General features: G+C 40.3%; 2 protein-coding genes across 2 annotated transcripts; one reads left to right on the top strand and one right to left on the bottom strand.

Moving 5' to 3' along the window:
- Positions 1 to 21242: 21242 nt before the first annotated feature.
- On the top strand, positions 21243 to 46660 carry LOC108672152. The gene is made up of 7 exons (XM_018159778.2): positions 21243 to 21329; positions 40922 to 41006; positions 41808 to 41945; positions 42801 to 42952; positions 43565 to 43742; positions 44180 to 44391; positions 44886 to 46660. The coding sequence occupies exons 1-7, from the start codon at positions 21243 to 21245 to the stop codon at positions 46299 to 46301; spliced, it is 2268 nt and encodes a 755-aa protein (XP_018015267.1). The 3' UTR covers positions 46302 to 46660.
- Positions 46661 to 49292: 2632 nt separating this feature from the next.
- LOC108672151 lies at positions 49293 to 60595 on the bottom strand. The gene is made up of 7 exons (XM_018159777.2): positions 60216 to 60595; positions 59332 to 59416; positions 58635 to 58766; positions 58006 to 58118; positions 56548 to 56719; positions 54268 to 54479; positions 49293 to 53783 (listed from the first exon to the last, which is right to left on the bottom strand). The coding sequence occupies exons 1-7, from the start codon at positions 60534 to 60536 to the stop codon at positions 50334 to 50336; spliced, it is 4485 nt and encodes a 1494-aa protein (XP_018015266.2). The 5' UTR covers positions 60537 to 60595; the 3' UTR covers positions 49293 to 50333.
- Positions 60596 to 72089: the final 11494 nt, after the last annotated feature.

Genomic DNA, 72089 nt, shown 5'->3' with positions numbered 1-72089 from the left:
ATATTCTCCTTTAGGACCCTCCATTTATCTCCTATATCTCATTGAAAACAGAAATTAACAGTAGAGATGAACAAAAAGGATGAACTTGAGGAACGTATATAAGTAAACTTCAGGAAGACTGAGTACGAAAAACGCATGGGAAGTTAGGAATGCACACGTTACTTTCATGCGTTCTAACTATACGTTTCTCCTGTCCATAATTCCATACGAACATCCGCACGTCCTTCTACACATTTATTCTATGCGGTCCTCATTTTCTATCCTTCTAAAAGTTTCTTCGTTACGCCCATTCCTATCCATCCCTCATGATTATCGCTTCTGTCAATCCATTTTCTTTACCCACAATCTCTCTCTACTGCACTTCAATCTCCCCTTTCCTTCTTCAACCTCTAATTTCCTCCTTCAACCTCTCCTTATTCAACTCTACCACAATCCTAATGTCTACGGTCATCCAAACTTTGCGTAGTTCTTCACTTCTACGATGACCTTAACGTCAAGGATCTCCTAAATATTGTATCCTAATTCATGCGTCAGGCACCGTAAGCTTCTACACACATACCTACATGTACTAACTATATATTATACCCTATGTTGGTGGCTCTACTATAGTCATTAATTTGATTTTTTACGAGCTTGTATGCTATTAATTTATGCCTGCAGAGTTCTTACTGGTCCCTGTCTTGCATAAGTTCTACAAACTAAGCAAATATATATGGCTTCATCGTGGAAAGACTTACAAATTGCTGTGTTTAGCCAGAACAAAACATAAAATTAATTCGGTCACAAGTATTAAAATCACTTGGCTGCTTAAGTCGCAAATTTACCAGGAATTTAAAAGTAAAGAAAATAGCCAAAAAGTTCACCATTTCTTATAAGCGAAAACGTTTCGGAGTCCAGCTCCATCGTCAGTTCAAAACCTAGAACACAGGTACAAACAATTAGTAGTCTAAAATTCATATTCAAACAGATAGAACTCATTAAATCAGTGGCTGAATCATTCATGATTTCTAGCCCATGTATACAGCATTTGCTTTTAATTTGTATTTTTTGTTTGTTAAGTTGCCGGAGCAATGCCACACAGAGCTTGTGTGAACTGTGTGCTCTGAATCTGCTACGTGTATTTGTCTGTAACCTTAATTTTTTTAATTTATCCATTGGTATGTAAACGTTTTTCAGTTTTCATGACGACATGTTCATGAATTTTATGAATCCTACGATGCATCCAGCGTATAGTACCATGATGCATGAAAAAACCTTGATGTGCGAGAAACGCATTACCCCTCAGAAGACATTACCCCTCAGCGCACTCTATAATTTATTCAATGAATATCGCAGTGCATTTAATTTATAAATCTTATTAGCTTTATGTCTTGCTCAGTTAGTTTTTAGTGGTTTTTCTCGCCGATGCTCATGTAATTAATATTAACTTGGAATTATGAAAAATAATATTACAATATTTTAAGTTAACTAGTTTAATTTTGAATTTTATATCAAGTGATATTCGTGACTGTAGTTGAGAGTAAGGAGCTGTTTTTAAATAACATTTACATGCCCACTGCCTACGCTCAAACCGTCAAAGCCAGCACTAAACTGTAGCTTCATCTTCACATTCTTCTATTTCCTAAAATTATTGTCATTTCCACACTGCCTCCTCTACTGAATTCTCAAGCAAAAATGAAAACAATAACAATAAATATCTAGACGCATTGAGTCCGATATTGGAATACAATTGTTGGCTCTGCGAAGCTAATAAAAATAAAGGCTGGCACTGAGATACACTTAATGATCATATAAATGACTAACACTGTGTAAAAAATTCACCTCGTTTAATATAAAAGACGAGCAACCTATCCCGATTGTAGATCACTCTTCACGCTGCGTTGTAGTCTCCTTATTTCATGTCATTTAAGGGTACGCACACAGTGAAAGCAGGTTGCCAGCGTGCTGGTTACCTGCTCAGGCTGGCGCCTGAAACCATAGAATACAGAAGCCTATTCGTACAGGTTTTCACTGTGAACACTTACATTATTATCCTATATGTTCATTCTTGTGGCAGGTTGGAGCAGGTTGCCCGCGCGGGCAAACCTGCTTCCACTGTGTGCGTACCCTAAGGCGCGATATAGGCGGCCTACCGCAACAATTAGTTTGACCACAGACAAATTAGGTACGTGTGGACCTCTCTGCCTTCCCGTCACGTGCCAAAAATGTTCAAATACGTCTTTTATACGTTACGTTATGCGTTACGGGTACGTCTTTGTTATGGTTGTGGAGGGCTCCAACTTTCGTTTGGGCGTCTCAGAAATTCATTTTCTTGTTGGACCTGGATTTTGGCGCATGACGCCGGCGATTTGTGGTCAGAAGCTAAGTGAATTAAGAAATAAATGTATTTAAATTACCTATTTTAGCCAATCGGTCCATTACTACTGCAGATAATAATTAAATTATTTACTCGGCCATTAAATGTCTGATGATAGTTCCAACTTGATTCGTATCGTCGCAATTGTTGTTGTGACATTGGCTGCGGGTGCCACATCGTGTACTGGGCGTTCGATCATTACTTTCATCTCTCAATTTACTTGGAAGTGAAAAAACACTTTCATTTGAATGGATGACTTTGGCGAGTCTTTGTGTCAGAAAGGCGTAGCCACGTTGCACCCAGGATTGCATTAACGTTCTCAAGATAGACGGTCTGACTCTCGAACTGAAATGAAAGACTTGGCGAAAGAAAGTATCGATGAAAGAAAGTATCGACGAAAGAAAGGAGAGAGAGAGAGTCGTACAAGGAGACAGCATTGTTGTGGTCGTTTTCGTTCGTTTGTTCAGCCGAAACTTCCTTCGAGTTTCACTGCAGTTTCTTGCAAATGTAGGAGCGTGTGACTCACTAATTTGAAGCTATAATTTGAAATGAATCTGTTCATATTGTATGCTTCATACCTCGGTGTAAAAATAGTGTGTGCACTGAAAAAGCATGGTTAGAAGCCTGAAATTCAAGTGTGGAAACTAAGATCCTCATTTTCAAACCCGGTTAGCGAGAAAAAACTGGTTGAAATTGAGAGCACCGCGTTGGCTGCACAAAACTGACGACCATAAATAAAAACCGAGACCTATAAAAGGGATGTAAATTTTGTGTTAAAAATCAATTTATTTTACAATTTGAGAAGGGGGACTCCAATACTTTAGCATGTGTAGCTTTGCAAATCCAAATGGCCCAATTAAAGTGTTTCGTTTGTGCATGGTGAATAACTTAAACAAATTTATGAAGTCTTTGAGATATCGTAGCTTAACGTGTAGAAGTCCTCGAATGCGCAACAAACGTCCGAAATATTACCTTGACAATGTTATATTTCTACACTTGCCAAGGTTTCATCACTCCAATTGGGTTTCAATGAACAAAAACATTATTATTAATGGATAAAAACATTATTTGTCCTTTGTTTTAGCATAGACGTCATCTGTTTTTATCCTCTCGTGTCTTTTTTAGCCACTTGTAACGTGCCCTCGAAGTTCGATCTGTACGAGACGCCACGACAATCTCTTCGTGGAATAATAATAATAATAATAATAATAATAATAATATTTGCAACAATGAATTTGCGATTACAATGAGAATTTCAGCCACAAGCTCACTTGTTTACAACATACAACTAATGTGTAGGCATTTCATCCTCTAAAACATCTTAAAATGTATATGAATTCTAAGCAAACTCATAAGGCTCGAATGGGTTGCTTAAAACACGCATCGTGGCCTTTCCGTGCCGTTTTTTCATTAATGGTAATGTACTTCGTACGCGAATCGCACACTAATCGGGTAGTGTAGTAAATAACTAAGTGTTATTTACCACACTACAGCCGTAGTTCAAGCTTTTATCGTTCAGCAATTCCGACCCTCTCTAGTTGTGGCCTCACCGACAGCGTTGCAACATCAACGAACGCAAGAGCACCCTGTGTTTTTTCTATTATATCACTAACGTTTGATGAGACTTAGAGGGTTTTATATCAATTATTTAAAGTAAATCGTTGATATGCATTATGGATGTTTAATGCATCCAATCTTGTCCATAGTTATCAGCCTTTCTTTACAATTTTTTCAACAACTTCCAGGCCGTAAGTAGGCAAGCAAGGGTCGCAGGTCTAAGTCGTAAATAGGCAAGCATGGGTCGCAGGTCTAAGTCGTAAGTAGGCAAGCAAGGGTCGCAGGCCTAATTCGTAAGTAGGCAAGCAAGGGTCTCAGGTCCAAGTCGTAAGTAGGCAAGCAAAGGCCGCAGGTCTAAGTCGTAAGTAGGCAAGCAAGGGTCACAGGCCTAAGTCGTAAGTAGGCAAGCAAGGGTCTCAGGCCTAAGTCGTAAGTAGGCAAGCAAGGGTCGCAGGCCTAAGTCGTAAGTAGGCAAGCAAGGGTCTCAGGCCTAAGTCGTAAGTAGGCAAGCAAGGGTCTCAGGTCCAAGTCGTAAGTAGGCAAGCAAGGGTCTCAGGCCCAAGTCGTAAGTAGGCAAGCAAGGGTCGCAGGCCTAAGTCGTATGTAGGCAAGTAAGGGTCGCAGGCCCAAGTCGTAAGTAGGCAAGCAAGGGTCGCAGGCCGAAGTCGTAAGTGGGCAAGCAAGGGTCGCAGGCCTAAGTCGTAAGTAGGCAAGCAAGGGTCGCAGGCCTAAGTCGTAAGTAGGCAAGCAAGGGTCGAAGGCCCAGGTCGTAAGTAGGCAAGCAAGGGTCGCAGGCCTAGGGACATGCTTTCAAAACTCGCTAAGTGAACGTAAGTACTTACGCTCTATTTTCTTGTCTAAGATTGGCGGATTTTGCTTGAAAGGCCGTCAATGATTGGCTGATGAACTTACGATCTCTTAAATTTTTTGAAAGTATAGGCCCTAGATCGTAAATATGCAGGCAAGAGTGGTAGGCTCAGGTCGTATGAGTGGTCAAACAAGGGTCACAGGCCCAGGTCGTAAGTAGGCAAGCAAGGGTCGTAGGCCCTGGTCGTAAATATGCAGGCAAGAGTGGTAGGCTCAGGTCGTATGAGTGGTCAAGCGAAGACGTATGCCAAGGTCGTAGTCTGGCACACTCACCTTACCTCGTGATGCAACCACACAACCTCACCTCTTCCTGGTGGCCACCACGCTAGGTCACATTGTGGGTTGGACGAGGTTGCTACAACCGCTTGGTTGTTCGTTTTGCATGAAGTGGGGGTTAAATAATTGTGATAATTCGAAATTGCAATAGCATTCGTCAACCACACAACCTTACCTCTTCCTGGTGGCCACCACGCTAGGTCACATTGTGGGTTGGACGAGGTTGCTACAACCACTTGGTTGTTCGTTTGCATGAAGGGGTGCTCAATAATTGTGATAATTTGAAATTACAATAACATTCGTCAACCATACCACATCACCTAACCTCTTCCTGGTGACTAACACGCTAGGTCACTTTGTGGGTTGGACGAGGTTGCTACAACCGCTTGGTTGTTCGTTTGCATGAAGTGGTGCTCAATAATTGTGATAATTCGAAATTGCAATAATATTCGTTCGGAAGCCTATGCCTGATTTCTAGATGCACAATAATTGCCCAGGCAAGTTCTAACCTTGACTGGATGGTAAAGAGGTGCATTTACATGGGGCCAGCGATGAGATTAACCTTTCACAGGCTTGACTAGGGAAAGAGCAAATTCATGACCGAATTTAACCTTTAGGAAGAATGCAGATCTGGTGTAACCATTATATCGATTTGCTCGATCCAGATCAGCAAGAAACGGCGTCTTTACCGTATTGTAAATCACGAATTTATTATTGGTTATCATCGAATTGGTTATCATCCCCGAGCGGCTTGTAATATCCTACTGTAATTTTTTAGTGTGCAATTCTAAAACTTCAGTTTCGAGGCATAATTAAAATCTGTAAAATTTTGGTGCATCGGAAACTTGTCGCATTGCACGTACTTTTTTATCATAGGCTTAATACCCAAGGAAAAGATGACTTATAAATACCGTGAGAGATAAGATATACGAAACCTGCGAGTGATATAACTTATGAATTCAGTGAAAGAAATGACTTATGAATCTTGTGAAAGGGTTGACTAATGAATCCTGAGAAGGAGATGATTAATGAGTTCTGTGAAAGAGACGATTAATGAATTCTGTGCAAGACATGATTTATTAATTCTGTGAAAGATCTGCTTTCTGAATTCTGTGAAAGAGATAATTTATAAATCACGTGAAAAGGTTGTCTAATGAATACTGTGGAATAAATGATTCATGAATATTATTGTGACAAAGAGTTGATTTATGAATACTGATAAAGAATGAGTTATGAATTCTGTAAAAAAGATGATCTGCAAGGCCTGTGAAAGAAATGATATATCAATCCTGTGAGAGAGATGATTTATAAATTCTACGAAAGCCATCATTTAAGAATACTGTTAAAGAGATGACTTATGAATACTGATAAAAAGAAGACTTATGAATACTGATAAAAAGATGACTTATGAATACTGATAAAAAGACGACTTATGAATACTGATAAAAAGATGACTTATGAATACTCATAAAAAGATGACATATGAATACTGTTAAATAGATGACTTATGAATACTGTTAAAGTGGTGACTTATGATTACTGTTAAACTGTTAAAGAGACGACTTATGAATACTGTTAAAGAGATGACTTATGATTACTGTTAAACTGTTAGAGAGACGACTTATGATTATTTTTAAACTGTTAAAGAGATGACTTATGAATACTGTTAAAAAGACGACTTGTATATGTTGTGAAAGAGATCAGTGGTTGAGACACGAGTGCAGTTGACCCATAGCAGATGTGGGTACCGCAGCAGGTCCCGAAGAATGCCTCCTGTGACGACACCAACTGACGGACTCATGGCCCGCAAAAACTCTGCCCACTTAAACTTCTGTGTGCCTGGGTCATTCTGACACACCTTTTAATTCATTGTTAGGAAATAGTATGAATTATTTCATATTTCTTAGCAACAATTTTTTAGTATTCATTTAGCCTCCTGTGACGACACCAACTGATGGGGGCTCATGGCCCGCAAAAACTCTTCGCCCACTTAGACTTCTGTGTGCCTGGGTCATTCTGACTCACCTCTAATTCATTGTTAGGAAATAGTATGAATTATTTCATATTTCTTAGCAACAATTTTTTAGTATTCATTTAGCCTCCTGTGACGACACCAACTGACGGGGACTCATGGCCCGCAAAAACTCTTCGCCCACTTAAACTTCTGTGTGCCTGGGTCATTCTGACTCACCTCTCATTCATTGTTAGGGAATAGTATAAACTTATTCATATTTCTTAGCAATAATTTTTTAGTATTCATTTAGCCTCCTGTGACGACACCAACTGACGGGGACTCATGGCCCGCAAAAACTCTTCGCCCACTTAGACTTCTGTGTGCCTGGGTCATTCTGACTCACCTCTCATTCATTGTTAGGGAATAGTATAAACTTATTCATATTTCTTAGCAACAATTTTTTAGTATTCATTTAGCCTCCTGTGACGACACCAACTGACGGACTCATGGCCCGCAAAAACTCTTCGCCCACTTAGACTTCTGTGTGCCTGGGTCATTCTGACTCACCTCTTAATTCATTGTTAGGGAATAGTATGAATTTATTCATATTTCTTAGCAACAATTTTTTAGTATTCATTTAGCCTCCTGTGACGACACCAACTGATGGGCTCATGGCCCGCAAAAACTCTTCGCCCACTTAGACTTCTGTGTGCCTGGGTCATTCTGACTCACCTCTAATTCATTGTTAGGGAATAGTATGAATTATTTCATATTTCTTAGCAATAATTATTCTGTCTTTATTTAGACTTAACCGTTTCCCAATTAAGGTTCAATAATTATTCTATTTTTATTTAGACTTTACCGTTCCCCAATTTAAGTTTTGTATAATTTTAGGAGTATTCATTCATATTTTAGTTACGCGCTGGTAAGGACCCGGTACAACGCAATTGTATATGCGTGTTTTTCTGAATATTTTGTGAATACTCAGTGTTTTATCTGAACTGAAATGTTTTCCTGGGGCCATACTTTCAAAACTCGCTAAGTGAACGTAAGTACTTACGCGCTATTTTCATGTCTATGATTGGTGGATTTTGCTCAAAAGGCCGTCAATGATTGGCTGATGAACTTACGATCTCTTAACTTTTTTTGAAAGTATAGGCCCTGGACGTCCGATATACAGCGATAAGGGGTAGTCCCCCCAGCATCATTCAAAGGGGCTTGAATTATTTCTGCATCATGCAGGCATGAATAAACATTAATTAGTTTTATTATGGATTTATTTCTTGAGCTGCGCCAGTACCACTCATGACTCAAGTCCTGAGTTCCGTTGTTCGGAAATGATTACGCAGCTATGGGTGACTAACTTGCACTATCAGGGGAAATATATACTGAAGTTGGACAAATTTTCCTCTAGCAGCGTTTGACGGCGTCAGAGTCACATCTCGTGCTGCGACAGTAACATAACATATGTTTTATATAGGCCTTTCAGTTCTTTCAAATTTTAGTTCAACTCAGTGCTTCTACCAAACATCTACGAGGATTTTGATGTTGAATGACAATCATAGATTAGGTGTGTCATGCGTTAAACGCTGGGTGTGTCAATGGAGTGTGCCGTGAGTGTAATTCAAGGTGTGTCAATGTAGTGTGTCATCGTAGTGCCACATGGTAGTGCCACATGGTAGTGCCACATGGTAGTGCCACATGGTAGTGCCACATTGTATTGCCATATTGTAGTGCCACATTGTAGTGCCACATGGTAGTGCCACATGGTATTGTGGTAGTATTATATCCAAGAACTGCATGCGCCTGTTCAGGCAAAAACTGCCCTAGTGCAACTTCCACTGCTCCTAATTTTTTCCAGTTTTAAATTCGGCTCAAAAAGTTGGCCTATATTGAGACTAACCGAGAGTCTTCTTATTAGGCTAACCGAGAGTCTCCTTGTCGTAAGGCTAACCGAGAGTCTTCTTGTCGTAAGGCTAACCGAGAGTCTTCTTGTTAGGCTAACCAAGAGTCTCCTTATCGTAAGGCTAATCGAGAGTCTTCTTGTCGTTAGGCTAATCGAGAGTCTTCTTATCGTAAGGCTAACCGAGAGTCTCCTTGTCGTAAGACTAACCGAGAGTCTCCTTGTTTTAAGGCTAACCGAGAGTCTTCTTGTTTTAAGGCTAACCGAGAGTCTCCTTGTCGTAAGACTAACCGAGAGTCTCCTTGTTTTAAGGCTAACCGAGAGTCTTCTTGTCGTAAGGCTAACCGAGAGTCTCCTTGTCGTTAGGCTAACCGAGAGTCTTCTTTTCGTAAGGCTAACCGGGAGTCTTCTTGTCGTAAGGCTAACCAAGAGTCTTCTTGTTAGGCTAACCGGGAGTCTTCTTGTCGTAAGGCTAACCGAGAGTCTTCTTGTTAGGCTAACTGAGAGTCTTCTTGTCGTAAGGCTAACCCAGAATATTCTTGTTAGGCTAACCGAAAGTCTGCTTGTCGTTAGGCTAACCGAGAGTCTTTTTGTCGTAAGACTAACCGAGAGTCTGCTTGTCGTAAGGCTAACCGAGAGTCTCCTTGTCGTAAGGCTAACCGAGAGTCTTCTTGTCGTAAGGCTAACTCAGTCTTATTGTAGCTAAATTCGCTACAAAATTTCTTGTAGTTAGTCTTACCAAGAGTCTAATGGTCGCAAGGTTAATACAGTTTTCTTATATAGCCAGCTTTGGGGAGAATCTTATCGCAGTTATAGGCAAAGCAAGAGTCGTCTTGATGTGACATTACTAAACTCAGCCGGTAATTTAACACGAAATGCTGGCCTAGAGGTATACAATAGTTATATACATAGTAATTAAAACACATCGGTTTACTAAACACGCAATGATATCAGGTAATGCATATACCTCTACATTAAACTTACAGTTCTAAGAAGAGCTTGTGGCGCTGCAAGCAGGTACAGGAAATGCATTATTGAGGCTCAGGGACTATACTTTCAAAAAAGTTAAGAGATCGTAAGTTCATCAGCCAATCATTGACGGCCTTTCAAGCTAAATCTACCAATCATAGACAAGAAAATTGAGCGTAAGTACTTACGTTCACTTAGCGAATTTTGAAAGTATGGCCCATGGTCTCTAAAATGTCTCGTTGGCTTTGTAGCGACATTCCCACGTATTCTTATCTGTTGACGTTTTCGTTTTATTACCATAATATTGAGATTATTCTATGATTTAATTTACTAATGCAAGAAAAGATATATTATGCATTTCTTCAGTTGTATATTACAAATTACATTTAATGTATATTACATTTCTTAGATATACAAAATGTAATATACAAATGTATATTACATTTATTCAGTTTTTATGTTTCTCGTGCACGCACGACTCTGACGCATCCGCGTGCCCCCGACGACGCCGTCGCTCTCACGTCCACGTCCTTGTGAGGCGCAGCCTTCAGTTTCCGGCTCGCATGCTACGGAGCGACGACTTTCGTGGAAGCCGTGACGCAACCAAGGACGTAGTGACGCAACCAAGGACGTAGTGACGTAACGAAGGATGCCATGCTATATCCTACTCTGACGTACTGACGTAACGAAGGATGCCTTGCTATATCCTACTCTGACGTACTGACGTAACGAAGGATGCCATGCTATATCCTACTCTGACGTACGCAACGGAACGTTCAACGGATCAGGTGGTGCGTCAATCCTGTTTTACGTCGGGAATTTCAGTTCCTACAGGAATTTAGGAAACAGGATTTAGAGGCCGTATCGTTGCTGTACGTCGCCTCTGATGTTAATGGTAGACTATGTTCTGGTCGATTTAAATCCATTATTAAACAATAAATTGAAATTAACTTTCCTCAGATCTTTTTGATTACATGATGAGATCCTTCTCACTGCAGGCAGCATCCTTCTCACTGCAGGCAGCATCCTTCTCACTGCAGGCTGTATCCTACACAAGGCAGCAGGCTGGTTGAGGTCTCCTGAACTTCTGTCAAGGTCAGCCTTCGCCAGAAGCTGCCTCCCCTCCACCCGTTCCCCCCTCCCCATCCTTCGCCAGTATCCTACACTCCTCTTTTACTCCGTCACCACATTCTTTTCCCGCTACTTCTCTTTTTCTTGCTGATTTTCGTTCGTATTTCCAAATCTTTCTTTGCTTTCTCTTCAACCATACTACATTTTGATGTCTTCATCCTCGTCTCCAGATTTTCTCCCTTTACCTTATCGTTTTTTTTTAATATTACATGTTTAACCTCTGCATATTTTCAATTTACCATTCGATTTTTCTTAATCAGCTTCCATGTCCCCTCCTATTCCTTCCCCCAAACCCCCTTCCCCGTCTTTCTCTCCCTCTCCCCTTCCCCAACCAAATCCCCCCGTAACCGCCCCCCCCCTTCCCCCCAGAACCGGTCAGGGGACCGCCTTCGCCGCCGTATCCTGCAGCCTCGGTCGCGAGCTGCGGCTATAAAATTATATATAGTATTTTATTTATATATTTTATTTATACCGTATATTTTATTTATATATTTTATTTTATAGGCAACATGTGCCGCCGTAATGTTATTTCTTACGCGGCGTCTAAATTTTGTGCGTAACTTAGCTGAATTCAAATTGCTAACGTCATTAAATACGCCGCTAGTGAAAGATTCCTGAATGATGAATTATTTTTCAGAGTTGAATCTCCTTACCGAGCTTCGATTCACAGCGCCGTATTTCCAGACTCTCAACCGTGTTTTCTTTTGTGGTAAACTTTGCTATTCATGTTCCAAAATGAGTGCATATTGTTTTCATTTACATTAATTTTGTTCATAAACACCAGCACTGCTTACACAAAATATAACTCGGTACTCACTGCAGTGAGTGACAGAGAGCGCATTTTCTCGTCGACGAAAACGTGAAGTCACGGACGGACAAATCGACAGACGGACGGACGGACGGACGGACGGACGGGCATGGCGAGCACAATAGTGCATTTTATCCATAAATGAGAAAATGCGCTAAAAATGCTAAAGAGATGAAAAGTGCAGTACAGGGGCCATACTTTCAAAACTCGCTAAGTGAACGCAAGTACTTACGCTCTATTTTCTTGTCTATGATTGGTGGATTTTGCTTGAAAGACCGTCAATGATTGGCTGATGAACTTACGATCTCTTAACTTTTTTTGAAAGTATATATCTAGAAGTGCAAACAAGCCCCGGAAGCAGTGCTGGCCATTAGGCTGTGCTGCACGGCCTGCCATTGTTGTCTGCTTCGGTTATTGTTTACAGGCCGAAACAATGCGTGTTTACAGCCAACAGCTGATGGGTGGTTATTGTTTCAGTGCAGTTCTTAGTGGCGTTCTAATGCAGTTCTTAGTGGCGTTCTAATGCAGTTCTTAGTGGCGTTCTAATGCAGTTCTTAGTGGCATTCTAATGCAGTTCTTAGTGGCGTTCTAATGCAGTTCTTAGTGGCGTTCCAATGCAGTTCTTAGTGGCGTTCCAATGCAGTTCTTAGTGGCGTTCTAATGCAGTTCTTAGTGGCGTTCTAATGCAGTTCTTAGTGGCGTTCTAATGCAGTTTTTAGTGGCGTTCTAATGTAGTTCTTAGTGGCATTCAAACGCAGTTCTTACTGGCATTTCAAAGCAGTTCTTAGTGGCGTTCTAATGCAGTTCTTAGTGGCATTTTAATGCAGTTCTTAGTGGCATTCCAATGCAGTTCTTAGTGGCATTCTAATGTAGTTCTTAGTGACATTCCAATGTAGTTTTTGGTGGTTCTTCACTTGCATTACATTGCTATTAGGATTCAAGTGTTTGTAAATTCTTCACTTGATTGATTGGTAGTTTTCGATTTTAGGTTGAACGCTCCGTGTGACTTCCATATCCATTTCGATGCCTAATTTTATCAGTTATTAATTATTTTAGTGTTAATTTGTTGTGGAGATGTCATAAATGTAAATAATAATTATACTAATAATCGTAGTCATCATCATATTAATAATTATTGGAATTATTATTATTATTATTATTATTATTATAATTATTAAAATTTTAATTATTATTATTATTATTAGAAGTGAGATTTTCTGTCTGTAATCTATCGTCCTAAAGAATTTCCTAGTATTTTAGGCATACCTGCAACTTTCCGTTGAAGAATCTCGTCGAGATTGTCAAGAATTTCCGACATGACGCCTTCAATATACCAGAATAATAAATTCCGGGAAACTTGCATCACAAATAAAAAAAAATTTTACCGAGAAGGTGATTGCAAGATTGCCTGGATTGTCTATACCGAGTATGACCGAGCTAAGCTGGGGCCATACTTTCAAAATTCGCTAAGTGAACGTAAGTACTTACGCTCTATTTTCTTGTCTATATATTAAGTGAACGTAAGTACTTACGCTCTATTTTCTTGTCTATGATTAAGTGAACGTAAGTACTTACGCTCTATTTTCTTGTCTATGATTAAGTGAACGTAAGTACTTACGTTCTATTTTCTTGTCTATGATTAAGTGAACGTAAGTACTTACGCTCTATTTTCTTGTCTGTGATTGGTGGATTTTGGTTGAAAGGCCGTCAATGATTGGCTGATGAACTTACGATCTCTTAACTTTTTTTGAACGTATAGGCTCTGGTCTTATTACGAAATCTTGATTATCGGCGACCAAAACTGGCTGATAGTTTATGTTATGACCATAAATTTTGATGAATTTTAATAGGGGCGACGGAGAAGACATGAATATGTCTTCTCCGTCATGAATATGTCTTCTTATACACCAGTTATGTCTTGCGATAGTGCCGGTCTTGGCTGGTAAAGTTGATAACGTGAATCAATTCAATTTTCAACGATTCATTGAAATTCATTTTTAATACGTCGCGTGTGTTCATCCATATGTGTGTACATGTGTATGTATTCATGCCTCATGTGCATGTGTTCATGCCTCATACGTATGATATTGTAAGTAATAATTATTAAAGATAAAATAATAATAAATTCAGTAAAGGTAGCACTTCTCGCTGCTGCCACCGTCACACTATATGCATGGCATCTGCCACTCACCACTTAATATATGGTGAGTGGCAGTAATATTTATATTATCTTTATTAAGATGTTGTGTGCCCAATGTTCCTCCTATATGTTGAATGAATAATAAAATCCCGCTAAATGACTACATTTTCAAGTAAATATAAATTCTTATATTATCAAAACGCATTCAAGGTTTCTTTATTAATTTTTCATCAGTTTTATTCGCAATGTTCAGAGAAAATAAAAAAATAATTCTTTTTATTCGATGGGGACATTTAGCTCTGACTTCGACGTTAAGCGATGATGTGGTTGACTTATTTCCATATTGTTGTCAATGCCATGAAAATTGTGGCAATTATTAGCCATTTACCGTGAAATTTGCTGCATATATAAGCCATTTACTGTGAAATTTGCTGCATATATAAGCCATTTACTGTAAAATTTGCTGCATATATAGGCCATTTACTGTAAAATTTGCTGCATATATAAGCCATTTCCCGTGAAATTTGCTGCATATATAAGCCATTTCCCGTGAAATTTGCTGCATATATAAGCCATTTACTGTAAAATTTAAAGTTAACTGGCGAAAATGTTCGTAGACAATATCGAAATTGAATGATAACCTATTTTCTTTTCTTTTGGACATCACTCTAAACTTCCTATTGATTTGAAATGTTTTTTTCTGAGATAACAAGGTTATATGAAGAAATACCGTAATTGTTATTATAGGTATCACGCGAATATAGAGAGTTTCTCTCAGAAAGTTTCCTTGAAATTACACGACATTTAAAAGGATTTGATGGGTTTCAAAGGATTTCATGATTTTAAAAGAGTTTGATGGGTTTTAAAAGGATTTGATGGGTTCTAAAAGGGTTTGACGTTTTAAAAGAGTTTGTTGGGCTTTAAAGAGTTTGATGGGTTTTAAGAAGTTTGATGGGTTTTAAAGAGTTTGATGGGTGATGGGTTCTATATAAAAGGGTGTGATGGTTTTTAAAATGGATTAATGGTTTTAAAAGAGTTTGATGGGTTTTAAAAAGGTCTGATTATCTAGTTATGGAAAGACCCTTCATTCGTGTCCCACTGACCCACTATTCTGGACACTTATGATCACTCCATGACGGACCATCAATAGCATGATGATCATCTGTTGATGATGACGCATCGCCTGAGATGATCTGGACCTGCTGTTTGATGTGTGGCAACATCGCGTGACTTGCCGAGGAGCTTTGTGTGCCATCATCGGTGCCATCATCGGTGCCATCATCGGTGCCATCTTTGCTGTTATCATTGCTGCTCATGGTCACATGTCACTGCTCATGGTCACAAGTCACTGCTCATGGTCACATGTCACTGCTCATGGTCACATGTCACTGCTCATGGTCACATGTCACTTCTCATGGTCACATGTCACTTCTCATGGTCACATGTCACTGCTCATGGTCACAAGTCACTTCTCATGGTCGCCTCAGGTTTGCTGCTGATGGTTGTTCTACACTCCCAGACTTCCGGCGGAAGTACAGACGATGCGAGTTTTCCCAGAAGTTCTGCATTTGTGGTCGAGCGCTTTTCCCTGAGCCGTGCATGTTGCGCTGCCGTGCAATGCGCGGGCCAGTGAACTAACTTGGCATTTTAGGTTCATAATTAAAATGAAAAGAGGGGATTTTTCGGGACAGTTGAGGTTAAAAAGAGAGGAATATTCAGGGCCTATACTTTCAAAAAAATATAAGAGATCGTAAGTTCATCAGCCAATCATTGACGACCTTTCAAGCAAAATCTACCAATCATAGACAAGAAAATAGAGCGTAAGTACTTACGTTCATTTAGCGAGTTTCGGAAGTATGGCCCCAGATATGTTATGGCATACTTCTTAAAATGAACCGAATATTATAATTCATAATTAAAATGAAATGGAGGGGATTTTTCGGGACAGTTAAGGTTGAAAAGAGAGGAATGTTCAGATATGTATATGGCTAACTGCTTAAAATGAACTGAATATTATAATTGATAATTAAAATGAAATGGAGGGGATTTTTCGGGACAGTTAAGGTTGAAAAGAGAGGAATGTTCAGATATGTATATGGCTAACTGCTTAAAATGAACCGAATATTATAATTCATAATTAAAATGAAATGGAGGGATTTTTCGGGACAGTTGAAGCTGAAAAGCAAGCAATGTTCAGATATGTTATTGTCCCGAGTTCATTGTATTAAGCTCTACCTAAGGATCGGGTTCGTTGACTAAGGTAGTGAGGGATAAGTAAGACACATCTGTGTGATATAACATCTCTTATAGGTATATACGGGGTGGTAATACAGTGTTACGATACATAGGTATTAGAGGTATTAGCTACGGCGTCGACCGTAAGGCCGGAGAACTCTACAGATGCGTTACATCGCGGAACGCTGATCAACTACTACGGGGGGCCGTACTTAAGGTTGCTAGCCATTATATAGCCTTCGCTTCCGCCCACAACTAAGGTCTTGATCGTGTGATCTATCACGTGTCTTCCAGATGCTGACACATGTCATCAATCTCTATCAGGTCAAACGAATATTACGTCCAATTACATACAATTAATGATTATAATGAGACGCTAGATTGACACCGGACATAATTTGCTAACTGCAAGGCTAACTGCTTAAAATAAAGTGAATATTATAATTATGTGCTTGGAGTTTGAACAGATATTAGGTTGTAGCTTTTATGAATACAAATAAGAATTTGATTCATGTGCATTTTTTCTGCTGATTTAATTAATAATCGTTGCAGGAGTACTACACCAACGTAAATTTATTACAAGCAAGTTACAATAATACGTACCAATTCATGCACGGATCAATTCATTTCTAAGTTGTTTTATGCAGATTGTATGTAATGCAGATTTGTTCAACATCGAAAGAATATAGGGCCTCGTATAATATCCTGGAAGCATTTAGGCTCTTCCATGTTTAATATTTAGTCCCTGGCTACTGCGAGTTGATGGAGATGAGTTCGAGACGAAGGAAGGTAGTAAAACGTACCTTATCTCAACCGAGCAGAAGTAAACTAGTCTAATATGAAAAATGATTTACGACGAACTAGTGAATTCGGGATTCACTTGTAGCATCGGGAACTAAAGAGCCCTGCACTGAGACAAATGAATGGGTCAAGCACCTTAAAAGACTGGGTATTTAAGACCGGGAATTTAAGGCACGGAGATACCTGCGTTACCGCCGCGTTACACATTCACGTTACCGCCGCGTTACCCATTCAAGTTACCGCCGCGTTACCACCGCGTTACACATTCACGTTACCGCCGCGTTACCGCCGTGTTACACATTCACGTTACCGCCGCGTTACCGCCGCGTTACCGCCGCGTTACCGCCGTGTTACACATTCACGTTACCGCCGCGTTACCGCCGCGTTACACATTCACGTTACCGTCATTCACGTTACCGCCGCGTTACACACTCACGTTACCGCCGCGTTACACATTCACGTTACCGCCGCGTTACACATTCACGTTACCGCCGCGTTACACATTCACGTTACCGCCGCGTTACACATTCACGTTACCGCCCTAGTTAGGTGTGCGCGTGTCCAGGTCACACCGCAGCGGGGGACACACTGACCGCCATAAGCTGGGGGGGGGGGGGGGGGATGATAAGGAACTTTATGAGGCCTAGATATTCCATGGAGTATCTAGGTCCTTTCTGGAAGTATATATTTAGGTCTTTCCTGGGAGTATGTAGGTCTTATCTAGGAGTATCTACACGTAGCCACACGATCATATTCTCTCAGAAAAAAATTATTTTTTCATACTGTAGATGTAGTTCGTCAATAATTAATTTCTACAGAATCTAAGCATCTCGTTACTCTGAATCTCTCGGCACTGTCAGGTGTAATTAAAGGTAATCTCAATCTCTTGGTAATCTATCAACTGTAATTAAGATAATCTGAATCTTTTGGTAATCTGCCGGGTAAACTGACTGTAAGTGAGCTAGAAATTGCACATTAAGCATGGATTGGTTTTCCTCCAACCGCCGGTATCGTCCTTCGACCGCCGGTATCGTCCTTCGACCGCCGGTATCATCCTTCGACCGCTGGTATCGTCATTCGACCGCCCGATATCGTACTTCGACCACCGGCATCGTTTTTCTACCGCCGGTCCGGTATCGTCCTTCGATCGCCGGTATCGTCCTTCGACCGCCAGCATATCTTCCTTCGACCGCCGGTATCGTCCTTCGACCGCCGGTATCGTCCTTCGACCGCCGGTATCGTCCTTCAACCGCCGGTATCGTCCTTCAACCGCCGGTATCGTCCTTCGACCGCCCGGTATCGTCCTTCGACCACCGGTATCGTCCAATATTGAGATATCGTCCCTCAAAAGCTATCACTGATAACGGTGCTTGCAGCATTGGTGCTGAATCATTTTGTAGCCACAGTGACCTGTACGGCCGAGACTGCAGTGGTCACTGCATTGCAGGTCACCGCAGTGCTCAGCATTGCAGTGCAAGTCACTGCAGCTGCTCTTACAACATGAATAGCGGTCTGTAGTTGATGGACATTAAATGATCCCCGGCTGGCGGCCAAGTCTCTGACGATTCAAAGAGGGACCAAGAATACACCTCGTGGACCATTCACACCCGACGACCATAATACGGCGGTAGACTCGGCGCTGAAATTCAGATGTAAATACGGATGTGGAACAGTGGCGAAAAAGTACTTTAAAAGATACAGGGAGGAGAGGAAGGTACGAGATGCAGGGAGAAGATTCGGCTATGAAGAAATGGAGGAGAGGAAGGTACGATATGCAGGGAGAAGATTCGGCTAGGAAGAACTGGAGGAGAGGAATGTGCGAGGTCAGAAAAAAGATTCGATTAGGATGAACTGGAGAAGAACTTAAGGAATGCCTTTTTGGAAGTTTTGCAGAATATTTGCCGAAAAAACTGGAGGAGATTCTGCCGAGGAATTGCTCTCGCAACGATCTTTTGTACGGCGGTTGTTAGCGCAAATGGCCTGGTAATTAGGGTGGGGGTAAAGCCGTTATCTTCGTTAACCTTTTGGGGTGGGGTGAGATGGGGATGTGCTTGGGGTTGTTAAGTGGATTGTATCAACCCTCAGACGGTTGAGAGGATTATTTTTATTGCTCCTTTCTAGTCGTTGCGCGGACATGGACCAAGTTTCATGCGCCTCATTTCGAGTGGTTGGATTAATTAGCGATGATATATTAGCGCCGTGATGATTTATCTGCGCTTAGATGATTTATTTGCGGTTAGATTTCTAGGCTTAATCTAACCGCATCTAACTCCATATATTCGAGGTTTTTAACGGCGCATCACTCCAGCTTTGAGTTTCATCCTTTATCATCATGCATCATTCTAGTTTAAATGCAGGAAATTTTGTACCATTGCGCATCATTCAAGTTACAATGCAGCTTCATCACTCTTCATCGTGCATCACTTGAGTTTTATGCAGTTTCATAATACATCATCGCACATCACTCTAGTTGCGATGTAGGTTGGTCATGCATCACTCTAGTTGCGATGTAGGTTGGTCATGCATCACTCTAGTTGTGATGTAGGTTGGTCACGCATCACTCTAGTTGCGATGCAGGTTGGTCACGCATCACTCTAGTTGCGATGTAGGTTGGTCACGCATCACTCTAGTTGCGATGCAGGTTGGTCACGCAGCACTCTAGTTGTGATGAAGGTTGGTCACGCATCACTCTAATTGTGATGCAGGCTCGTCACGCTCGGTTCATGCTCAAGATAACCGGAAATACCGCCGGTCATTAAATCCGCGAGCCGCTCCGCCGCTCCGGAACGTCCGGCATCTCAGGCGTCCGTCCGCCGTGGCCGCCGAGGGCAGAGGTTTGCACCAAACGTGCCCGGACCAAGGCCGGCTACAAGGCAGAGGTTTGCACCAAACGTGCCCGGACCAAGGCCGGGTACAAGGCAGAGGTTTGCACCAAACGTGCCCTGACCAAGGCCGGGTACAAGGCAGAGGTTTGTACCAAACAAATGCCCGGACCAAGGCCGGGTACATAAATAAGATTTTTAATTAACTGTCTTGAGCTATCGACATGATTTGGAACCAACAAGCCTTCGGGACTACAGGTAAATATTTCTAATTGTCGGTAAAAACTCTTTGTGCAGACTAGAAATTTCATGGGTAAATTAGTTGTCTAATTCAAAACCTGTGGTAAACCCTTAATTCAAGTATTTCTTGAAATCTTTCTATTTGTAAAACTGTTTTATTAGGTTTTAGTTATGTTTTAGGTTCGTATATCAATTGATCGTTCATGGTTTTTATGAAAGCAATTAAAGATCCGACGCTACCAGAGCGTGGAGGCCGCTGCATGCCTCGCACGCATCGTCCACTAGCCAATTATGGGCGAGATATCGGCGGCCAAACCTTCACTGTGTTTGTGTGAACAAATCTTCACTGTGTTTGTGTGAACAAATCTTCCCTGTGTTTGTGTGAACAAATCTTAACTGTGTTTGTGTGAACAAATCTTCACTGTGTTTGTGTGAATTGTATGAGTACAGCAGTGGAATATACACGTTGGAAGCGAGGGGTGATCACGTCCATACAGACACACATTCAAGTCACAACCCCACCTCGCATTCAAGTAAAAATGCAAAAAATCGCTAATTGAAAAAATTTTAATTTTGGAATTAGAGAAGGCAGGTGCAGGACGGAAGATAAACTTGACGAAGTCGTACTGCATTTGAAGACTTGTGAAAATTCGCTAAAATTATAGAACGAATATGAAAGAGAGTACGGGAGGCGTTGAAAGAGATTTTTAGATGAGCTGAATGGAGTCAGTGAAGAGTTGGATTATAGTTGGAGGAGCGTTAGGAGAGCTGGAGCAGAGTTGGAGTATTAGAAGTAGAATTGGAGCAAAGTACGGGAAAGTAGAAGTAGAAACGGAGGAAAGTAGAGGCCAGCAGTAGTAAAGGCGGATCAAAGTAGAGGAAAGTAGAAGTAGCGTCGGAGCAAAGTACAGGAAAGTAGAAGTAGAGTCGGAGGAAAGTGGAGGACAGTTGTAGTAGAGACGAAGGAAAGTAGAGGAAAGTAGAAGTAGAGACGGAAGAGAGTACAGGAAAGTAGAAATAGAGTTGGAGCAGAGTAGAGAACATTAGAAGTAGAGTAGAGGAAAGTAGAAATAGAGTTGGAGCAGAGTAGAGAACATTAGAAGTAGAGTAGAGGAAAGTAGAAGTGGAGTCGGAGCAGAGTAGAGAACAGTTGTAGTAGAGACGGAGGAAAGTAGAAGTAGAGATGCGGGAGTTGCAGGTAGGCAGGATGTATCCTAAATGCCCAGGCCCTGAGCGACGCCCCGAGGTGGACACGTCTGCCTCGGTGCAGGTGATTTAATCTCACGAAATAAGAACTAACTTTTAAACTTTAAACTACGAGTAGTGTTAACGAACGGTAGAAACACGTAAATACAAAATTACTACAGGAAAATAATGTACAAAAACTTATAATTGTCAAAATTCAGTACAATTTCTTCTAGTTTCGCAAATCGGTTATTATAGAAATTTTTGTACAAAATTTCTGATGGCACCCAAAGGAATTTATAGTCCAAAAAGCGATGCACTTTTTACTCCTGTGTTGGTCATCCTGACACAGTTTGGCCCAGTAAAAGGCCTTATCAGTGTTAAGTCCGATCTATGCTCATCTTACGGGCCAAAAAAGCACCACTATTTGGACAATATTACCCGTGCATTTTTCTTTGAGCACGCGTCAGTCTCTCGACGCGGCTGCCTCAGGAAAGTTTACGTCGTGGTCGACATTATTTACGAAGATGGGGTGAATCCTGCCTGGATGTTGCATTTCTATGTAATCCTGCCTGGATGTTGCAGTTCTATGTAATCCTGCCTGGATGTTGCAGTTCTATGTAATCCTGCCTGGATGTTGCAGTTCTATGTAATCCTGCCTGGTGTTGCAGTTCTATGTAACTTTAGCCATTAACTGCGTTTTATAATCTAGAAAATGTGTGTGCAATAAATGGTTGCGAAATACTGGATAGATATATTCGATTTGTTCAAATTTAAAATAACACCGTCAGACAATCACCAGAATTCAGATGAAGTATGTGAATTTATTCATATGAGGTGAATGAATGTATCCATATGAAGGGACTGAATGAATTCAAATCAAGTGAATATAACTCTTCCTGGACGCCGGTTGTTGACATAGTAAACATTTTTTTCCTACGTGACTTATGGAGAGGAAAAGAACAATGATAATGAGTGATGAATGATAATGTTGAAGAGAATAGTGATGAAGAGAAGAATGATAATGATGTAGAGAATAATTATAATGAGTGATGAATGATAATGATGATGTGCATAATGATAATTAGTGATGAATGATAATGATGTAGAGAATAATAATGAGCGATGAATGATAATGATATAGAGAATAATGATAATGAGCGACGATTAACACTGATGAAGAGAATAATTATGATAAGTGATGATTGATAATGTTAAAGAGAATGATGATAATTAATAATGAATTACGATAATGAGAACAATACGCCACCAGCTCATGTCAATTAGTTCACGTAGGACCAACAGTTCTCGTCAATTAATGAATTCAATTGTTATCGTTTATGCCGTGCAACTTCTATTGATTAGGTCGTCTATTGATGGCAACTTCTATTGATTAGGTCGTCTATTGATGGCAACTTCTATTGATTAGGTCGTCTATTGATGGCTATTAGAAAGCTCGGTAGCTTTTCACTTGAGCGTTCACTTTCGTTCATTTAATATCATCGAATTTCATCAATTTACATTGTGTGATATATTTCAATTATGGCGCTAAATTATTTTTAATCAAGACATTAAATTTCTTTCAATTATGTCATTAATTTGTTGGGATAAATGAACGTAATATAATTCAATTATGAAGGCAATGTTGTTCAATGGATCGGGCAATTACGAACACAATATCGAGACGCTTTCACTGCTGCAGTGATGCAGTGAAAGTCGGGTCCTGAGTGGGGCATTACAGCCCACTCGGAGTGGTGGGATGAGTGGGGGAGTGGTGGGGTGAGTGGGGGTGGGGGAGTGTTGAGAGGGTGGGCTGAGTGGAGGAGTAGTGTAAAGGAGTGGGCTGAGAGAGGGAGTGTTGAGGGAGTGGGCTGAGTGGGGGAGTATTGAGAGGGTGGGCTGAGTGGGGGAGTGTAAAGGAGTGGGCTGGATTACCCTTTGCGAGTGAAGATTGCACGGCTAAATGCATTGCGATAAATCATAGCCATGGCAGCTGTGATTTATCTGTCAATTTCCTGCGATCATTTATAATCCAATTAGTAGTTATCTTTAACTAGTTATTTTCCCACCCAGTCAAATCCATTAATTACCAGTAGTTGTGCTGGTAGTTGTGCTGGCTATGTATGTGTTGCTGGTAGCTGAGCCGGTATAGTTATGCTGGCTATGTAAGGCTTAGGTTCTTCATTATATTACTTTTAAATCTCCCTTAACTATGAACAATTTTCGTGTTCGCTATCAAATTTACAAACTTGACAAGTAAGAAAGCGGTGTCTGTGCCTGGCCTTACACTCAGGGAGGTGAGTGGAACATTGTCCAAGAAGCGACACATTTTTCCTTTATGTTGGTTCTTCTGACCCAGTTTGGCCCGCCCAAATATCGTATTGATACTACGAGCAGAACGTGTCGCAATTTGGACAGGCGACTCCTACACTTTTATGAGTATAGAATAGAAGTGTCGGCACTGAAGAAATAGGCCCATGGCCTGTTGCCGATTCTTGAATTTTTCGTGACTTGATTCACAAGGGATCCGGCCTTTGGAACCCGATCTTTCCATAACTGACGATTGATTGAGATATCTGCTGGACTTATTGCCTGGGGCCATACTTTCAAAACTCGCTAAGTGAACGTAAGTACTTACGACCTATTTTCTTGTCTACGATAGGTGGATTTTGCTCGATAGGCTGTCAATTATTGGCTGATGAACCTACGATCTCTTAACTTTTTTTGAAAGTATCGGCCCTGGTCCGTAATTGTTGATAACATTCGTGAGAGATGATAACATGCCCAGTGTGGCTTGGTAAGAGTAACAAGGGTGAAGATGTTGTTGCCTGCTGTAGAGTACTATATACTTCTAGTCTTGTGGTACTACTAGTCTTGTGGTACTACTAGTCTTGTGGTACTAGTCTTGTGGTACTACTAGTCTTGCGGTACTACTAGTCTTGTGGTACTACTAGTCTTGCGGTACTCGTGATGGTCAATGGCTGCAGATGCCCACCTTCAGTGGATGACCTCCCCAGGTCAGGTCAGCTGAGGTCAGCGTCGGTTGGCTTCTAATGTCTTAACGTGTCTAAGATGGCTAATGGCCGCTAAAATGGCTTTGTATGGCCATTGTATGTGCTGGCGTTAGAGGGCTTAGATGCTAGCGTAATGTGGCTAAGATGCTGGAGTCAGATGGCTAAAATGCTGGAGTCTGATGGCTAAGATGCTGGAGTTAGATGGCTAAGATGCTGGAGTCAGATGGCTAAGATGCTGGAGTCTGATGGCTAAAATGCTGGAGTCTGATGGCTAAGATGCTGGAGTTAGATGGCTAAGATGCTGGAGTCAGATGGCTAAGATGCTGGAGTTAGATGGCTAAAATGCTTGCGTAACTTGGCTAAGATGCTATAGTCAGATGGCTAAAATGCTTGCGTAACTTGGCTAAGATGCTGGAGTCAGATGGCTAAGATGCTGGAGTCATATGGCTAAGATGCTGGAGTCAGATGGCTAAAATGCTAGGGACCTGCGGAACCTCTGGTTTACCCAAATAGAGCTTTCAAGTTATCTTAACCACGATAAGTTTTAGTGCTGGTTCATAATTTTTTAATTTCTAAAGGAGCTCTCAACTGAAAAAGTGTTAGCCAAACAAATGGTCAATAAAAAAACGCTTCTTGGATAGGCTTTTGATTCAAGAAGTATTAAATACGTCACTTCTTTGTTGCAACTCTTGAGCTCTTTGCATAATCATCATCAACTGAGCACCGAATCAGTTCTTTAATTTATCTTTTTCTTCGCTCTTTATTCAATCTTCCTCCACTTTTTAGCGCATTTTCTCTTTATAGAAAAAAATACACTATTGTGCTCGCCATGTCCGTCTGTCTGTCTGTCCGTCTGTCCGTCTGTCTTTCTGTCCGTGACTTCACGTGTTCGTCGACGAGAAAATGCGCTCTCTGTCACTCGCTGAGTTATATTTTCTATACTCTTGATGCTGTTTTCATCGCTCTTTATTCAATCTTCCTCCTCTTTTTCTATACTCTTGATGCTGTTTTCTTCGCTCTTTATTCAATCTTCCTCCTCTTTTTCTATACTCTTGATACTGTTTTCATCGCTCTTTATTCAATCTTCCTCCTCTTTTTCTATACTCTTGATGCTGTTTTCCTCGCTCTTTATCCAATCTTCCTCCACTTTTTCTGTACTCTTGATGCTGTTTTCATCACTCTTTATTCAATCTTTCTCCTCTTTTTCTATACTCTTGATGCTGTTTTCATCGCTCTTTATTCAATCTTTCTCCTCTTTTTCTATACTCTTGATGCTATTTTCATCACTCTTTATTCAATCTTCCTCATCTTTTTCTATACTCTTGATGCTGTTGTTTTCCTCGCTCTTTATTCAATCTTCCTCCACTTTTTCTTTACTCTTTGATGCTGTTTTCATCACTCTTTATTCAATCTTCCTCCTCTTTTTCTATACTCTTGATGCTGTTTTCATCGCTCTTTATTCAATCTTCCTCCTCTTTTCTATACTATTGATGCTGTTTTCCTCGCTCTTTATCCAATCTTCCTCCTCTTTTTCTCTACTCTTGATGCTGTTTTCCCGGAGCCCTGCCATGGGCTGAGGAAGGCACCGGGCGTTCACCCCTCGCCGGTCCATCGCACGCTTCAGCTGCGCCGCGTCGAGCTTTTTTCCTACCGCGCCGCAGTGTGGGCAACCCGCGCTCCGGCTGCCACCCTAACAAAATTTAGAGTCGCCCTAGCTTCTGGTAATCCAAATCAGAAGCTGCCGCGTCTGTAAATTTAGAGTAGACCCAGCTTCTGGTAATCCAAATCAGAAGCTGCCGCGTCGGTAAATTTAGAGTCGCCCCAGCTTCTGGTAATCCAAATCAGAAGCTGCCGCGTCTGTAAATTTTCACTGGGATGCATGTCCGCGCATGCGTGAACGCTCCGCCGTGTATTAGCTTTTATATATTTATATATTCCGGCAACATGTTGGCTTGTAACATTTTGCTTTTCTATGTTGATCCATGAAACGTATTTTCAACTTTTTATAGTTTATTTATTTATAATAACTTGTGAGTCGTATTTTCTTCCTGTCCAATTCATCACATTTTAAAGTCATTAAGCACTATTATAATTTGAAGTTATTATAAAATTTTTTGCAAATTATTAAAAACGATTAAAATTTGATTATTTGCTCATTGTGAACATTTCTTCCATAAGAAGGAAAATCGATTATCGTTCGTTTAACTTTGTGTTTTGTATCGTTCGTAAAAACTCATGTTCATTCACTTTTAACACAATTTTTTTCTAATTTTTGGCTAATTAATTAGGTCTTTTACAAAATAGGATTTTAGAGACAGGATTTGTTCTCTCATAACTTCCATTCTTGAGCTTGTTATCAGCCGCTGAGATCTTGTGGCTGTCCTGATATCAGCCGCTGAGATCTTAACCGACAGGACTATAGTCGGCGACTCTAGAACACCGACAGGACATATCAGCCGCTGAGATCTTGTGGCTGTCCTGATATCAGCCGCTGATATCGTGTGGCTGGCCTGTTATCAGCCGCTGATATCGTGTGGCTGGCCTGTTATCAGCCGCTGATATCGTGTGGCTGGCCTGTTATCAGCCGCTGATATCGTGTGGCTGAATCATTCACTTTTTAGCGCATCTTCTCAATCATGGAAAAAATGCACTATTATGCTCGCCATGTCCGTCCATCCGTCTGTCTGTCTGTCCGTCTGTCCGTCCGTCCGTCCGTGACCTCAAGTTTTCGTCGACGAGTAAATGCGCTCTCTGTCACTCACTGCAGTGAGTAGTGCTGAGTTATATTTTTTTCTGAGTATATCTCTATCCAGAATTCAGATGTAAAATATTCTGCAGGTTAATGAGTTAACTGAATTACGTGTCACGCATTTAATGAGTTGAAAAGACGGTTTGCTCGGCCCCAATTAACGAGTATTTTTTACAGAGATAATTTGTGTGCCAATCCCATGGCTAAAAATAACGGGATCCAGTTAAGCGAATCTGCAGCGTAATTTCAATCTCTTCAATTTCCTGGCCCTCCAATTAACTTATAATGACGCTTCGGGGTCGAAAAATATCTGCCGAGTTGTTGCAGTGATTGCTGTGCTAGAGAAATAATGAACAAACAATTGTCGTAGTTTTCTTAGTGGCTAATGGAATTTGTCTGCTAGCAGGTGGGTGCTACAGATTTTGCTGAGACTTAACTATCAAACTTTTGGAAATTATTTTAGATTTTTTATTTTAAATGTTGTGAATTGAGTTAAAAAATTTTGAAGTCGAATTTGTCTTACGTTGAAGTCGAATTTATCTTACGTTGAAGTCGTTTGAATTTAAAGTTTAAGTTAATGTTGCTTGAATTTAACTTTCAAGGCATAGATAATGAGTTGAATTTTTGTTTGAATTTTTGGTTTGAACTTGAAATTTGTTTTAGTTTAGCCTCATGAGGTGTTGAAACTCAGTTCTACTTCAGAAACTTAAGTTTCATCATCGGATAAAACTTACCGAGAATTGCTTCATGGAATGATTTAATAGGTGACAGTCGGAAATTCTTGCAAGGCCAAAAACTGATACGGAAATTTTAGAACGGAAACATTTTGACGAAAATCATTAAGGATAAAATTTTAGTAAAAATATTAAATAAAGGAGGAAGAATCATTTTAGTAAAAATATTAAATAAACGAGGAAGAATCATTTTAGTAAAAAATATTGATTGTGAACAATATTTTTGAGATAACGAAATTTTATTTTATTGACAACGAAACTTATTTTTATTTTATTATAATATAGGAAGCTGTTCAGTTCATTTAAATAAAGGTATAGAAGAGACAGCGTTGCTGCGCCGGCGCCACTAGCTTTTAAGGCTTGAAATGCAAGGCGACGCTCCTTGCTAAGGTGCACCAAGGCCAAGGCCCAGCAAGGACCATCTTCGTAAGGCGCTCCTTTTTTACGCCTCAAATGATGTCACAGGCTGCGCCTTTAAAAAAAATTCGATTTAAGGCGCAATTGACTCCTTCGACTGCTCCTTAAAAACTTTTAGTTATTGTCACATTTTATTCATTTTTATATACATATTCACATTTTATTACGCCTTGAATGATGTCACAGGCTGCGCCTTTACAAAAATTTTCGATTTAAGGCGTAACTGACTCCTTCGACTGCTCCTTAAAAACTTTTAGTTATTGTCACATTTAATTCATCACATTCATGATCACAGGTTCACAAATGTTCAAAATGTTTATGATCACTTTCATTCACATTTTTTGTATATACCCCTTTGAAGGTTTCCTTATATGCCGTCTTGAACAATGTCCTTGAAGGAATCCTGTTTTATAAATTTAGTTTACATGGCACGACAGTTTACCTGGCCCGACAGTTTACCTGGCCCGACAGTTTACCTGGCTCGACAGTTTACCTGGCCCGACAGTTTATCTGGCCCGACAGTTTACCTGGCCCGACAGTTTACCTGGCCGCTGTCAAATGGACCGGGCTGTCAAATGGACCGGGCTGTCAAATGGACCGGGCTGTCAAATGGACCGGCGACAGTCATGGGTCTCAGTTTGAATAAATTTTCTGGTTAAATTCACTCAGCCTACCGAACGAACGTTGATTGTTCTTTTTCTAGTTATTAATGAATAATATTCCTTCTATTCCTTTTTATTACTTTATATACATTTACCATGTAAATTCTATTTCAATATTCTATTCTTTATATTCTATTCATTCTATTTCAATTCATGCTGAAATTAAGCTCATTTTTTATTGAATAATTAGAACAGACATTGATGAATTTGTGTAAATTATTTCAAAAGTTTTTAACAGGATATATATTTTGTTTATTGCGAAGACTTGGCCAAACGAGGTATGCAAATGACGCGGTTTCTGCAGCCGGCAACCTTCCTGCGCAGAACAAATTCAAGGCCGCATTCAATAACAACTTCAAAAACACAAAAATTATTCAAATGTTGTCAAAAAGAAACTAATAAATGAATTTCTGCAAAATGGCTTCATTAATAAATATAATGAAAAGTACTTATGGATAGTTTCAGTTAATGAAAAGTTTTTATGGATAGTTTCGTATAGAGCTTAATATTTCTATTTTTCGGAGCTAAGATATCAGCGAACTTTTACGAAAATTGAATTTCGGCTATGAATTTTGTGCAATTCATCAATGTGTTAGTTCTTGAAGTTCAAAACTTAAGATCTGAGCGAAACAACAAGTTCTGAAGTTCGCTCGGTTTTCAACGCGTAAAATTATAAAAAGTTTAACTCAGGTTTACCTTACCTGATTTACCTTAGGTTTACCATCAATTTACCGTATGTTTACCACTCAGATGACAACATTTTCCTGTCATCACGAGATGACTCATCACAGGCTATGTGGTGACGTCATCCTGCCTCATCATTTGCACGGAGATTCAAGGAATGTCCTTCACGAAATTAAATTTTATTTTTTATTTATTGCGCATACTCGACTACCAAACGCGGTGTAGGATAAACACGGATAAGTAAGAGGAATCTGGCTCCTGGATGAGTGGTGGATACGCTGTTATGAATGATGGATACGTGAGACATCAACAGGACAGGAGTAGATACGTGGACCGTGGATAAGGTCACGTATTAAGTGATGACATGGTCAAGTGCTTAGATGTAATACTTACCTGTGTGATAAGATGGATAAGTGTCTAACACTTGGTGTAATACGTATCCGTAGGATAAGATGGATAAGTGCCTACACTGGGTGTAATACGTACTCGTAGGATAAGATGGATAAGTGCCTAACACTGGGTGTAATACGTACCCGTAGGATAAGATGGATAAGTGCCTAACACTGGGTGTAATACGTACCCGTAGGATAAGATGGATAAGTGCCTAACACTTGGTGTAATACGTACCCGTAGGATAAGATGGATAAGTGCCTACACTGGGTGTAATACGTACCCGTAGGATAAGATGGATACGTGTGCTGGCGAATAACCATTAGGTTAAATGCCACGGCTTCCATAGGTGGGCGGTGAACTACCGCAGTGAACCTATGACATATGTGGCGTGTTCTGCATGGTCACTGCATGGTCACTGCATGGTCACTGCATGGTCACTGCATGGTCACTGCATGGTCACTGCATGGTCACTGCATGGTCACTGCATAGCACTGTGGGGCACTATGGGCTGTAAATGTTCTTATCTATATAGGTGCTCTATAGTACTATATATAGTTATCTACTAACTATTCTACCCCATACTAGTTCTGTCTTAATGATACCTCTAGACTGGTTACACCGCTAGAGGTTTACACGTCTTTATATACCTAGTAGTATTTGTGTTCTACAAGCTGCCGGTTACGGTTTCGTCCATACCTCATCCATACCTCATCCATATCTCATCCATACCTCATCCATACCTCATCCATATCTCATCTATACCTCATCCATCCCTCATCCATACCTCATCCATACCTCATCCATACCTCATCCATACCTCATCCATACCTCATCCATACCTCATCCATACTTCATCCATACCTCAACTCTACTCTAGGAAAAACTGACAATGCATATATCTTCTATAAAAGAAAACTTCTAAATGGGAACCTATGGAACAAAAAATACCGTTCAATACCAATTCAATGGCAGCTGAATTTGTCAATAAAAGTTCTTCAGTATCGCTCAGCAATCAACCGCACCTCGCAGCTCTTGGTTATGGCGAATAAAAAACATCGCTTATTAACTTCCGGGTTTTCTTGTGCATCTTATGATCCGCTGAAATCTGCCTGAAACGCCGCTGAAACTCTCCTGAAACACATTTGAAACGCTCAACTTCCGAAACTGAGCGCACAAATGTCGGAATATCGTCGGTGTTTGTTCGGCCATGCATGAATCGCCGATGATTTTTCACCAGTATTTTTCACCGTGCTTAAGCGGAGTCTAAAAAGCCTTTGAAAAAATACCCTTAAGTGGTCCCTCGTATGGCCCTTAAGGCCTTGCAAACGTTGTGACGCGGAATCCTAAAATTATACCCGGACAAGGATTATTATACCCGGGCCCTCTAATTATGCCCTCTTATTATACCCATGACACTCTAATTATAGATTCATATACGACAGGGTGCGTATACCCGAGATTCTGCACTTCGGCCAGCGAGCACTGCGAGCATAGCGAGATTACGCTACAAAAAAAAAGTAGCGCAGTAGAACATGTGAAATACTTTTTTCCATTGGCCGTTTCCATTATCCCCTTAATAATTATCCTCTTCATAATCCCCTTAATTATCCCTTTTATTAGCGCATCAATTATCCCGCCATTGTCCCCTTTATTAACCCTTCATTATCCAATCTATCTGCCTTCCATTAGCTGTACAAATACAAATGTAATATAATATTATTACATGTATTTTTATATAGTACAATTATAGGATATATTGCTGTTTCATGCACTATTTCCTATTTGTTTATTATTATGATCATAAAGAGTTTTGTCTTCTTTCAATATGGCGGCGATGAAGACAATTTTTGTGATGCCGCAGTTTTTTAGTGGAAGCCGCTAATGAATTTTTGCAGCTAGAAAAGACTATGCCATTCATTGATGTATCGTAAGACTAACTCCATTATGTTCATTTCGTAAGACTAACTCCATTATTTTCATTTTGTAACCATTATTTTCATTTCGTAGGACCAACTCCCTTATGTTCATTTCGTATGACTAACTCCATTATCTTTATTAAAGCAATAGAAATTAGTTGAACAGCTGAAAAAATTTTCTTTCATTCGTGAAAGCAATGAATTTTTGTCCCACGTAGCGTCTCATTTTTCTATTTTTATATTGAAATCAGTTCGCAGGTTCCTCGATAGTTTCCTGTCAATGAAAGAACTCTTTCCTGTTTCCTTTTGATTCACTGTTGAAGTTTTACTCCGAATTCGCGTAGCTGTTTTTATGCAAATAAATTTCGAACTTTCCATAAAGAGGTAAAAATGACCGTCGTTGTCCCGTTGGCCGGCCTTGTTCCACCGTTGATTCGTCCACTCAGAGAATGGAATGGGTCATTTTACCGAAACATCTTCACGGTTTCTGCACGTAGCACTGATACGAATTTTTTTTCGGCTCAAACTAGGTCCGGATGACCTTTGAAGAAAGCTTCGTTATTTGGAAAAAGTCTCACACATTTCTTCGAGTGTGTGTGCTATTTTCTTCTCTAAACTGCGCTCATAAATCACGAGGAATTGCGCGCGCAATAACCGACATTGGCGCTCCCGCGCACCACTTTATCCGTACGCTTATAATGGCGCACTAATGGTGCTCAATGAACGCCATTACCGAGCACCACTTTATCCCATGCGAATATTACCGCGTGATTACCACGAGTCACTTGCGGTAATGGCTCGTGGTGAAATAGGCATGCGAATATTACCGCGTGATTACCACGAGTATGAACACCATTACCGAGCCTGTCAGCACCGTCACGTTTCTCTTGCTGTCCATTAGAAATCAGGGCAGATTTAGAGGTGGCCATCGATGGCCGGAACATAGTTTTATGTGGGGTAGCCTATACAGTCACGCTCGCTCTGAACTCAATTCCGAGCGCATGGATGAACGGCAGCACAACGTATAACAATAACAGCAATAAAAATATATAGCAATAACAATATGTAGCAACAAGAATAAATAGCAATAAAAATATAGAACAATAACAATATATAGCAATTAAAATGCATAACAATAAGAATAGTGGCACAAACAATATATAGCAAAAAATACATAACAATAAGAATAGTGGCACAAACAATATATAGCAAAAAAATACATAACAATATGAATATGTAGGAAAAACAATGTATAGAAATAAGAATATATAGCAAATAATTCATGGACTCATTAAAACCGGTGCTAACTATGGCCGAGTTTTCGGTGGCCACCGAAGTGTCACAGCTGCAGTGTTACAGCTGCAGTGTTACAGCTGCAGTGTTACAGCTGCAGTGTTACAGCTGGCAACCTATTAGCTTAATGAGGATTATGCTTCCCTAATGAGTATCCTCACTACCCTCATTAATGAGGCTACCTATCCATCCCCCTAGTGAGGGAAGGAGGAGCTAGTAAGGGGTCAGCTCCCCTCAGCTCCCCTCAGTGCTGCAGCGCCAGCCTGCTTGTGCGGGGGTGAGAAAGTGTGTCAGTATTCGGACAATACGATCCATTCATTTTTTTTGAATGAGCATTCATCTCTCACCCGCGTGAGAATGTACTCCCCTCCCCCTCCCTCTTCCTCTTCTCCCATCCTCCCCTCCCCCTCTTCCTCCCCTTCCCCTCTTCCTCCCCTCTAGTGGGGCTTGTTTACAGGTGCGGCAGAAGGCCGGGGCTTGACCCCTTAACAAGACTTGACCTCTTGGCAGGGTTTGACCCCTTGGCAAGGCTCGATCCCTTAACAAGGCTTGACCACTTGGCAAGGCTTGACCCCTTGGCAAGGCTTGACCCCTTGGCAAGGCTTGACCCCTTGTCCCCTTGACAAGGCTTGATCTCTTGGCAAGGCTTGACCCCTTGGCAAGGCTTGACCCCTTGGCAAGGCTTGACCCCTTGGCAAGGCTTGACCCCTAGGCAAGGCTTGACCTCTTGGCAAGACTTGACCTCTTGGCAAGGCTTGGCCCCTTGACAAGGCTTGACCCCTTGTCTTCTTTGTTGGCAGCGTCGCGCTGAGGTCCAACAAAGGCGCTAGGGCCAGACAAAGGCCGCGCAATTTCTCGCTCTTTGTTCACTTAGGAAAATCTTAGCCCGGAGATTTATTTCTGTTTGTCTAAGTTATTTTTGTTTGTCTAAGTTATTTTTGTTTGTCTAAGTTATTTTTGTTTGTCTAAGTTTTTTTGTTTGTCTAAGTTATTCTGTTTGTCTAAGTTGTTTCTGTTTGTCTGAGTTATTTCTGTTTTTCTAAGTTATTTCTGTTTTTCTAAGTTAGTTCTGTTTGTTTTATTCGAAGTTTCTGAATTGTTTAAAATTTCAGATTTTATATATATATTTTTGCTAGTATTAGAGTTGTTCTGGTTAATTAATTTAGTTCGTGATTATTTTTATTAATTTTATTCCCTATTACAGGCTCTTTTCTCGATTTGATTTCCATTCTTTTTCCATTGATTGAATATCTTGTTCTTTAATTTCTTATATCTCGTTTTTGTTTGTCTATTCATTCGCATTTTTTGCTTATTGAATTTAACGTAAATTTAAATGCGGTAGAGAGCTCACGCTCAGAGTGTTCACATCGCTGCTTAATTATAATGTTTCGCTTAATGATTGTTGCGCTTAATTAATGATTGTTGCGCTTAATTAATGATTGTTGCGCTTAATGGTTGTTGCGCTTAATGGTTGTTGCGCTTAATGGTTGTTGCGCTTAATGATTGTTTCGCTTAATGATTGTTGCGCCTAATGATTGTTGCGCTTAATGATTGTTGGGCTTAATGATTGTTGCGCTTAATGATTGTTGCGCTTAATGATTGTTTCGCTTAATGATTGTTGCGCTTAATGATTGTTGGGCTTAATGATTGTTGCGCTAAATGATCGTTTCGCTTGATGATTGTTGCGCTAAATGATTGTTGAGCTTAATGATTGTTGCGCTTAATGATTGTTGTGATTGATGATTGTTTTGCTTAATGATTGTTGCGCTTAATGATTGTTGCGCTTAATGGCATGTGTTCAATTGGCACGTGTTCTAGAGGCACGTGTTCTAGGGGCACGTGTTCTAGGGGCACGTGTTCTAGGGTCACGTGTTCTAGGGCACGTGTTCTAGGGTCACGTGTTCTAGGGGCACGTGTTCTAGGGGCACGTGTTCTAGGGGCACGTGTTCTAGGGTCACGTGTTCTAGGGTCACGTGTTCTAGGGGCACGTGTTCTAGGGTCACGTGTTCTAGGGTCACGTGTTCTAGGGGCACGTGTTTTAGGGGCACGTGTTCAAGGGGCACGTGTTCTAGGGGCACGTGTCCCAGGGGCACGTTGACTCAATATTCGACTCAATAGCGCAATATTCGAGCGCAGGGTTGCCATCGTTGCCAAGTTGACAGCAGCGGCCATCGGGAAGCCAAATGTTGCCATAAAGAAGCACTCTCGCACCCAGAGCTTTGTATGAAAAATACACGACAGCTATAATATGTTTTATATTTCCCGTACCTACTTGCCTGGCGTACGTACAACATTACTGAAGCTCGTCTATCATTTCTGAGAATAATAATTTCTGCATCTTTCCGGCATCCTTCGTGCATCATTCGGCATCGTTAGTACATCATTCGTACATCGTTGTACATCATTCGTGCATCATTTGTGCATCATTCGTGCAAAATCAGGTGCGGCTCTCTGATCCACTCTGGATTTTTGAGCCGCAATTGCGGGTAAAATTCTGACCATGAGAGGCTGTACCCGGCCCCCCGGCCCGCCTGCCCCCATTTCAATACCCCCTCTTCTATATAATTTTCATGCAGATTTTTTGCTTCTATTCGCGCACAGAAATGCTGAGTCATGCTCCGAAAACCGGACCCAATTTCTGCAAATGAATTAGAAAAGTTGTAAGTCTCATTCACGAAATTCACCGCGCATTCATCTAATCAAATTGCGTACTATAACGAGATATGTGACGTACGAACACGACTATATAGTGACGTGACTGTATATATAGTCATGTCAGTATATATTCCAGGGCCCATACTTTCAAAAAAAGTTAAGAGATCGTAAGTTCATCAGCCAATCATTGACGGCCTTTCAAGCAAAATCCACCAATCATAGACAAGAAAATAAAGCGTAAGTACTTACGTTCACTATACTTTCAAAAAAAGTTAAGAGATCGTAAGTTCATCAGCCAATCATTGACGGCCTTTCAAGCAAAATCCACCAATCATAGACAAGAAAATAGAGCGTAAGTACTTGCGTTCACTTAGTGAATTAAAAAGTATGGCCCATCTGCTTTATATATAGCACGAGTATACATATAGTGATGTAGGATGAGACTACTGCTCGTGTTTGGAATACTTGCAGCTCTTATAAGTATATCAATATTATTAGAAGTATGAGTAATATTATAGTAAAAGAAATATTAATACTTCCGTATGAGCATTTATTTCCATGATGTTCTATGAAGTTCTTTGTTCCTACAATACGTGCGCTGCGTTAGCGAGAACACTTTCCTTCGTCAAAATTAGTGGATGCGTTCTTACGCTTTGATTTTTAATGGTTTACATAAAAAATATTAAAAATATGCAAGCACGTTATTCTTATTCAATGTATTTTATTTTGAATCGTAGTGACTCAAGTTCAATTGCTGCGAGTCAAGTTCAAAATTCAACGCTGCGTTGACATTGAAGTTTGTTTACGCCAGTCAGGACCGGTTCCTGACACGCCTTGGTTATGCGAACCGGTGTGGTTTCCGGCAAATATTTTGTCAACTTTTTTTTGCGACAGAGAAGGTATGAATTTGTGCGTACAGACCTACGTTATTTGTCCTGTACATCACAAAATATTCCTAGTATCCACTATCGGCATCACTAATCATGCGTAATAACCATCGTAATTATCACCGCGCCCCATCGTAACTTACCCATCATTATCACATGTTTTGCATGCGCTGCGTTGCCAAATGTACGTCGTGGGCTGCGACATGCCAAATGTACGTCGTGGGCTGCGACGTTGCCAAATGTACGTCGTGGGCTGCGACGTTGCCAAATGTACGTCGTGGGCTGCGACGTTGCCAAGTGCACGGCGTGGACAGGGTGGCCGCCGCTGGCCGTGAGAAGGTCGTTCCTCCCGTCCTCCGAATATCCATTGCAATTCAGCCGCATGTCCGCTAGCCACGCAATGCAGGGCCTCTGGCTATGAATTCTGATTACAAATCCATGTTATAATGTCCGTATTTTGATTTGTTTACTAATCTATGTACATTGAAACCTGCCTCTCATTTATTTGTGTGATGCAAGCCTAGCGCCGCAGTATATAGGGGCTGCTAGGGCGCGTATCCAGGATACTTATGGCGCCGCAATATATAGGAGCTGTTGGGGCGCGTATCCAGGATACTTATGGCGCCGCAATATATAGGGGCTGTTGGGGCGCGTATCCAGGATACTTATTGCACCGGTATATTGTCTAGACATGGGAAATTATTCATATGTGAGGGAATAGTGATGCATTGCAAAACATGGTTCCTTCAAAATTTCATAAAGTGTACAAGTGTTGTTCGTACTGTGGTACATTTTATTCCAGTAGTAATAAAATGTATAATATATGTTTATGTTAATTTGAGATGTTGTCACGTCTCCTACATGCCATAGAGGTTTTGTGATTTCATTAAGGCTGATTTAGACGTTTTGTATGCAAAACGCGTGCTCTCCTGTTGAAAGCGTTCTTTTATTTAGAAAACCACGAATTCATGAACATTTTATGAATTGCTTCATTTCAAGAATTTACATAAAAGGAGCAATAAATATTAAAACATAAAACATTGAAGTTCATTTATCTACTGACTCTTACAAATTAGTTGAATAATTGAGTTGACTAGCATCTTGCAATTTGCTGTGTGTAGAGTAACTATAAGAGATTAACTTCGTTCTGTCAAACTGTTTTCCATTGACCTTGACGTTCGAGTTCAAACATTATCATAGTTCACATATTCGTCTTCCTCAGCCGCAGTGGCAAGTTACTGTATCTATCCTAATATAGTTAGGTTGTCAACACGACTGCAATATTGGCATAGGCAAAATTTGTCGCATCCGTATGCAAAAATTTATAGTGAAATTGGTGTTCTTTTTTGAGCGAGCTGTACATTAGTTATAGGTGTGATAGGTGGGGTGGGGTGTGATAGGTGGGGTGTGATGGGTGGGGTGTGATAAGTGGGGTGTATTTCAACCTTCAATAGTGCCATTTATTCTAATACGTGTTATTTTTACCAAGGTTTGAAATGATTATCACTTTATTCCCAGCGTCCGAACCCGATGATTTAGGAGGAACTAATCATTTTTTTTTATCTTTCCAGGAAGCCCTTCATCACTGGCAGCGCTCGTACATCATTCACCATACACCGCACGATGAATGTCGTGAACTTCAGTGAATTGTGATTTAAAAAATAACTTTTCAGCTTAAAAGATTTTTGATGACGGAAATTCAGTCAAGCGATGAAAAAGTTTCAGAAAATATTCCTGCAAAATCATCTATCGAAAAAATAGTTCGATGAAATTTTTTTGATAATTTTATACATCAGTGAATCTCAAGAAATATTTTCAGAAACAAAGACAAAAAGCGAAAAAAAAAAATTCCTAGCCGTCGAGGCATCAAAGTTCCCCAAAAGGGACCCCAAAATCCCCCAAAGTGCCTCCGTCCCTCACGACGGGGCACCAGGCGTCCCCTCACGCCCGGTGTTCCCAAAACTTCCCCCTTTTTCACCAAAGTTTTCCCCACTTTCCCCAACTCCAGAAAAATTTTCTCCGCAGTTCATCCTCCTCTCCCCAGCTTCTAGCCGTGCGTCACTCCCCATCTTCCCCACAAATCATGCGTCATAATTCCTCCCCTGGACGCCCCATGCTCCCCAAGTCCTCCCCAATGAACCCAATACTCCTCAACTCCTCCTCCACCTCCCCAAGAGGATTAGTGCAGCAGGGGTTGCCAATAGCAGCATATTTGCACACCCCCACACCCCCGTAACAGCAGTTTACAGCGGTAAATAACAGCAGTTTACAGCGGTAAATAACAGCAGTTTACAGCGGTAAATAACAGCAGTTTACAGCGGTAAATAACAGCAATTTACAGCGGTAAATATAAATTTAACATACTTAATTGCTGTGAACAACTAACAGAATGGTAAATGCAGTCGCAGTCCCGGTGGTTGAATCAACTACCTATTACGACGTTGAGATCGAGGTGAAGAGAGGTTTAGAATGAAAATTGAAGCAACGTCTTTCATGAAATGTCGTACTGACGTTACAATGCAAAGTTGAATCAATGTTGCTACTACGACGTTGCTGCAATGTTGAATTCTCTGGCTGAATCGACGTTGAAACAACTACCTATTACGACGTTGAGATCGGGGTGAAAAGAGGTTTAGAATGAAAATTGAAGCAACGTCTTTCATGAAATGTCGTACTGACGTTACAATGCAACCTTGAATCAATGTTGCTACTACGACGTTGCTGCAACGTTGAATTCTCTGGATGAATCAACGTTGAAGAACCGACCATTTTTTCGTCCGTGGCAGGATTCGAACCCGGGATCGCTGAAGACCGCCGCGACGCCTTAGCAACCTTGACCACGGCAGCTCGCGTGCATGAGCAATAAAAATAAGCTAAAAATTGTGCAACTTCTTGAAAATTGAAATGCCATATTTCGTCATTAATCGTACACTTATATATATGTACATTATTCGGTGTTGGTGTGATAACATTAGTTCCATGCTGGTAAATAAATAGCTAAACGTTCAACGTACCGATATCGACTATTTTCCAACGTTGAAATGAGATTGTTTTACGTCACTTCTAGTTTTGGTCAGATTTCGAAGTTGATCGGACGTTTAATTTTGGTTGTTCAGCATTTTTTCCTGAAATCAACACTAATTGAACGTTTAAAAATAAAATAACATTCAACGTACCAATATCGACGTTGTTTCAACGTTCAAATAAGGTTGTTTTACGTCCGTTTTAGTTTTGGTCAGATTTTGACGTAGATTGGACGTTTAATTTTGGCTGTTCAGCATTTCAACCTAAAATTGACATTGATTCAACGTTTAAAAATTATTAAAAATTCAACGTTCCAATATCGACGTTATTTCAACGTTGAAATATGGTTGTTTTACGTCCCTTTTAGTGTTGGTCAGATTTCAACGTCGATATGACGTTTAATTTTGGTTGATCAATATTTAAACCTGAAATCAACCAATATTGAACGTTGTTTCGACGTCAGATGCCTGCTGGAGTTAACCTAGTCCACAAATGCTAAAAAGCAAGCCCCTGAGTAGGTGAATGTAATCGCAATTTTTCACATGTACGCTTCACGTAATCTTTCTGCTTAGACCTTCAGTCATCCAACCGATGTTTACCTGGAGATAAATTGTCATTCGTAGTTCAAACTTCCTTTAGTGGCGAAGTACTTCGGTGAGTTTAGTGCTGCAATTTATTAATTTTTCATTATTGATTCTGATATGATATTTTTTGGTTAACTTGGATCTAATTTTGCTTATATTTGTTTATCTTGTGTATTAGATAGCTAATATTTATGATGTCATACTTGCAGAAACTATGCTTTCAAGATTACCAAAATAAAACTCCTTGAAACCTGTGTCGAAATTTCGCCTAAGCCACTAGGGCTTAACAGTGAATTTAGACACATTACTACGGTAGATTTATAGTTCGCTGCGGCAGTTGTAGACTTGATTTACTGCGGTAGATATAGACCCAGTTTACCACGGTAAATATAGGCCTATTTTATCGAAGTAGACGTAGGCCCAGTTTACCGCGGTAGATGTAGACCCAGTTTACCGCGGTAGACGTAGACCCAGTTTACCGCGGTAGACGTAGACCCAGTTTACCGCGGTAGACGTAGGCCCAGTTTACCGCGGTAGACGTAGGCCCAGTTCACCGCGGTAGACGTAGACCCAGTTTACCGCGGTAGACGTAGACCTAGTTTATCGCGGTAGACGTAGACCCAGTTTACCGCGGTAGACGTAGAACCAATTTACCCCCCCCCCAGGTACGGGCCGTGTCCCTCAAGACGAGCGCGTCAGGGGCCATCATCGCTGCTGGGCCCACGCTGGTCATCCCGGACTGCTACACCGGTGAGTTACCGGGGTTACCGTGGGTTACCTTGAGTACCGTTGGTTACCGGGGTTACCTAGAGTGCCGTTGGTTAGCGGGGTTACCTTGAGAACCGTTGGTTAGCGGGGTTACCTTGAGAACCGTGGGTTACCGGTGTTACCGTGAGTACCGTTGGTTACCGGGGTTACCTTGAGTACCCAGGGTTACCGGGGTTACCTTGAGTACCGTACTGTCACCGGGGTTACCTAGAGTACCGTGGGTTACCGTTGGTTACCGGGGTTACTGTGAGTTTCCGGGGGTAATCATGGTTTGCCGTTTGTTTGCTGCTACATGTTCTTTAGTACCTCATGTTACCGTGATGTTTTTCGTGAAATGTTGTGATGTATCAATCGTCTCTGCCATGTCTGGCGTGTCGTGTCTGCCGTGTCGTGTCTGCCGTGTCGTGTCTGCTGTGTCGTGTCTGCTGTGTCATGTCTGCTGTGTCGTGTCTGCCGTGTCGTGTCTGCCGTGTCGTGTCTGCCATGTCGTGTCTGCCATGTCGTGTCTGCCATGTCGTGTCTGCCGTGTCGTGTCTGCCGTGTCTGCCATGTCGTGTCTGCCGTGTCGTGTCTGCCCTGTCTGCCGTGTCGTGTCTGCCGTGTCTGTGCCGTGTCGTGTCTGCCATGTCTGACGTGTCGTGTCTGTCGTGTCTGCCATGTCGTGTCTGCCGTGTCGTGTCTGCCCTGTCTGCCGTGTCGTGTCTGCCATGTCGTGTCTGCCGTGTCATGTCTGCCGTGTCATGTCTATCGTGTCTGCCATGTCTCAACCACCTCTCACGACAGGTTGGTTCAGCGTCGTGTCAGGACGATGTCGTGGGGCGACGTGCTACACGAGCGTCGCTGACGTGGCTGACAGCAACGTCAGCTTCTTCCTGACGAGGCATGACGTCGCCGGCTACGTCAGGCTGCCTGACAACTCCCGTCAGTATACACATATACTCTATATAAATATTAATTTATTAGTATATAAATTATATTATTATTTATATTATAATATAATTCATATTATAATATAAATCGATGTAATATACAGTATATATTACATCGATATATACTGTAATATATAATATTACAGCATATATCGATCTACAGTACCTATTTTATATTGCAGTATATATCAATAGTTATAATTATAGTCTATGTGATGAACAGACATTCTGGTCCCAGCAGACGCAGTAAGTCCTCTTGTCCCAGCAAGTTCTGTATAGTCCCTCTTTAGATGCAAGAAACAATATAATATAATAATATTTATAATATAATATAATAAGTAATATAATAAGTAATAAAGAGGGAAGTCCCTCTTTATTACAACACTTCTCTTTAACTTCACTTCTTGTTGTTTGCTGCTACATATCTTATAATAAATATTTAACACACTTCTACCTCTCAAATCGATCTGAAATTTTACACACTTGCATAAAGTTGGAGACAATGCATGAATCAATTGGCAGAATAAATAATTTTTAAAATTTAATTTATTTTAATTATTAAAAAATTTTAAAAATTAATTTTCTTAATTTTTAGAATAAAATTAGAAATTCATTATGCATGTGTAACATCGGAGCCACTGGATTTTTTAGAAGTGTGTTCTTTAAAAAGTAATTTGTAAACGCATATTATTTCCCATCAAGTCCCCTTCGTCCCAGCAGAAGTAGCAAGTCCTCTTGTCCCAGTAGACGCAGCAAGTCCTCTTGTCCCAGCAGGTTCTATTATAATGTAAGGTTTTAATGTCCCGGCAAGTCCCATTTTTCCCATCAAGTCCATTTTGTCCCGCAGGGTCTGGCAACCCTCGCTACAAGCGCAGCGTTGTCCCAGCGGGTCACGTCCTCAAGCTCCTGGGACTTTTTGAGGACACCAAGAGGACGGGCGAAGACGGGACGCAGGCGTCGGGGGACAGATTCGCCCAGTGCCTCGACCACCGGGGACAGGTGGACGAAATTGTGGACTTTATTGTGGACTTTATCGTTGACTTTTTTTGCGGACTTTTTTGCGGACTTATTTCTAGACCTAATTGTGGATAAAATATGGAGGCAATTGTGGTGTAAAATTTGATGTTAACGGTAGGCTTAATTGTGGAATAAATTGTACACTCAATTGTGGACTGAGTTAATTGTGGGCTTGATTGTGGACTGTGTTTGTGAAAATGTTCATGGATTTGTTTGAACGCTTAATCATGATGCTGGCTATGGAATTAATTTTAAATTAATTGAGGGGTTAAAAGAGGCTCAATCATTTTTGATGTGATTTGTAGCCCATTTTTAGACTTTATATGGACTAACAAAACGTTTCATTTTATCCTATCATTTCAGTGATAAGATAAAATTGTATTATATGTATTATTTGAATTATTTGCATTATTTGTATCCTTTGTATTATTTGTATCGTTTATATTATTGTATTTTTTTTATTATTTCTATTATTTCTATCATTTGTATTATATTTATTATTTGTATTATTGTATTATTTGCATTACTTTGTATTATTTGTATCATTTATATTATTCGTATTACTTCGTATTATTACCGTAATTGACGACACAGGTTGTGTTCGTGCCGCTGTCGGCGCGGGGGAAGTTCTACGCCACGGCGGCGCGGGCAGCGGCCCAGCAGACGCTGGACCAGGTCTACCTCATGGCCCAGCTGCTGGACGGCTTCCAGCTGCCCCTTACTGTCAGACTTGTGTGTGGATACATGGATAAAGTGCCCAGCTCCTTCACTGGTGAGTGGATAAAGTGCTTCACTAGTGAGGGGATAAAGTGCCCAGCTCCTTCACTGGTGAGTGGATAAAGTGCCCAGCTCTTTCACTGGTGAGTGGATAAAGTGCCCAGCTCCTTCACTGGTGAGTGGATAAAGTGCCCAGCTCCTTCACTGGTGAGTGGATAAAGTGCCCAGCTCCTTGACAATTACTGGACAGAGTGGCCATAAAAGTCAGTGTTCACAAGCGTGTAGTTTTATCCAATGAGAATGAAGGCCTTCAGGGTTATAATAGAATAGAATAGAATTGAATAGAATAGAAGTGTCGGCACTGAAGAAATAGGCCCATAGACATTATTGCCAGCTATTAAGGTTAAGTAAAGACTGAAGACAAAACTCATGCGTGTTCAACACATCACTCAACTGTTGAATACAAAACTAATTCATATTTATCTCCTCCAGGTTTGCTGAAGTTGGAGAGCGCCCAAAAGGAGCACGTGCTCCTTGGCTGCACCATGACTCCAGACACAAACGCCACCTTCCTGGAGATGGACTTGGACTCCAACTTCGTACTCACGCCAATCAAGGACCCAGTCTTCCCCAAGTCCCCACTTTACCTCAAGACCAAGTCCTACTGCGAGGACCAGGCCGAGGCCTGGCAGAGGCAAATCAAGGTGAGGTTCTCAACGTCCTGCTTGAGTCCTAATTTTATATATTATATTATATTATATTATATTATATTATATTATATTATATTATATTATATTATATTATATACATTATTATATTATATAATATTATATTATATTATATACATTTTATGTTCTAAATGTATCATGCGGAATAAATTTCCGTTCTATCACTCGCAGCGTTACTCTTGCAATTATATTACCACGGCGAAACTTTGCGTTTGTTTTTTACTTTGATTCTGATATTTTCCATCCATTGATCAATATTCAATTGGAGCGATCAATGCATAGTTCCGCTGTTCAAATCTTTACTTCAGCAGTCAAGTTTTTCGACATAAAATCAAATTCATTTCCAGACCTAAGGGCGGAACACATGTTCATTTAGGCTAGCACAACCTCTGGTTTGAAAAATTTTTAAAGAAAATTCTATTATTAAAATGTTTAAAATAATTTCTTCAATCGGTCTATCGACTTTCCAGATCACTCATCACGTGACGGACACTCGACCTGTCCTCCCACTGCGGACATCTACCTCCGCCACGCTGTCGGACACTGCGTCCTCCACTGGTCCGTTTTTTCAATCCGATGCGGACGGCGGCCCCAAACTGCGCCACGTGCGCGGTGGCGTCCGGGAATTGAAAGCCCAGGACCGAAGTCGGGAATCCCGAAGAAGCAACGATGACAACAAGAAACTCGACAGGATACCTCGGGACAAAAGCAGGGATGAAAGGTCCAGGGATAAAAGTAGGGATAGTCGAATACGATTGCGGATTCGCGAGAAAAGTCGCGACCGACTAACTATCCGCAACGGCGGAGACGCGACGACTTTTGACATTCTGAGAGAAAAATCGAGCGTTCAGGAGGCTGTACCTGACAAGCTTGGAAAATCTGGTAAGGGTGACGGGAGAGAACCGAGGAAACTTTCAAAGCAGAATACTTATATTTTTCAAAATGGACGCAACGCAAAATATCAAGAACAGCAGAAGCACGACGATGATATTCCGCCGCCCGTGCCTGAACATTCGCTGAGCTACCGTCTTCGTCAGAGCGTCGACAGTCAGGACTATTCGACGGTGCTGGACGATTTGAGTCGCCTTCGTCTCAAGAAAGACGAAGAGGACGAAGAGTGCCTCTACGCCGAAATTTGCGATAATATTTACTCGACAACCGTGGTTTCATCATCGTCGGATCAGGACTCAAGATCATCGTCGTTCAATCGGCCGTCAAATCGCACGCCGGGTCACAATTGGTCGTTCGGGACTGGTTCATCAGATGATAATCACTACAGCTTCACTTTGCTACGACAAGATGTCGGCCGTTCCTACTTCGGCTTCACCTCGCGAGACGGCACCTCTAATGGTGACGGCAGCGTTACGAGTCGTGAAGGAGTCTCCTCAAACCGAGATGGAGTGACTCCTCTCCGAAGAGTCACCCCTCTCCGAGATGGAGTCACCCCTCTCCGAGAGGGAGTCACCCCTCTCCGAGATGGAGTGACCCCTCTCCGCGATGGAGTCACCCCTCTCCGCGATGGAGTCACCCCTCTCCGCGATGGAGTCACCCCTCTCCGAGATGGGGTCACCCCTCTCCGCGATGGAGTCACCCCTCTTCGAGATGGAGTCACCCCTCTCCGAGATGGAGTCACCATGAATTCTAAAAGTAACCTTCTGAATCAGGAAGAAATTATCCCGAATTTCCGCGTCTCGCGGCTCCGCAGCAATGGACACAACTGGGGAGAAATCGTTCTCCCTAGTCGAGAAGAAATCATCCCAACTTCTGTTAATTCCCGACTACGAAACTTCGGGTTTTCGGCGGCCGACATCGTGCCGTCCCGACGCTTTATCTCGTCGGCGCGCCACGCCTACCGACCGCCCAGCCCGACAGCGTCTCCCTGCTGAGGGCACTTCCGTGTCCCATAATTTTTACAATTTTCCATAGAATATTTGGGTTCGAAAATCTTGCAATTGCTTTTAGCTCTTTGGGTCTAATATATGAATTTTTCACACTTAAGACCTGTTTTAGTGTGAAATTCTAACTCGTCGAGGATGCTTGAGGATGCATTTGTTCGATTTCAAAATATTTTTCGCGATCATCTGCAAGATTTGACGTCGGTGTCAAGGTTCTGCTCAGAGTGGGGAACTGCGGTGTAAAACCAATGCCCAGCTCTTAGATTTAAAAGTTTCTACATCCGATCGTGTTAACTCTCATGCGATATCTGTAGCTTCACTTCCCCTCAGGGGGGACTTCTGACGGGTGTCTGTGCTCGTCAGAAGTCCTATGGGATTTCGCGCTCCTAGGGGGATTGTTCCTGAGCGCCCCACCGCTGAGCTCGCGGTGTCTGACTGTAGGTCTCAGTTGTGGTCTGAGACCTTCCGCCCCTTGTGGGTGATGAATAATTGAGACCTTCCACCTTTATGGTGATGTTCATCTTGACTTTCGGTGCGAGATAGCTTAATAGCTGAAGCGCTAGTAAACATTTGGACACTAAACTAACTGTAGCTTCACTTATTCAGGCAGCGGCAGTTTTTAGCCGGCCAATTAATGGCCAACGGCCGGCAGCGCTCATCGACTCTGGTCGACCGCTGGGCAGGGTGGCCTAGTGGTTAAAGTTCAGAGTATACCAGGATTGGCGCAGAGAGGTGCGGGTTCGATCCCATTTCTGTGCGACAGTTTCTGGTCAGAATCGGCGAGGAGGCCGGGCGGTTAAGCACAGCAAAATTGTAGCAATGAGTTGCGAGTTCGAGACCCGTAATAAGCTGTGAATGTTCTGCGATGTTATGAATCGGCGACAGGCCTACGGCCTAATAAACGCTGAAACCGCTATTATCTCTTTTCACTGGCTTCTCGTTGTGCTCCGTCTGACCACAAGAACTCTTTGGCGCTCACAGCTCAGAGTTCTTCATTTTCATTTCGATGTAATTTCTTTAATTTCGTCCTAATTAATTTATTCATTCCTTCAACAGCTCCTTCGTAGGAACTGTTAGATAAGGGATTTACACTCCCCATTACGGCATGTTCGGTTGTAACTTGTTGTTGATGATAGATATCAACAGCAAGGAGGCTGATCGAGAAATGCCCTATCGAAAAAAGTGTTGAAATCGCACAATTCGTGAACAGTGACGACGACGGAAAACTTTTCCGTCGATGGAAACTTCGAAAGATGGAAACTTTTCGCATTAATTTGTGGAAGTAGCAATTTAAATATTTTTTGTTAATGAGCACCGATTGCAAAAAAATTGCTGGATAAGGATGGCAAAATTTCCCATGTTATATATACTTTTTTACGAGTAGAGCTAGAGAGAATCACTTCGTGGAGGAATCCCAAGAGAGCCAGCCAAGTCTGCCCGATATCTCGTGGGGCAGTGAAGCGAGGCCTTAAGATTACTGTTGCTATGAGATTGAAGAAGATCGCAAAATTTGAATTTTATTTTACTAAAAAAAATGGGGAAAGTTTCTCAGTACTAAATGCAAATTTATCGGAAAAATGCGTTCAGTATTGAGTATTCAACTGCCAAATACTGGGGTTGTTTTTTTAAATCCGAATACGTTGTGATGAAATAATTGTTATCATGTGCTATAATATTCAGCAATATTACTTTAAAAAGTATGTATTTGTAACTTCGTATATGATTAACTGAAGATATATTAATTACTGGAAGTAAGATTACGAATTGCTCACCTAATTAAAGATGATTAAGTTATTGTTAATAATTTGTTGAGATTTGTACGACGAATTTTGCTCAGTTGTGTTAGAGTTGTTGGAGAGGCTCAACGTCCTGTCTGGTTATTGTATATACTTTATTTTAATTGCCATATACTAATAAGTGAGGTTAATAAGCATGTGGATTAATATTGTTTTTTTATATACATCCGCAATGATGACGCATTTGTTAACAAAAATTGGCACCGGAAGCTCGTCCTGAATCGTTATTGGCTGTTCACATATTTCAACTGATTGGCTCATTCTTCCAGTCCACTGATTGATTGAAAAATTCAGTCTACAGATTCACTGAATGGCTGATTAATCCAGTCTACAGGTTGGCTCATGTTTGCAGTCCCCTTATCCCTTATCCTTCAGTCCCAGTTATCTTTTTAATGATACAATATACACTAAAGTACAGATTTTCAAAAATTCTAGCGTTATTTTGCTACCAGATTGTATGTGTAGACTTGACTCCAGTGTAGAATCCAGTCTACAGGTTGGCTCGTGTTTTCAGTCCCCTTATCTATTAGTCCCAGTTATCTTTTTAATGATATATTATAAAAAAGTACAGATTTTCCAAATTCTACCGTTATTTCGGTCCCAGAGTGTGTAGACTTGACTCTTGTCTGTCGTTGTAACATATTTGTCACATGTTACTCATGTCTCTCATGTATGATTTTGTATAATATTCAGCTGGAAAATGTAACACGCTTCCCAGTTAGAACAGTTTGCCTCTGGTTGACTGTACATGAACAGTTAAAACATTTTTATATTTATTTGATTGTAAATGTGTTCACTGTGAATAACTGTGGCGATGTTAGCTCAACGATACAAGATTTAATTTCTGTTGCAGAATAATGAACCAAAATTTATTTAATGTATAACAAAATGAATAAACAATCTCGAATTGATGAATCAGGCTGCATTCATAATAATAATTTATTTTGTTATGAGGAAGAGGTCTTTAATTAATAACTAGCATGCCTTATGATGTGATGTGTGGCATGTTGCTGGTCTCATGCCACATGATGCTGTGGCATGCCACACGATGTTGTGGCATGTTGCTGGTCTGGCATGCCATACGATGTTGTGGCATGTTGCTGGTCTGGCATGCCACATGATGTTGTGGCATGTTGCTGGTCTAGCATGCCACACGATGTTAAGGCATGTTGCTGGTCTGGTGTGATGGCGGTCACTGCACGCACGCGTGATGGCGGTCACTGCACGCACGCGTGATGGCGGTCACTGCACGCATGTGTGATGGCGGTCACTGCACGCATGCGTGATGGCGGTCACTGCACGTATGCGTGATGGCGGTCACTGCACGCACGCGTGATGGCGGTCGCTGCACGCACGCGTGATGGTGGTCACTGCACGCACGCGTGATGGCGGTCACTGCACGCACGCGTGATGGCGGTCACTGCACGCATGCGTGATGTCAGCATACTTCAGTTCCACCGTATCATCACGATGACATTATTTCCATACAAAATTTTTAGATGTATCGAATCACATTGTATCAAAAGAGGTAATATTTTAAAAATTAGTGAAGACAAAAGTGCAGGTTCTCAAATAGGCTGATACGTATAAATTGTACAAAAAGCTGTGAAAATTCGGAATTGAAACTTTTTTTATGCGGTAAATCATTGCGATCTTGCAGAAATCGCATTTTTGTCTTTCAATGGCAGTTAAGAAAGTGCAGGTTCTCAAATTGGATAACACGTTTAAATTGTAGAAAAAACTGTGAAAATTCGGAATTGAAACTTTTTCTGCATAGTAAATTATTGCGATCTTACAGCAATCGCATTTTTGTCTTAAAATGGCAGTTAAGGAACGAAGCCTAGAATTCCCACTGAATCGAAATCATTTAAAGTTTATCAAAAGAGTGAGTGGCTTTCGAAGGGTATCATTAAAATAATAACTATCGAAAAGTGTTATCGTAAAAACGGCTATTGCATGCTTACAAAAAAGTACCCATCGCAAGGTATTATCGTACGGCTGAAACGTAATACCAATATATTTTTGGTCTACGATGATGTAAATTACCATATGAATGCTCAGTTATTCTACTATGTCTTAATCGTAACATTTATTATGAAAATAAGGATCTGTAACCTGAACATAATTCAAGATGAAGAAAAAGGCAAGCTCCAGTTAAATGAACAATCCAGAGCAAGCTAGACCTTAACTTAAATAATAATATATTCTCTTTGACTTATTATGGTGGCTATGGACTTTCATCTGTTTGAAGGGCCTTAGTTGGAATTTCTGATTCATCACTGCTAAGACATCCAGAATCCGAAGATAAGGATGACACTTTTCGATGATGAGTTGAGTAACTAGAGCCACTTTGGTCGTAGCTATCTGAACTACCATCCAAGTTCCTAGATGAAGCATCTGTTTTGGTCCCCGTGGGCGGAGTGGGGTCAGTAATAGGTATGTTAGGTCGCTCGGTAAGCATATTCGACGGCGTTTTGTATAGCTCATCTTCTTCTATTTTGAGGCCGTCGAGACTGAAAGGTGAATTGTAGAAAGATTTCAAACTGTCTCTTGGTAAGTCTGCCGAAACTCTTGAAGGATGGTTCGATGGTAGGAATGGCACTCCAGGAAGATGGTTGTTTTGAATTTGACTTGTAGGAGAACGAGGAGAAAGAGAAATGTAGGAAAACGAAGTAACAGTTCTGTTATCATCACTAGGCGAAGGCGTGTTTGCATACAACGCAGCTGAACATAGCGAAGGTGTCGGGGTCACGTTTTCATACACAGAGGAAGAAGGTTCTTCGGGTTGAGTCACGTTTTGATAAAGTGGAGCCAGCGAAAGGTCAGTCCGTTCTTCCAGATAGCAGAAGCTGGAATTAGTTTGCAAACTTCTAGGAAGAGTTCTACTCATGCGATTGTTTGTAGGTGGAAAGTCCTTACTTAAGGCCTCGGCCAGCAAGAACGGATGTTCGAGGTCTAGTGGCTCAACGGATTTCAAAGAAGACCGACATTTACCAGTCAAAGAAGTCTCAAATTTCATTAATTTATCTGCAGCTGTGGCCTTCTGAGCCGGTGGGTCCACATTTTCGTATTGGTTTTCATTTGAGCATTGAGGACTAGAATCAAAACCATCCGAAGTCTTCAGCAAGTCTACATTAAGTTCTGCACTGAACTTTTTAATGTCAACTACATATTCTGCATCTGAATTTATGGCGAGTGGCATGTTTTGATAAACAAGCCTTCTGGGAGAATTAGGGAAAGATTCGTTAGCTTCAGAGTCATATGAGTCTTCTTCCAAAATTGGTTCCATTATTGAAATCTCGTACTTGCTGGTCAGGGTAGTCAGTGAAAATATCTTTTCCTCGCCATCTTCCTTGTCATCTTCAATATCTTGTGGACAGGTAAAATCATACGATTCTGTGGCATTATCTGGATTGGTATCATCGTATGTATCTTCATTATCTGAATTCAGCTCTTCGTGAATCTCTTCACGAGAGTCTTGCGAAAGACCCTCGTACTTTTTAACAATGCGTGGAGATTCACATTCTTCGTCTGCTAGAGAATCTGCATCAAAAGAGTCTTCTTGATCTTCCACTTCATCGGAAGCGTTACCTGAATCTAAAGACTTTTGGTCCATTTCAGAAGTGGGCGTGTTGGCGAAATGATTTTCTTCGGTATTAATGCGAAGTTCGTTATTTGGTAGCAATGTTCCTATGGACTTGTAAGGCTCCTCAGCTTTTCCGTACATTTCTTCCACGATATCACTGCTTAACTTGGCGATTGTCAAATTTTCTGGCCTGTTAATGATAGAGATGGATACGCAAGACTCGTTTAAATACGAAATTTCGTTACAAGTCTCCTCGGATCTTACATGTTCACTATGAGTACAAAAATCTTCATTATCGTCTAACAATATATTTATGCTAGAAACTGAAGAACACTTCTTCAAATTAGGTTTCATGTCGTCATTAGATTTTTCCATCTCGGTATCGAATGAGGTATCTCGACTGACGCTGGAATCGTCACATACTTTGATTAGAATCGTGTTTCCTCGCATCTGAATTTCGTAATCTTCTTCTTCATCTGCATTACACAAATCAGCGATGCTGCACGCAGAGGTTAAACCAAGACTCGGTTTAGCAACGGGGCGAAATGTGCGAGTTGAGTTTCCTGAAGGTTCGAACGGCGCTTCGGTGATGGAAATGCTAGTTCTTCCTGGACGACTCTCATCTTCAACCATTGTGATGGTTGTGTTCAGGGATGGGGACAAATCTGTTTCGGCTTCTTCATCGGCGATTGAGTCATCAATGGGCTCATTTGACGTTAGAATGGCGCTATCTTCGATATCATGAAATATTACTTTTTTCAAATCTTCATTCAGCGGTCTTTCTCTGGGTGAAGATGAGTCTCCGATCAATTCATCATCAGAGTCCTGATTGCTGTCGTTTGTCGATGAATTGTGCTTCGAATTTTCCACTGCCTCTTCGAGAGTTTCATAGATGTTGATTGATCTTTGCCTCGTGAAATATTTCTCTCGTACTGCTCCTTTTTGGTCAACGAAAGTTTGTATTTTGCTCTCATTTGGTAAAGCCGAGACATTCTCCAAGCTATCGGACCAATCTCCTTTTATCGACACCGAATCTTCAGCGCCGGCTTCTTTCAATTCCTGCTTTTGGAAGTCGTCAAATGCATTAGCTTTATTCATATTTTGGATATAAGAATCACGATTTTTATCGATATCTTGTTCACTATCGTCGTCATCTTCGTTCAGTGTGATAGTTGCGTAGTGATCGTCCTCAGATTCAGCAACAGATTTGGGAGAATCAAAACGGTTACGAGAATGAACCTCGGCTTTGATAGCAACATCCTGAGAAACAGTTCCCTTAAAATTTAAAAACATTCTATTTTTTCGTGTCATTTTAGTTTCACTGGAGTATCCGTTGCTGCTGTTGCCATTGGAAGAGGAAGCAGAATCTCTTTCTTCGTCGCTGAAATCCAGATCCATTTTGTTGCTCATCAAATCCTCTATTTCAGAGTAAAGGTTCTCTGTGTCTTCGTCAAGACCATCGTCGTCCATGTCTGAGTCTTCAAGACCTAGACTGGTAGGAGCCGGACTGGAATTATCAGAAACTCTGCAGTATTCAATTCCGTCTTTCGAGGTTTTAATAAACTTGTAAGTTGTTAGACTTGGTTGAGAGTCATCAGGCGGAGTCACCAGAAGTTCACATGGTGTTGGAAGAGGTCGACTCCCGATTTTCTTTCCTCTCCTCAGAGAATTCAAACTGTGTTTCAAATTGATAATGGTTGTTGTTGTTTTTGTGCTCGTATCTGGAAGAGGCCTATTTTTCCTATTAATTTCCTGGACGAACGTGTTCTGTTTCGACAAAGATCTTTGCTTCTCGAAAAGTTTGGTGTTCGGGCACACGATCTGCTCGAACGAATGGCCCAGTCCATTGTTATCCCTGTATTTCTCTGAGATACTTTCTCGCTTCCTGGATTCTTTCATCTTGTTTATTTTGCTTGCCAGTCTACCAATGCTGGTGTCGGTGACGCTCTGGGTGAACATGGACCTACGTGGCTTGACGCGGTCCAGGGTGGAAAATGCCGACATGGATCTGCATGCCGGAACGTCCACGAATTTGTCGCTGAACGAACGTGTTAACGAACGCGATCGTTGATCCGTGACATGGTGGGTGACCTGATGGACACACGAATACGAAAATAGAAATTAATTCCAATGTTTTACTAGTTAGATGTTATTTTAGAATGAATTTGCACACTTACTGGTACGTTCCTGTCCGATATGAAAATTATTAAGTGTCAAGCGTTCATTAAGTATCTATTATTGATAACGCTGCTTTGTAAGATGATTACAAATTTATTGTTTATCTCAAGTTAATGAAGGCATGCATAATTTCTAATCGGAATTCATACATTAAAGTCCCTGCGCGTAAAAATCTTCTATTAACATCCAATCGTAAATTTCAATGTCAAACTTAATACCAATAGTCAACGTATTCGTAACCAGTCATTATTCATAAAAATTACATTTCCTAATGAAGATACATTGACATTCAAGACATTCAATATGCGTATATCCTCATAAAAATCATTATATTGAATATGGCATTCCCTTCCTCTTAAATTTCCCTGTAGAGTTACATGCAACTTTACTTCCTCACTTTAATTTGTCGTTGCCAGTCCGTAGCTTCGTCCTCGCAGTAGGATAAAGTCTTGAGGTAAATCGGGGACTTGGGGAAGAGGGGGTCGAGGATTGGGGAGAGCAGGAAGCTCGAGGACAAGTCCATTTCCATGAGGGTTGCCTCTGCCTGTGACGTCATCGTGCAGGCTACCACCACAGACTCCTTCTGACACCGCAGCAGCCGTAGGATGCCTGCGCAGTGATGGTAGGATTATAGGATATGTCTATGATCGACAAATTATTTTTTTTCGTCGATGAATGAATTTTAATACGGCGTTGATGAATGGATAATTATGCAGTGATGTTAGATTAAAATACGTCGGGGATCAACGAGTGATTATGCATGCAGTGATTGGTATTTTTTTACCTTATGACTCGATAGATAATTGTCAAATAATGTTAGAACTATAATATAATACGACATTAACAAACGGGTATGTAAGCAGTACAAAAGAAAAATAACACGTCATTTTTAACTATTTATTAAGAAGTAATATTAACAAAAATGAAAATTTAATGACGAAATGTCATTCAAAATGTTAACAAAAATAATTGTCAGAATCAATGGGTAGCTGTTGGCTTTGAATACTCTCAATGGTATGCGATAATTTAGTTAATTAATAAGAAGGCAGATCTTGAACAAGATTTTAAGCGAGATATTATTAACACTCCGATAAATCGGAATGAAGTTGTTCCCTTCATTGGAATATCGTTTAATAAAACCAAACTTTGTCATGGACAAGTAAACACAGTAGAAATATCTACGGCAATGCTAAGCCATATTCAAGTTGACATGATGTCCTTATGAAGGCTTGCATATAATTACTTGAAAAACCTTCTGCGTCTCTCATGTGGCGGCATGTGCTAAAAAGTTTTTTTGTTTTTAATTCATGCAGACGATATCAACGACACGTAAAATAACTCCATTTAAAATTTTCTCTGCACAATTGATATTGGGTGAAATATCGAACATATGGACGCAAAAAAATACAAAAGCTTTCCGACTTCAAAACAAATCAGTAAAAAATATTTCTAAGAACAGATGTGAACGCCGTAGTTTTACAGCTCTCTAGAAGCTGGTCGAGTAATAATAATGATTTTGTTATATATTTTGAAAAGGGAACAGGATACCATGATTGAGGTAAGGAAACATGAGAACCATCTACCCGGTCCGTGGCGACCGTTTTTAATTTATCACCAAACCAATTTACCCTTGATGCACCGAACCAATTTACCCTTGATGCACCAAACCAATTTACCCTTGATGCGCCATCTCAATTTACCCGGAGTCACCAAACTAAAAACTAAAATCCCACCCAATTTACCCCCGGACTCACTAACCAAATTTTTCCCGGATTCACCACCCAGTTTACCCCAGATACACCAGCCCAATTTACCCCTGATTCACCAACCCAATTTACCCCAGATTCACCACCCAATTTACCCCGCATTCACCACCCCAATTTACCCTGGATTCACCAACCAAATTTACCCCAGATTCACCACCCAATTTACCCCTGATTCACCAACCCACTTTACCCCAGATTCATCACCTAATTTACCCCGGATTTACCAAATAATTTCCCCCGGATTTACCACCCAATTTACCCGGGATTCACCAACTAAATTTACCCCGGATTCACCTCCCAATTTACCCGGGATTCACCACCCAATTTACCCCGGATTCACCAACCACTTTACCCCGGATTTACCAACCATTTTACCACGCATTCACCACCCCAATTTACCCCAGATTCACCTACCCTATTTAACCCTGATTCACCACCCCATTTTACTCCGGTTTCACCACCCAATTTACCCCGGATTCACCATCCCAGTTTACCCCAGATTCACCACCAATTTACCCCGGATCCACCACCCAATTTATCCCGGACTCACCAACCCAATTTACCCCTGATTCACCACCAACTTTCCATTCACCAACCAATTTACCCCGGATTCACCACCCCAATTTACCCCAGATTCACCAACCCAATTTACCCCGGATTCACCACCCCAATTTACCCCGGATTCACCACCCAATTTACCCCGGATTCACCACCCAATTTACCCCAGATTCACCACCCCAATTTACCCCGGATTCACCACCCAATTTACCCCAAGATTCACCACCCAATTTACCCCAGATTATTTACCCCGGATTCACCACCCAATTTACCCCAGACTCACCACCCAATTTACCCCTGATTCACCACCCACTTTACCCTGGATTTACCACCCAATTTACCCCCAGACTCACCGGTAAAGGCACATGGAGTGCGTGGCATATACCCACACACCAGTTTTACCGTCAGGGGTAACTGGAAAGCTCGCAGAAGGTGGGTCAAAAGGTAAACTTTATCCGTGTCACGAGTGTTCTTGTCAGCAGTGTGGTAAAATTTACCCACTGCGTTCACTGACACCAGCGCCATCTGGGGTAAGTGGTAAATTACCAGGTGATAAATGCAACGATTACCGCCCCGATATAAAGTCATTTAATTCGGTAATAAATTTTGCTCAATTAACAAGAGGTAAAAAGCTTGAAAGAGAAAGAAAAATTCGGTAATTAATAAAGTAGAAAATTAATATTGAGGATTAAAATAGCTTGAAAAATTAATAATTAAAATTTAAGTTTATAAATGGCTTAGTAGGAAACGGATATCACGCATAGACTGACAAAAGAATCAAAGTAATATCTTGAAAATAGAAATGAATCGAAAATATTATTATATATTTTTTTATTAAAAACTATTATTTATTTCAATTTAAATTTGAAGTTGTCAAAAGCCGTAATTAAGAAATTTTTTCTTTTTCATTAAACAAATTGAATGAATATCAATTATTTAAACATTTCGTATCGAAAAGAAAGCGTTCGTGGGTGATTACTAGCTCATCTGAGAATAAAATCAAGGAACACTAGTATAGAACTAAAATGTTTGAATCAATTTACCACATATTAACTTGTCCGAATAAGAGAAAGAGTGGCTTTAAAATTGAATGACTATTTTAATCACGATAGCAAGTATCCTGAAAATTATATATTATAATCACGATAGAAAATATCCTAACAATTTTGTAAAAACTGCAGTCGAGGGTGACGCCAGCAGCAGACGAATGCCAAAACTATGACTTTCTGGTCGTTTCATCATGAGAAGATCGTCAATAAAATGAAGAGAATTGCACTCGCAAAACCACGAGTCTTGTGACAATCTATATAAGCACTTATTACCTTATAGACGTTAAACATTGCAGAACATAAAGAATTTATACCTTACAGGCCCTATACAGACGAAATTATACATTACAGGCCCTACAGAAGTTTTACAATACAGGCCCTACAGAAGTTTTACAATACAGGCCCTACAGAAGTTATACATTACAGGCCCTACAGAAGTTATACANGGTGCTGGTAGTTAAGACAAAGTAGTTTACTAGTATGTACAAGCAAGCTACCTGGTGCTGGTAGTTAAGACAAAGTAGTTTACTAGTATGTACAAGCAGGCTACCTGGTGCTGGTAGTTAAGACAAAGTAGTTTACTAGTATGTACAAGCAAGCTACCTGGTGCTGGTAGTTAAGACAAAGTAGTTTACTAGTATGTACAAGCAAGCTACCTGGTGCTGGTAGTTAAGATCAACTAGTTTACTAGTATGTACAAGCAAGGTACCTGGTGCTGGTAGTTAAGACAAAGTAGTTTACTAGTATGTACAGGCAGGCTACCTGGTGCTGGTAGTTGAGACACTGCGCGAACTGCTCGCGCTGGTAGGAGACCACAGCTACCAGCTGCAGTACCTCCCCTCCCTGCACGGTGCCTTGGTGGTACTTAGCAGTACCTGAGGTATAGTAGGTAAACTTGGTTACTTACTTAGGTAAGTAGTTTGGTTACTTGCTTAGGTAAGTAATTTGGTTACTTGCTAAGTTAAGTAACTTGGTTACTTACTTCAGTAAGTAATTCGGTTATTTATTTAGGTAAATAATCTGGTTACTTACTTAGGTATAATTAACTTGGTTACCTACTTCGGTGAGTATGAGCTACACTCACTGCGCTGCCATCAGATAGACTAATAATATACGAGTATAGTAGATAATATAATAATATTTAAATTAATATATAATAGATTGATATAATTGAAGCATACATTAATTCGCATGTACGAAATTATATACAAATAATAGTTTGTTGACAAGAAAACTAACGGAAAAAATAAAAAATCCACTCAGAAGAAGAGAAATGAATATTTTTACTTTACAACTTCGCAAAAAAATTAAAATTCACACTCTCAAAAAGATATGAATTTTGCATTACTCAAAATTTCACGGGAAGCCCCACACACTCCCCCCCCCCCGACCTTCTCTAGTGGCGATGTAGGCTGGCAGGTCGTAGCGGGTGAGGAAGGCTGCAGGCCGCGTGCTGATGACCTCAGCGATGCTGGTGTAGGCCGTGGCGCTGCCTCCGCTGGCCTGCACCACACTGAACCAGCCTGCACCGCGATGAAGGTGATATCTTATTTCATGCGTGTATAATATACATTTGTTTATACGAAGCGGCGAGAAAATTAATGCAGTATAGGAAATCAAGAATTAAGATGAAAAGAATGAACTTAGTTAACGTAATTAAGGATTATGAACTAACATAAGAAGAATTAACTTAATTAAAGTAATTAAGGATGATGAATTAATGTAAGATGAATTAACGTAATTAAGGATGAAGAATTAACATAAGAAGAATAACAATAATTAACGTGGATCGAGAATTAACGTAAGAAGAAATAACTTACATAATTAGGGATCATGAACTAACATACGAAGAATTACCATAATTAATGTGGATCGAGAATTAAAATAAGAAGAATAAACTTAATTGACGTAATTAAGGATCATGAATTAACACAGGCCCCCAACTCTAGGGTGACACATCACCTACTCAACTATAGTACATTTAGTCACTTATCCATCTAGGGATACTAGACACTTACCCGTGTAGGTCTCCTACCCTACTGAAGAGAAATTTAGTCACTTATCCAGCTAGGGATACGAGACACGTACCCGTGTAGGACTCAGGCACGACCAGCGGCTGCCCCACGCTCATGTATGTGCCATCGGTGGCCACCCGCAGCGACTCCGCCCGTACCTGTGGGGAAGGGGGGGGGGGAGAGGTTTAAAATTAAAAATAAGTTGTTGATTTTGAAAAAAAATCACCGCGGCAAAAAATATTGAGTAAATAAATCAATTCTAGTTATGTTAAGAAATATGTCAGAAGAGGAAACAGGAATTAGAGATAAATTATTGATTTTGAAAAAATTTACCGCGGCAAAAAAATATTGAGTAAAAAATCCATTCTAGTTATGTTAAGAAATAAATGAGAAGAGGAAACAGGAATTAAGAGTTATTATTGATTTTGAAAACATTTACCGCGGCAAAATATTGAGTAAAAATATCACTTCTAGTTATGTTAAAAAAGAAATGAGAAGGGAACCACGACCTGAATTTCTGGAGTTGTGATGCACTTACAATTTGAAATGTGATTCTACGGGGCAATAATAAATATATGGTGCAAAGATAAATCATGATTGGTTATCGGGAAATGGACATCAGGAATGGGACCCAAAAATTACGATTGTGAATTGGAATTTGAATCATAAATACAGATTCTGATTCAGAAAGTGAGAAATTGGGATAAGAATCTAAAAATCACAATTGGCAATTAGGTTACTGATTCAGGTTTATGAATCAGTAGGAAAGGTCGGTTATAAAAAAATTAATATTACGAATCATATATCAGTACGAAGAGTCTTAAATACGAATTATGAATTATGAATTACAAATTAAATAATTATTACTATATTACTATTAAATATTAATTATATTATGAATTATTACTTGAATTATGATTTAAATGTATGAAGCTATAGCCAGGGAAGCCCCCGTACCTTGGGGGTGTGGGAGGTGCGGTAGAGCAGGAGGGGGCGGCGGGGGTCAACCCCAGAGGGGGTGGGGGTGGGTGCGTGTAGACGTACGGCCAAGGGGAGGCTGTAGCGTTGGAGCAGCGCCTTGGGGGTGTACGGCTGGCTGGAGGGGGATTTGTGGGGGAGAGTGGAGCTGGAGGGGGACTTGTGGGCTAGAGTGGAGCTAGAGGGGGACTTGAGGGGGTGTGTGGAGTTAGAGTGGGATTTAGGTGGGAAAGATGAATGGGATTTAGGATTAAACGTTGAGTTTGAGTGGGATTTTATGGGTGTCGAAGTGGGTGTCATGCTGAGGATGTGGGGCGTTGGGGAGACGAGGCCTCCCGACGAACGTGACGTCCCGCCTGACATCTGGGGAAGAAATATTTGCCATTAATGATTTGATGTTTTGTGCACTCATATATCGCTCTTATACAATAAATATTTGTGATGTAAATGTTAATGATATAAATATAAATAATGATAATGTTGATATAAATATTTTTGAATAAATGGCGCTGGCCGGTCCAGCAGAATTGCACTCGTATTCAATAATTGTAAACAAATATGTCATCATCAGACGAAAAAATGTCAAAATTGACAGGATTGTAATAAAATTGTGTGGAGAAAAATGTGTTCTTTTTTTTTCTCCACATAAAATAATATTTTATGTGACAAATAATAATTTGTCACATGAAATTATTGACAAATAATATTATTTGTATTGTAAAATTAAATTTGTAGAATGCAATATCCCGATGAATTAAGCCTGTTATCAGCAGGATTTAGAATTTTAAACATCATTAACTCAACGAAGAAAGTTCAAGCGAACGCACGTGCAGGATTTAAATTCACACACGAATGTCAACGACCGATATTCGTATCTGAGCGACGCGCGTGCGTGGACGGGTTTGTGAACGTGCTTACGAATGCTGGAACTTGCGTGAGGCACTTAACTAGAGCTAATGTGGTCAAGGTGAATTATTAAGCTAGGGCTATACTGTTTTGAGAATACAATGCCTAATCAAGCATTTAAATTATTTAAATAATTAAATGCATTTAAACATTATTTTCATTCAGATGATTCAAAATTTTGTAATAAAATTGATGCGTTAAAATTGTTTTTTAAGTTTTATGATTTAAACACACGTGATGCAATTGTTTGTTTTATGTTTTATGAGTTAAGTTTAATTTGTTGTTTTATTGTTTTTATTATCACATTATTATTATTGTTTTTATTATTACAATTGTTTATGTTTTATGATTTAAACACACGTGATGCAATTGTTTGTTTTATGTTTTATGAGTTAAGTTTAATTTGTTGTTTTATTGTTTTTATTATCACATTATTATTATTGTTTTTATTATTACAATTGTTTATGTTTTATGATTTAAACACACGTGACGCTATCCCCGCATTGGTCGCTGTCCCGTATAAATACAAATAATATCCTTCATTTTATTAGATCAGAAGCAGGGAATTGACGCGCGAACGAAAATGTATTCACATCCTGCAGAGAGTCGTAAATTTTGATATTTAAATACAAAATTTGTATAAAATATGCAGTCACGAAATTACATTACTTTGAGCAATTTTGTTGTGAAGCAAATCAGTGAATGCATTTGACTGTTGACAAAGCTCGAATTTTTCCCATATGAGAAATATTCGGCATTTTAACGTTTAAATTTATTTTTATATAAATATTTGTCAAACCTTGTTTATTGTAAGCATTTTGCCGCAATATATAGGGTCTGTTGGGGCGCGTATCCAGGATACCTATGGCACCGCAATATATAGGGGCTGTTGGGGCGCGTATCCAGGATACTTATGGCGCCGCAATATATAGGGGCTGTTGGGGCGCGTATCCAGCTGTTGGGTGTTCACGAAGATAATTCAAAGATAAAAAATACTTCTTCACATTCTGAAACAAAATTCGAATGTGTGTTTCAGGATCCATATAAAATGTTGGTGGTTCACGTTCCAATTTGAATGTTGGTTCGAACAGGTTTTTCTATTTAAGCAAACATTAATCTTATTTCCGATAACGGAATCCAGTATAAGAGGGATCTCAATCCGGACAAAAAAGGAAATCTTTAACTGATCCATTCGACTGGATGACTCGCGACGTAATCGAAAAACCCACAACGCGCGCTTCGTTTCCTTCCCGTCCGTAAAAAGCGAAAGTTACTCGCGCCTTCCGCGACCTCGCAGACCGGCGACCGCGACGCTCTGTTGCGTCGTGGCGACGAACATGGAAACGTCGCTACCAGGGACGTTAGACCGAGACGCGCTGTTGCGTTGTGGCGACAAACATGGAAACGCGTCGCTAAATGAACATGGAAACGTCGCAACCAGGGACGGTAACTGCCATTAACGAAGAAGCAAAATACAGGAGCTAAACGAAAATGATTTAGAATAGGGTACAAACTGTGGCCGTAAGAATTGCTTGACTTAGAAGCCAAGAAAGCGATAACATTACAAACAAATACAAAATATAACTCAGTACCCACTGCAGTGAGTGACAAAGAGCGCGTTTTCTCGTTGACGAAAAAGTGATTTCACGGACAGACAGACGGACGTTAACCGCCATTAACAAAGAAGCAAAATACAGGAGCAAAAAGAAAATTATTTAGAATAGAGTACAAACTGTGGCTGTAAGAATTGCTTGACTTAGAAGCCAAGAAAGCGATAACATTGCAAACAAATAAAAAAGACGGAGTGGAAAAATAAATTATTTTAATTTGACGTAATAACATTGAAGTTTTGCATATTCAAATACATAATGTGAGTAATTGTTGTAAATAATAAACTACACGAGATAACTTAGTTGAAGATTAACGCAGAAATTTAAACGTGGCCCTCAACACTAAGTTTTCGAGTGTAACGTAAATCTTATAACCGCTATTAACGTACGCTGTTTAAATATACTCTTTATGTAGGTTGTTTGAACACGATATTCAAACATGATGTTCAAATATGACGGTAACATACAAACATATTGGCTTCATTCCTCAATAAATATGTGAGTATCTCAACGTAAAAACTTAACTTTTGGATTATCGGCCATAATCCTAGGTTTCGTGTGTTGCCTTCAAGCCAGTAATTTACATCAAGATAATCCATATCGAGTTCATATCTATAGCCGTCATTAGAATGTCCATTCATTTCCTTCTATTTCCTCTAACACATTCATTCATTTCCTCTAACACATTCATGTGTGCTGAATGTTGATCGTTACTTGAACCAGGCAAGTCCGTAGAAAGTATAACAGTGCCCCCGGAAGTCGACGTTTATCGTGTCAGGAGGAGCGTCCACTTCAGGAATGGCTGAATTCCGGATGAAATAGCGACAAATTGCACACATATTGCGTAAAACACGTAACAGTATCAGACTTAGACTTTATCATGCCAACTGCATAACGTAGCAGGATAAAGCCAATTTTTATCTTATAAATAAAATATACCAACGAGTCGTCGGTATATTTTGAACAATACAATTTTCATCTTATTAATAAAATATACCGAAGAGTGGTCGGAATATTTTAAATAAAGATAATTTTTATCTTATCAACAAAATATACCAACGAGTGGTCAGTATATTTCAAATAAAGACAATGTTTATCTTATCAATAAAATATACCAAAGAGTGGTCGGTATATTTTAAATAAAGACAATTTTTATCTATCAATAAAATATACCAAAGAGTGGTCGGTATATTTAAAATGAAGACAATTTTTATCTTATCAATAAAATATAACAACGAGTGTCGGTATATTTTAAATAAAGAAAATTTTTATCTTATCAATAAAATATACCAACGAGTGGTCGCTATATTTTAAAAATTATTCGCGTGGGTCGCGTTGACTTTAGGATTTAGGATTTCCGTCAGCTTCTGAGTTACGATTTCGTCAAAAATTATTTGATCTCCAGGATTCGAATGGATTTGTGATGAGAAATCTATTTGATAACTATTAAGCAAGTCAAAAATATACTTGTAAATTGCATAAATCTATTGGAACCTCGACTGAAAGATAAAAAAAATTATTTCGTTAAGTTAGTGTTGTAAACAAACATTGGTTATTAATTAAATTATCGAGAACAAAATTGGTTGCTGTGCGCGAAAAGAAAATTAAAGATCCCGTAAAGTGAAGAACAGTTTTCGAACATTTTACTACGTAAAGTAACGAACAAAAGCTGATATTAACGAAGTTTTGAACGAAATTGCAACTAATTGCCAAGCACTGAAGTCTTGCAAGAAAATAAGCATAAGAAGTGAACAGAATTCTTGTTTGTTTATGATAAATGAGCGAAGAGTTGCGTGCGAGTGACGCAAGACGAGGCAGCCAGACACCGTCATCTGTCAACACTGGTGTCCTTAACTGTTACTTTGTAAGCGCTGTTACGAGTGACCGAGTGGCTGCTGTTGTTATTGTTGTTGCTGTTGCTGCTTTTGCCGCTGTTGCCGTTATTGCTGCTGTTGCCGCCGTTAATGACGCTGCTGCTGTTGTTGCCGTTAATGCCGCTGTTGTTGCTACACTCAGAAAAAAAAACTCAAAAACGCACAGTTCCTCAGGCGTCATCTGCCGGAGCCACAATGGGTAAACGTCATCGCCGCTGGACATCGGCAGCGATGTGAGAAAATTTACAAGGAAATATGTAAATATATTTAATATATATAATATATAAGTACTTCTATCATTTGTTAGCTTAAAGCGCAAGTACACCAAGAATTTAAAAGCAAAGATATCGCCAAGTAGATTCACTATTTAGTCATCGAAAACCTTTCGGAGAGCAGCTCCATCATCATTCACAAAATACATAGAATAAAAGTATCTAGAAAAAGAGAAAATCGAAACAATAAACGATAGATAAAAAACGATAAACGATAAACGACAAATTAAATTAACGAAAGATTAAAAGCCAAGAAGCGTGAAATCGAGACCGGAACCTAATTGAAAGATTTCTATGCGTATCCGGTTTCGTTATCGCGATGATGGAGCTGTTGTTCGATATGTTATAGGACGAAATTATTAATCTAATTGGCGTTATCTTTGCTTTTAAATTGTTAATTATGAAAATATTTAAACTTCATGCGAGTATCATGAAGTTCAACGTTAATCATGGAGAAATCTTCAACTAACCTCCCGACCGGTTACATGGAAGCCAATTTGTACCTCGGGTTGCCAATCAGTAATATAGATTTTTTCATCCCCCTTCTACGCTCAACTCTCTACATCTTTCAACCCCTTTCTGCCCTTCTACGCTTAACTATCTACCTCTTTAATTCAACCCCGTTCTGCCCTTCTACGCTCAACTATATACCTCTTTAATTCAACCCCTTTCTGCCCTTCTACGCTTAACTATCTACCTCTTTCAACCCCTTTCTGCCCTTCTACGCTTAACTATCTACCTCTTTCAACCCCTTTCTGCCCTTCTACGCTTAACTATAATCTACCTCTTTAATTCAACCCCTTTCTGTCCTTCTACGCTCAACTATCTACCTCTTTAATTCAACCCCTTTCTGCCCTTCTACGCTTAACTATCTACCTCTTTTTAACCCCCTTCTACCCTTCAACGCTTAACTATCTACCTCTTTTTAACCCCCTTCTACCCTTCAACACTTAACTATCTACCTCTTTAATTCAACCCCTTTCTGCCCTTCTACGCTTAACTATCTACCTCTTTAATTCAACCCCTTTCTGCCCTTCTACGCTCAACTATCTACCTCTTTCAACCCTCTTCTACGCTTGACTCTCTACCTCTTTCAACCCTCTTCTACGCCTTACTTTCTACCTCTTTCAACCCTCTTCTACGCCTTACTTTCTACCTCTTTCAATCCTCTCCTACCCTTCAATGCTCCCTTAACTTACATTTGTCGTACCAATGTACAATCATCAGTAAAATTATTTAAGACATTTGAAGTTTCGTTTAAAGCCTAATATGTGCGCCAATTCTAATTTTGCGTTCAACAATTAAGCATTTCATTCATAAAGTTTGACATTATATAAACGAATTTAAATGATTTTATAGTCATTATTTGAAATTCTTCACAATAAAATTGTTAAGTTTTATTTTATAATGAAGGATTATAATGTATATAATGAAAAATATATAATAATATATTTATATATATATTTCATATAATGAAAAAATTCAACATGATGAAAGCAACTATCTATTGTCCAAAGCTTTATACTTCAAAAGTAATTAATTAAAATAAACAGTTTATGATTTGAAAATATTTTGCTTAAGCAGGTCATTGAGTTGCTAGAAATTTATCTTCCTGTTTAGCGTACCAAGTCCGGGGTGATTACTGCGGGTAAAAAGTCCACAATATCTGGACTGGTTTACACATCCAGCTGCATATCCAGCCTCATATCCAGCTGAATGTTGGCAGCAAGAAACCAATCCAGTTTTTGTGCGTACAAAACTGGAACGCAGGAACTGGGACGTGGAACTCTTCTTGTTGCTGTAGCAGCGATTGCCATGAATTAGATTATGTCATTAAGAAACTATGCTTAAAGTCTCCTATAATCTAATTAAAATATGCGTCAAGCATATTACATAAAAGCATATTACATAAAATACAAGCAGTGTCTATATGTGTCTCTATATACAAGCAGTGTCTCTATATGTGTCTCTATATACAAGCAGTGTCTCTATATGTGTCTCTGTATATACAAGCAGTGTATCTATATGTGTCTCTGTATATACAAGCAGTGTATCTATATGTGTCTCTGTATATACAAGCAGTGTCTCTAAATATGGCTATATGACTATATGAATTAGATGATGTCATTTAGAAATGATGCTTCAAGTCTCTTAATAATCCAATTAAAATATGCATGCAGTTAGCGTCTCTAGCTTTAAGAAGTCTTCGAAAATATGACTATATGACTATATGAATTAGATGATGTCATTTAGAAAGCGTCGCAAGCTTTTAGAAGTCTTCGAAAATATGGCTATATATGAATTAGTGTTTAGAAACAATGCTTCAAGTCTCCTAATAATCTAATTAAAATATGCGTCAAGCATATTATTTTTATTACAAATAAGTTTAGAAACGATGCTTCATGTCTCCTAATAATCTAATTAAAATATGCATGCAGTTAGCGTCGCAAGCTTTAAGAAGTCTTCAAAAATATGGCTATACATAATCCGTTAAATATATAAAAGAGGTAAAATATACCCGAGGGTAGAGTAAGTGTACAAAGAAGTACAGAGTAAAAGAAAATGTGTGTAGAAGACAAATAAATTTCTATTCAGAGTAATGAAATGGCAGTCAACGGTTTATAACATTCGACTTTATATCTAATAACGTTCCTTTAGTTTCTTTAAGTGAAAGTGAGTAAACGGTAATATAAAGAACTTGATTTTTGCACCTGAAATGCAGGGTGAAAGCATTAGTAGTGAATTGAAATAATGAAGTACTATCATTGAAAAATGAATGACTTCATTCGTTGTGGCATCGTATTGATTTGCTTAATAATTCATACAAGTTATTCATTGGTTGGCTATCTGCTTTATATTATTAAAAAAGAATAATTAATTTATAAACATTGGCAAACTATTACTGCGACTGGGCTGCATGCGCCAATCTTGCAATCTGCCAATCATATAATATGCCAACACTCCATTATGCCAATCACAAAATACTTCAATCGTTCAACATATCAGTCAGCCAATACTCTAATCGTCCAATACGTCAACACTTCATTATGCCAATCATAAAATTCTTCAATCCTGCAGTCTGCCAATCATTCGATACGCAGCTCAATAAAATCAATCAATTCAATCCACGCACCTCAATAAAATCAATCAATTAATAAAAAATTCAACATTAACTTGACAAAGGAACCTTGCAATATAAGCGTATAAGTAATTTTATTTGTATAAGGAGTGAAAGAACAAATAATAAACAGACCAAGGAGCTAATCATTAATTAGTAGTGTAATAATGAACAAACAATAAACAGGTAAAAAAATAATCATCAATTAGTAGTATACTAATGAATAAATAATAAACGGGTCAAATAGTTAACCATCATTAACCAATAATTAATGAACTAACAATAAAGAAGGAAATAAATTAATTATAAATTCGCATTATAATAATGAACAAATAATATGAAGATCACTAAATTAATCATCAATTATTAGTATAATAATGAACAAATAAAAAACAGGTCAAGTATATAGTTAACCATCATTAACCAATAATGAACTAACAAAAATGAGGTAAATAAATTAATTATCAATTCGCATTATAATAATGAACAAATAATATGCAGATCACTAAATTAATTAGCAATTATTAGTATAATAATCAACAAATAAGCAGGTCAAGCTCGTTAATTACTGAACACTGTACCCCCTTCTCCCCCCCCGCGCTCAGTCACCTGGCATAAATTGCACGTAACGGTGCGTTTTATTCGTAAAAATGCGTAATGCGACGCATTAAAATGCGCAAGTTGCGAGTAAAAATGCTTAATACTTAACGACGCAATCTTTGCTGTTAAACTGACGTATCCGTTAAACGTACGTTAACGTTCGTACGTTAACGTTCGTACGTTGTTCTCGATTACGCAAAGACGGAAAAACATTTTTTATTCAAAAAGAAAATATATTATGGAATGAACCGAAGAAAAAGTTAACGAAGCGAAGAAACGGAAATAAATAACCATGAAAATTATGTATAATTAAGTGAAGATTTATATATGAAATGAAATGCAAAAAATGTCGGTGAAACCAAATTGGCCTACGTGGGCTGCTGAAGAAACGTCGTGCCAAATATTAGGTGCAAAAACTGGACTAATTACAATCAGTTGTAGGGAAGGTTTCACTTAAAACTGGACTATTGTCATCAGTTGTAGGGAAGGTTTCACTTAAAACTGGACTAATTGTCATCAGTTGGAGGGAAGGTTTCACTTAAAACTGGAAGCGCTGGTATCAGTTATAGCTTCACTTATAACTTTAACTCAATTGATTTAAGATTCATACACAAACAATAAGAATAAAACAAATGTTGATAATAGTTAATAGCGGTTGAAATAGTTAATATTCATCAATAGTTAATATTCATCAATAATCAAACAAATGCGGCCCAGAATTTAAATGTTTGTAGCCTCCTGAAGTCAAACCTACAACTTTACCTACAAGTTTCCACATCAAAAACTCATTTTTTAGTATAAACAAAACTGACATAACTGCTCTTCAATTGCTCTCTTTCTTCTCTCTAAATATATTCTTCTCTCTAATTCTCTTCTTTTCCTATCTTATTACTCGTAATTTCATCCCTCTTTGAAAAGAGTTGGGGGGAGAGGGGGCACACCCTCCCCCATCCCTGCCCTTCCTCCCAAGCAAGGGGAGGGGGGGCAGCCCCAAGGGGAGGGGGGGGGAGGTGCCCCCCGAGGGCAGCGCGCCGCTACTCGAGCAACCGACGGCCTGACCGCGCCAGACGTACAAGTGGGTCATACGGACACATGCCCACACATGCCCACACATGCCCACACATGCCATGCCGACAAATGCCTTACACATACTCATGCATGCGCACACAAGCCAACACATGCCTACACATGCCCAAACATGCTTCACACATACCCATGCATACGCACACAAGCCCACACATGCCTACACATGCCCAAACATGCTTTGCCCATACCCACACATGCCCCATGCATGCCCCACACATGCCCGCACATGCCATGCCGATAAATGCCCCGCACATGCCTATACATGCCTAAACATGCTCACGCAGGTCCAGACATGCCACGCAGCCACAGACATGCTTCACACATGCCCACAAATGTCCACACACGCCCCACACATGCCCACGTATGCCATGCCGGCAAATACCACACACATGCCCCACACATACCCAAACATGCTTCACACATACCCGTGAATACGCACACAAGCCCAAACATGCATACACATACCCAAACATGCCCCATGCATGTCCCAAACATGCCTCACACATGTCTACAGATGCCCCACTCATACCCACAAAAGCCTACACATTCGCACATGCAGACATGCAAGCACATGCCCACACATGTTCGTATGTGCCCACGAACGCCCCAGCAAATTCACACGGACCAATGCTTGCCCACGCATTCCTATAAATACCCACGTGAGATTACGCACATGTCCATGCGTGACCACGAATACCCATGCTCGAACATGTGACCAAAGATACCCCACACACATACCCATACATGCCACAGTACATACCCACACGTGACCACACATACCACCTATGCTCGAAAATGTGACCAAAAATACCCCACACACATACCCATACATGCCACAGCACATACCCACACGTGACCACACATACCCTCCGATATAGGTCGGGAGGCAGCACCGCTACTTGGCATCGGAGGGTACAGAAATCAAGGCGAAGGAACTAGTTCGTGATCTCGGTGTGTTAATGAGTACAGAAGCTATATATGATGACCACATCGCGGCAATAGTTGTGAAAAATAGACAACATATGCTATGGATCTGGGGCCATATACTTTCAAAACTGGCTAAGTGAACGTAAGTACTTACGCTCTATTTTCTTGTCTATGATTGATGGATTTTGCATGAAAGGCCGTCAATGATTGGCTGATGAACTTACGATCTCTTAACTTTTTTTGAAAGTATAGGTCCTGGCGGATATTTCGTACAAGAGAAGCGGAGCCAATGATTACACTTTTCAGAGCCCTCGCGTTCCCCATTCTGGAGTACTGCTGCCGGCTTTGAGCACCTCTCAAGTCAAATGTTGTGCTGTAATTGGAGGCAGGCAATACAACGGATCTTCACGGCCAAGATCTGTGGGATGAGGGACCTGGACTACTGTACGTGACATGTTGGAGCATCTGGAACTGTACTCCCTGGAGAGGAGAGGGGTGTACTGTACTTGGACATACTGTACACCTGGAAGATGCCCGACTCCTAAATTTGAAAATGAAACCTTCAGGATAGTGACATCTCACAACGAAAAGAGGGTTAGACTGCACAGGATTCCTCCATTTAACAACCGAACTGCGAGCAGAGTTCGTACTTTTTGGGAGGGATCTTTTTCCGTTGCAGGACCGCGGCTGTTCAAGGCCGATAGAGCTGTGGGGATTTCTTCCTTGCAAAATTCAAGAGACGACCGGACGAGTTTTTGATCAAGATCGATCGTGAATCGTCCAATTTTGCTCGACTGCCTTAGAAAGAAGCAAGCAAAAGCGTTCAGCTATTGGCAACACGCAACAGGTTATGGGCCTATTTCATCAGGGCCCACACTTCTATTCTATTTAATCAGCTGGCTTAAACGAAGGCATCAGCTGGCTTAACCGATGGCATCAGCTGGCTCAAACGAAGGCATCAGCTGGCTCAAACGAAGGCATCAGCTGGCTCAACCGAAGGCATCAGCTGGCTCAAACGAAGGCATCAGCTGGCTCAAACGAAGGCATCAGCTGGCTCAAACGAAGGCATCAGCTGGCTCAAACGAAGGCATNCATATACCACTTACATGACCCTATATACACCCATATACCACTTACATGACCCTATATACACCCATATACCACTTACATGACCCTATATACACCCATATACCACTTACATGACCCTATATACACCCATATACCACTTACATGACCCTATATACACCCATATACCACTTACATGACCCTATATACACCCATATACCACTTACATGACCCTATATACACCCATATACCACTTACATGACCCTATATACACCCATATACCACTTACATGACCCTATATACACCCATATACCACTTACATGACCCTATATACACCCATATACCACTTACATGACCCTATATACACCCATATACCACTTACATGACCCTATATA

The sequence above is a fragment of the Hyalella azteca genome, unplaced genomic scaffold, assembly GCF_000764305.2.
Source record: "Hyalella azteca isolate HAZT.00-mixed unplaced genomic scaffold, Hazt_2.0.2 contig3150, whole genome shotgun sequence".
In the NCBI taxonomy this organism is placed as follows: domain Eukaryota; kingdom Metazoa; phylum Arthropoda; class Malacostraca; order Amphipoda; family Hyalellidae; genus Hyalella; species Hyalella azteca.
The sequence above is the reverse complement of the archived record's forward strand: the minus strand, read 5'-3'. Positions and strand labels throughout refer to the sequence as shown.

Coding starts and splice junctions, on each gene's coding strand:
- LOC108672152 (XM_018159778.2), top strand. CDS start 21,243: ATGCGGGAGTTGCAGGTAGGCAGGATGTATCCTAAATGCCCAGGCCCT. Junction 21,330..40,921: donor ACACGTCTGCCTCGGTGCAG/GTGATTTAATCT, acceptor CCCCCCCCCCAG/GTACGGGCCGTGTCCCTCAA. Junction 44,392..44,885: donor CCTGGCAGAGGCAAATCAAG/GTGAGGTTCTCA, acceptor TCGACTTTCCAG/ATCACTCATCACGTGACGGA.
- LOC108672151 (XM_018159777.2), bottom strand. CDS start 60,536: ATGACACCCACTTCGACACCCATAAAATCCCACTCAAACTCAACGTTT. Junction 56,720..58,005: donor GTCTCAACTACCAGCACCAG/GTAGCCTGCCTG, acceptor CACTTACCCCAG/ATGGCGCTGGTGTCAGTGAA. Junction 54,480..56,547: donor CACTCCATGTGCCTTTACCG/GTGAGTCTGGGG, acceptor ATCACTGCGCAG/GCATCCTACGGCTGCTGCGG.